The sequence below is a fragment of the Enhydra lutris genome, unplaced genomic scaffold (assembly GCF_002288905.1).
Source record: "Enhydra lutris kenyoni isolate GAN:26980312 unplaced genomic scaffold, ASM228890v2 scaffoldscaffold51, whole genome shotgun sequence".
NCBI classification, from domain to species: Eukaryota; Metazoa; Chordata; class Mammalia; order Carnivora; family Mustelidae; genus Enhydra; species Enhydra lutris.
Genome location: NW_019154135.1, coordinates 5,302,661 through 5,374,749, shown reverse-complemented (window position 1 = coordinate 5,374,749; position 72,089 = coordinate 5,302,661). Strand labels below are relative to the sequence as shown.

The window sequence follows — 72,089 nt, the reverse complement described above, 5'->3', positions numbered from 1 at the left end:
TGAGGTAAACACCCAGTAGTGCAATTGCAGGGCCATAGGGAAACTCTATTTTTAATTTCTTAAGGAATCTCCACACTCTTTAAATGTTTTTGATTTAAATTCTATTTTGTCTGATATCAGCAGAGCTACCCCTGCCCTCCTCTGGTTACTATTTATGTGGAATACGTCTACTCATTCTTTCATTTTCAACCTCTTTGTGCCTTTGGATATAAAGTGAATCTCTTGTAGACAACTTGTAGTTGAATCACGTTTTTACCTATTCTGCTAATTTCAGTCTTTTAGTTAGAAAGTGTAGTCCATTTACATGTAAAGAATTACTTATAGAGAGGTACTTATTTCTGTCATTTTGCTACTTGTTTTCCTTGTGCCTTATAGCTTTTTGTCCCTCACTTCCTACACTACTATCGCCTTTTGTGTTCAGTTGACTTTTTTGTTGTGAAATACTTAAATTTCTTTTTCATTTTCTCATATGAATATTCTACAGCTATTTTCTTTGTGGTTACCATGGGGACTACATTTAATAGCCTAACATTATAACACTCTAATTGAAATTACACCATCTGAACTCCAAAACATGCAAAAATTCACTCCTTTACAGCCCTGTTCCCACTTACTTTGGTTGTTGATGTCACAAAATTACATCTGTGTACGTGGTGAGCCCCGAAACATAAACGAGTAATACTTTTAAGTGCATTAGTCACTTAAAGTATGTAGAAAACAAGATGGGTTGTTGCAAACTGATGTTACAGTAATACCAGCTTTTGTTCAAACTGCTTTTTAAATGTATTAGTCTCTTAAATCAGGCAGAAACCAAAAAGTAAAGTTATAAACCGTTGTTACAACAATGCTAGCGTTACAGTTGCTGAGGCATCTCCCTTTACTGAGACGTTATTTCTCCACATGGCTTCAAGTTCTGTCTAGTGTCCCCTCATCTCATCCTGCAGGACTCCCCTGAGCACTTCCTTCAGGGCAGATCTACTGGTCATGAGCTCCTTCCACTCTTGTTTATCTGGAAATATCTTAGTTTCTCCCTTACCTTTAAAGGACAGTTTTGTCACATACGGACTCTTGGTATGTGAGGTATATATTGGTATATATTCAGTATATATTCAGCAGTTTGAATATATTGGCCCACTGAGCTCTGGCCTCCGAAGCTTCTGATGAGAAATCTGCTTTTGATCTTACTGAGAATCCTTCACAAGTGATGATTCTTTTCTCTCATCTGTTTTTAAGACTCATCCCCCAAAACTTTTAGGCCTGGTTCACTTTTTTTTTTTTTAATCTTTTTTCTTTCTGTTCTTAAGACTAAAGAGTTCCATTGTTTTACCTTCAAGTTTGCTGATCCTTTTCTCAGAATGTTCAAACCCACCTCTGAATCCATGTGGTGGGTTTTCATTTCAGTTATTGAAGATTTCAGCTCCAGAATTCTTTTGTTTCTTTTATTTCTATTTCTATTCTTTTATTTCTTCTATTCTATTTCTTTATTGATATTTCTGTTTTATTCACACACTGTTTCTTAACTGGATTTTTTTTTAGGGTGCATGCTGGAGTTTCATAAGATTTGGATATTAACCCTTTATCAGGTATGTCATTTGTAAATCTCTTCTCCCATTCTGTAGGTTGCTTTTTAGATTTTTCAATTTTTTTTTATCTTGATGAAGTCCCAATAGTTCATTTTTGCTTTTGTTTCCCTTCCCTCCAGAGACGTGTCTAGTGAGAAGTTGCCACAGCTGAGGTCAGGTTCCTGCCTGTTCTCCTTTAGGATTTTGATGGTTTCCTGTCTCATATTTATGTCTTACATCCATTTTGAATTTATTTTTGTGTATGGTGTAAGACAGTGATCTACTTTCATTCTTCTGAAGCATGGGGCTGTCCATTTTTCCCAACACTATTTGTTGAAGAGACTTTTTTCCCCCTTTGGATCTTCTTTCCTGCTTTGTCGAAGACTGGTTAACCATATCATTGTGGGTCCACTAATGGGGTTTCTATTCTGTTCCATTGATCTATGTGTCTGTTTTTGTGCCAGTACTATACTGTTTCAATTATCCCAGCTCTGTGATATATCTTGAAGTCCAGAATTGTGATACCTCCAGCTTTGCTTTTCTCTTTCAAGATTGCTTTGGCTATTTGGGGTCTTTTGAGGTTTTATACAAAGTTTAAGATTGTTTGTTCTAGCTCTGTGAAAAAATGGTGGTGGTATTTTGATAGGGATTTCTTTAAATCTGTAGATTGCTTTGGGAAAAAAAAAGTTATTGGATTTTATATATTGTAGGCATTTAGACATACTGATGCTGAACCTGAAGAGGACGTGTAGGATGCAACTATATCAGGAGCCCCCAGCTCCATCTGGATACATCTCAGTGTCACATATTAAAAGACGCTGAAAGATAACAAAAATATCATAAGTGTGGGATGCCTGAGTGGCTCAGTTGGTTAAGCATCTGCCTTCAGCTCAGGTCATGATCCTGGGGTCCTGGGATCAAGTACTGCATCAGGATCCTTGTTCAGGGGGAAGCCCGCTTCTCCCTCTGCCTGCTGCTCCCCCTGTTTGTTCTCCCTCTCTCTCTGACAAATAAATAAATTTTTAAAAATATCATAAGTGTATGGGCTGAAGATTCTAAAGATAAGTATCACAGAAATCAAGTAAAAAATCATACTAGTTGGGTCAATCTTCCTATCTTCCTAATCATGTTTCCACGAAGTTAATTGTGAGTTGTTAAATTTATGGGAAAAGATTTTCTTAGACTTAAGGGAAAACGTTTTTTAGATTTAAATAACCCTTCTCAGAATGTACAACTTTCTCCTAACCATGGGTTTTTCACTGCCTGCTTTGATTATATCAATGGATTATCATGTCATTATCCACCAATAAAATATCTGAAGAATCTATGAACCCAAGAAAACCAAAGTACCCATGTACTGATAGTGATAAATGATAAATTTTACATTAATTAGATCCATGATACCCAATCTATAATTTTTCTTTATTGGGTTACCTTTTAGTCAGTTGAGTTATAGCAGGCTCTCTATCTTTGTTAACCAAGTACTAGGAGGAGGATGAATCCCACACTTGACAGGACACAGTACAGATGGAACCAATCTTAGTTAATCTTCATTTTCTTTTAAGAACTGAAACCTCCAGTGGTTATATGAATTCTGGGTATATAGAGTTTACTAAAAATAATAACAAAAAGCATAGAGAGACCTTCTGCTCAAGCACATAGAATGCCCATGGTATTCATATGGCCAGGGAAATAATACAAGTCTAGAAGAAGTTACCGTCATGTGAGTCAGCCCTACCCTTGCCAATTCTTTCCCTGACAGATGGAGAGACGAATGATCCTAAACTGTGTCTATAGCAGGATTAACATTCTAAAAGTTAGTTACTTGTAGGAATACAACATTAACACTCATTTGAAAAGATTTGGTTTATGGGACCCCAACTGACTTCACCCAGAAGGAGCTTAGTCACTTAAGACACCCACACAAGGTACTTTCTTCTCCTTTCATTCCTTCCCTCCATCCTTCTTTTTTTCTTCTTCTTCAAGTTTTTATTTAAATTTCAGTTAATTAATATACAGTGTAATACCAGTTTCAGGTGTAGAATTCAGTGATTCATCACCTACACATAATACCCAGTGTTCATCATTTCCCTCCATCCTTCTTTTGTCTTTTTCCTTTCTTCTTTCCCCTTGCTCCCTCATTCATCCTCCCCTTCTTTCTTTCTTTCCTTCCTTCCTTCCTTCTCTCCTTCCTTCCTTCTTTTCTTCCTTTGCAATACATAATATTTTATTGTCTTAGTTGTGTAGCCTTATATATAAATTGTCAGTCAAGATGTTATATTCCTAGAACGGAATATAAAGGAAAGTAAATGCAATGTTTAAAGTCTTATTATATCCAAAGTCCTCTCAATCAAAATAAGAATCTTTAAAATATCCAGGTCAGGAAAAAAACTATAGTTATGTCTTTTTGTATATGTGTGTGTGTGTGTGTGTGTGTGTGTGTGTGTGTGTGTGTGTGAAGATGCTTTCTCTTCTAAGCCAAGTGCTACCCAGCAAGAAAGTTCCTAAATGTAAATCAGCAATAAAGAATGTTCTCTTCTTCCCTAGGCAAGTCTTCAAAAATGCCCTGTTATCAAGGTGCCACTCTCTACACTTACACAGACAGAGCCACGCTAATTCCTGGAGCTGAGTATGGGAACAATGGAGAAGGAATGGGCTCAAGGGTCAGACAAGGTGAAAGATTCAGAAAGACCAAAGGTAGGTGTAAAAGAAGAAAGGACCCAGTGAGTTTGAGACCATATGTAATCCATACTTTCCACAGCAGCACGAGATGTAGACAGCCCCATAAAGGGCATGACTTGTAATTTTAGGATTAACAACAAAGCTATTATTCAGTTCCAAGTCATAATTTCACTGGGATCCCCAGACCTTCATATCCCCCTTTCCCCAGACAGGGCCCCAGGGATTCCTAGATATGACCACAGCACAGCACGCCTCCACAGTGTGCTAACCACATCCTAAGTTGTGCTCCAGGGATGCTTCAGGTATAACACGGTATGAGTGGCCTCACCCAAAGCTGGACAACACAGTGGTACTGCCATGTGATCACTTTGGTGGCCATCTGATGGCCACTAATATCTTCTTATTATTACTTATTAAGCAAACAGACACAACTAAATGTCTAATAATAGTGGACTGGTAAGATAAGATCTGGCAGGTCATACAGTGGCATCTTATGCAGACAATAAAATCATGCTATCGAAGAATATTTAACAGAAAGGAGTTCTGGAGGCTATAATGGAATGATTTTGCCAAACTGTAACTCTTTACTTATTATAAAATCTGAATTAAAAAATCTTAAAATGTATTTTTAAATGTGTCCAGGTACTGGAGTATGACCCAAAGCAGGAAGAAACAGGAGTGCAGTCATCCTTTGAAAATCAGGAAGCCCAGTAGGCAAGAGATAGATATGCAGCTTCTGCCCAGAAGGTTCTCCTCAGTCCACAGGCAGCTCAAGGCAGCCTCAGCCTCAGACTGACAGGCTTGAGATGTCCCATAACAGAATTGTGGGGCTGGCAAAGCAGATGGAAAGTTAGGGAATAAATCCTGGATGACAGGAAGACAAAAGGGATAAATGCTAAAATCTGATTGTAAAATCTGCCCAAATTCTTGGCTGATTTGATAAACGACACATGCCTGGGAGACTCCAGTGAGCCCAGCTACATATTAACAGCTGAAAATTGAAATAATAGAGATTTCAGCTGCTGCTCACTGCAGAGGATACAGAATTTGAATTTTTAAGATTCTATTAATTTATTTTAAATATTAATTCATTCATTCATATTAATTTACATTTCAAGTTTAACAGTGTATTGTGATGTTTGTAACATATGTAGATGATGTAAACATGCCAACAGCACAAATTATAGGGGAGATGTAGCTGAACATACCTCTTGTTTGTTGTTATTTTATTTTGGAAAAAAACACTTAGCAAGATCTACCCTCTTGACAGATATTTAAGTGTACAATATATCACTGTTGACTGTATGTGCAAAGTGGTATAGCAGATCTCCAGGGCTTTCTCATTTCATTTGCCTAAAATTTTATGCCTGTTCTTTAGTAACTCCCCATTTCCCTCTTCCCTCGGTACCTGGCAACCACCATTCCATTTATTTATTCTACGAATTTGACTATTTTATTCAAGTTCTTAGTCCATTTTTTATTTTTTATTTTATTTTTTAAAATATTTTTTACTTATTTATTTGACAGATAGAGATCACAAGTAGGCAGAGAGGCAGGAGGAGAGAGAGCGGGGGAAGCAGGCTCCCCATTGAGCAGAGAGCCTGACAAGGGGCTTGATTCCAGGACCCTGGGATCATGACCTGAGCTGAAGACAGAGGCTTTAACCCACTGAGCCACCCAGGTGCCCCATTAGTCCATTTTTTAAATCCAGTTATTAGTTTTTTACTGTTGAGTCGTAGGAGTTTCTTGTATATTTTGGAGATTAACCCCTTCTCAGATATATGGTTTGCAAATATTTTCTCCCTTTCCACAGATTGCCTTTTACCCTGGTGACTGTTTCTTTTGCTGTATGGAAGTTTTTAAGTTTGATACAGCCCTAGTTGCTTATTTTTGGTTTCGTTACTTGTGTTTTTGGTGTCACATTGGTGAAATCATTGCCATGATCAGTGCCATAAAGCTTTTCCTCTCTTTTAGGAATTTTATAGTTTGGGGCCTTATGTTTAAGTCCTTAATCATTTTGAGCTGATTTTTGTGTATGGCATAAGATAAAGATCTATCTTTTGCATGTGGATATCATTCTCCAATACCATTTCTGGAAGAGATATTGTGTATTCTTGTGTATCCCTTGTTGACCACGTATATTGTCTGTGACAGAGTCAAATGACATTCCTTCTTCTCCACTAACCTTATTTCTGAGGTTGGGGAAGGCATACCTTAGGGTGTGTAGGGCCCATGGTAGATGTTTTATAGGACCACTATTTACATAAACAATTTGAATCAGTGTATCAGCCTCATTCTTATGGCCTAATCACTCTCTAGGCCACTCTCTTAGAATCTGGATCAGGCATGGGGACCCCAGGAAAACCTCAGAGCTACTACTCCTGGAGCTCCTGGTTTGTACCCTGTAGGGGTGAGTGCTCTGAAGAAAAGAAATGGGAGTGGGCCCTTGTATCTTTTGTCAGGGCTTGGGGCTCCCCACCCAGACTGCACTGCCAGACTTCGCCAACCCTAGGTTGTAAGAGGAACTTAGAGAATTCTGAGGAAAGGCCTAGGGAGGCATTTTGTTATCTCTGTCCCCCTGCTAAGTCTCATGGGGGCCACATCAGAGCACATTCAAACAATATCATGCAATGTCCACTCCCACAACCTTCTTTTTCTACAATAATCAATAATGAATTTGTGTTCCAACATGGAACCCGGGTGTCTTGAGTCTTTCTACCTCACACAGTGCAAGTTAGAACAGTCCTTTCTTTCACCTATATTTTTGGAGAGTAGGATCATAGCACTCTGCTATCTAGGAATTGGCTACCAGTCCCTCCATTGCTTTTTTTGTATAATGCTTTATTAAGATGTAATTCATACATAATTCACTCATTGAAAGTGTACAATTCATTGGGTTTTAGTACACAACAAAATTTTGCAACTATCACCACCACCAATTTTAGAACATTCTCATCACCACAAAAAGACACCTTGTACCTCCTAACCATCACTCCAATCCAACCTCTACTCCCCTAAGTCCCACACAACCACTAATCTATTTTCTGTTTTCATAGATTATTCTGAGTAGTTCTTATAAATGGAATGCAATGTGTAGGGTAGGAGGTGGACCTTTCCATGTCATTATCTGCTTAGGGAGTCAGGGAGTTAACTAGGTAGTCAACTCTTTCTTCATAAACGAAGGGGTGGGGAGGGCTGTCCCAAATGAGGTTCAGCTTGCATGAGGAGAGGCCTATTTCTTGCATGGAGAAGAGCAAAGGAGATAATTAGCTAGATGGAGGCAGAGTAGTCAACCAAGTAGAGAAGTTATCTTACAATACTCATTACCAGGGGCGCCTGGGTGGCTCAGTGGGTTAAAGCCTCTGCCTTCGGCTCAGGTCATGATCCCAGAGTCCTGGGATCGAGCCCCGCATCGGGCTCTCTGCTCAGCAGGGAGCCTGCTTTCTCCTCTCTCTCCCTCTGCCTGCCTCTCTGCCTACTTGTAATCTCTGTCTGTCAAATAAATAAATTAAAAAAAAATCTTAAAAAAAAAAAACAATACTCATTACCAAAAAATACTGTATTTTTTCACAGAAAGACTTTACCTCTGCAATTGCTCTGTGTGCCAGGTAGGGCAGAGCCCCCTAGCTTATGAGTAGGGTCACATGAACAGTAATTACATTTCACTGGCTCATTACCTACAAACCGACCCCCTCCCAAATACATGGGAGTCTTCATAGTATGTCTCCTATGTTCATGAATAAGTCTGCTCCCTGGATGCTGGTTCTCCTTTGCAGGGCACCACACTGTGTCTGGCACCTGACTGGCTGTGCCTGGTCTGTAGTAAGAAGGAAGAAATGCACAGCCGGAAATACACAAGACCACTAAAGCCCATCTTTCCTTCAATGTGACTTTCTCTTTTCCTACCACCCGTGGCAGGTTGAGCTGAGGACAAGCCCCAATCCCACCCACATTGTTCTCCGAATCACACCATGCCTGCAAACAACTGAGGCTTTGTTGCTGCGCCAGATGGTTATATCTGACTCTCAGAGGGTGACGAGAAGACTAACTCTTGCAAAATGCCTGGTGTTGGGCCTGCCTGCGAGTCCCCAGACCTTCTCAGAGATATCTGAACCCCAGCAGTGAGATCCCTGCTGTACCTTTAATTTCCTATCTGAGTAAATCCTTATGTCTCTTATATTCTGGGACACTCTAGATGAGCTTCTCTCGAGGGCTTGCTGTTCTCAGTGTGGCCTTTCTACTCAGGTTCCAGAAGGACAGCTGAGGAACAGTGCCCCATGGACACATGCCTTGACAAGAGAGTGGGGTGGAGATGGTTATGTTAGCACAACCCTTGGCCTAAGTCTCCCACAAGAAGTCCAGTTACCAGCATCGCATAAGCACAGTGTTTTAAGTTCAGCTCCTCATTCCGCCTCAGGTCCTGACCTCGTGTTCCAGAGAAGCCTTCATGAGGTGGGGTGCCCAGACTGAGTCGTGCAGAAATTGTGCTTGTACCTCGGTGACACCTCTTGCTTCTCCATCACCTTTCCTGGGATCTCACCAGCTTCTGGCTTCCTTTCTGCCTCATTGTCTGTCCCTCAGTCTGAAGCAAGTTAGATCCTCATGAATTCCTACCAAAAGCTAGAAATCGAACTCGATATTTTGGATGATCACGACAGATTTTGATCCTAGGTAGAAGGAGAGCATGGAAGAGGATGAAATTGTCTGTTTTGACTCAGAGACTTTAAGGATGACCACGCCCTCCTCTGTTAAGAACTCCTTCAGCAGTCCCCACCAAGCCCTATGAGAGCAGAGGCCCTGTGGTCAGCAGCCAGGTCCAGTGCCACAGAGAGCCCACGTGACAGCTGCCACATGGACAAAAGCAGAAAAAGATGTTCTCCAATGTGCCATCACATCTTCCTGGGAAAGCTTACAGAACCCTAACTTGGTTAAAAGCTAAAATGATTTTGGATTCTACAAGTATAGTACAAGCACTAGCGTCCAACTTACCTTCTGAATTTCAGCACAGGCTTCAAATCTGTTGAAACTTCCATCACTAGACACAAAATTTGGATCAGTAACTTCCTACTCTCCTTTGACATGTTTGAAGAGACACTTAGCCTTTCTTTGATCATCACCTTTCAGTCATAAATTGAGTCCCACAAAATAAGAAATTATATAAATGACATCAAAATACATGAGTTGTCACAGGGAGACATAGTAAAAAAAGAAAACAGGAGGCAGGAAACAGCAGAAGATAAGTGCTCTTTGCCACGTAAACTTTGCAATATTCGTCCACACATTGGACTGCTTTGTATTTTCCAGATCTCTGAAATAAAATATGCCCAATGGAACAGCTTGCTGAAGGCAGCAATTCCCTTTTTGTGTTTTTTTTGTTTTGTTTTGTTTTTAGTGTTTTATTAGTTTCAGGGGTAGAATTTAGTGATTCCTCAGTTGCATTTAATACCCAGTGCTCATTCCCTCAAGGGCCCTCCTTAATGCCCCTCACCTAGTTACCCCGTCCCCCCACCCGCCTCTCCTCCAGCATTCCTCAGTTTGTTTCCCACAGTTAAGAGTCTCTGGTGGTTTGCCTCCTTTTCTCCTCCCCTTTTTATCTTATTTTATTTTTCCTTTTCTTCCCCTCTTCTGTTCATCTCTTTTATCTCTTAAATTCCATATAGGAGTGAAATCATATGGTATTTGTCTTTCTCTGACTGATTTATTTTGCTCAGCATAATACCCTCTAGTTCCATTCATGTCGTTGCAAATGACAAGATTTCACTCTTTTTGATGGCTGCATAATATTCCCATATATATATATATACCTACCACACCTTCTTTATCCATTCATCTGTTGATGGACCTCTAGGCTTTTTCCACAGTTGGGCTATTGTGGACACTGTTGTTATGAACATTGTGGTGCACGTGCCTTTGCATAACCATTTTATATGCACTCTTTGGATAAGTACCCAGTAATGCAATTGCTGCGTCGTAGGGTAGCTCTATTTTTCACTTTTTGAACAACATCCATACTGTTTTCCAGAGTGGCTGCACCAATTTACATCCCCACCAACAGTGCAAGAGGGTTCCCCTTTCTCCTCATCCTCGCCAATCTCTGTTGTCTCCTGTGTTATTAATCTTAGCCATTCTGACAGGTTTGAGGTGGTATCTCATTGTGGTTTTGATTTGTATTTCCTTGATGCTGACTGATGTTGAACATTTTTTCAAATGTCTTGTTGCCATTTGTATGTCTTCTCTGGAGAATGACTGTTTATGACTTTTGCCCGTTTCTTGACTGGATTATTTGTTTTGGGGTGTTGTGTTTGAGAAGTTCTTGATAGATCTTGGATGCCAGCCCTTTATCTTTATGTCATTTGCAAATATCTTCCATTCCATAGGTTTGAAGGCAGCAATTCTTAAATTTTTTATCTTAGAATCCCTTTACACTTAAAATTTACTGAGAATCCCAAAGAAATTTTGTGTGGACAGTATCTATTAATAGATACCAATTTAGAAATTAATACTGAAAATTTTTAACTATTAATTTGGCAACATAATGTAAATTACATGCTATAGGTTAACATAAACAACATATTTTTATGAAAGGTAACTATTTTCAAAACCGAAATAATACACATGAGGAAAGTGGCACTGTTTTACATTTTTACAAATTCCTTTACACCTGGCTAAGAGAGAAGATAGCTAAACTCTCATATTTGCTTCTCCAATAAATCTGCGATGACATCTTATACCATGTTGCCTCTAGAAAACCCCACTGTATGCTCATGAGAGAATGGTAGTGAGAAAAACAAATAATGTGTTGAGAACGCCTCTCGCACCTTGACGGCACTGTCTACACAAGCCCATTTGTGCTCAGCATCCCAGGCACGTGCCTTGTAAGCAATGAGTCTTACTTCCCGAGCTCCAGCCGAGCGGATTCCAGCAGTCACCAGTGGTGCTAGAACAGCTGCAATTGCTTATCTAGACTTTATGTTGAAGATCATTGCCGTAAATCTACAGTAAACATCCACATCCAGAAACGTGAACCCCAGCGTGTGCTGCCGTTGGTGGTGGTCCAAAAATTCCCACTCTATGATGGATTTCACACAAAACACAATGAAGAAACTAGAGATGATAGGAGACCTCTGATCGTTAAGAGAAAAGAAATTTAAATGGACAGTTTTGATACTGCAAACCAGTTTTTCATGATGTTACCTAATTGATGTGTTGTTATTGTTGTTTTAGTTTTTATTATTTAAGGATAGTTGACACACAATGTTATATTTGAGTTTCAGGTGCACAAAATACTGATTTGACAATTGTATATATTACATAATACTTAGCATGGTAAGTATAGTCACCATCTGTCACCATACAGTTATTACAATATTATCGACTCTATTCTTTATGCTATCCTGATGACTACCACTTCTGTCTACTGCACCTGTCCTGGGTTCTAGATGGGTATAGTGCAAACTGCTGCTTTCCTATTCATGGTGTTTACCTTATTTGTTACATCATGGTACAAATTTGTTTAAATTTAAAGAAAAGGACAAGGAAAAAAAACAACCTCATGGCCTATGAGTTATTTTAGTTCTGTGAGAATCAGTTTCTTTATATTTCAAATAATGACATTAGAATATAGTTGTATGTTTAAGTTAACATACTAAATTAGTCTCAAAATTAAAAAAAGAAGAAGAAAAGAAAGAAAGAGGAAGGAAGGAAAAGAAAAAAAGAAAAACATTTTTAGCCTTACAGCTGCCCCCCAAAAGTCCCTGATGATACTTTGAGAACCAGTCATGAGCTTAAGGGATCAAATTTGTCAGTCCGAGCTGTATGGCATATATGGCTTGACGCTGGAAGGAACCATCCTCCAAATCAACAGAGAATGGGGGTAAAGCAAATCTCCCCTCCGTACCCTTGCACCAGCCTGTTTTCCCCCAGCAAGCCAACAACCTGGACCCTGTTGGAGGGACAGAGTGTAGGGCAATCTCAAAAGCGAATTGCTGTGTAAGAAGAAGGGAATTTATTGGTCTACCTGTTGGGGCTTCCCCTTGCACTATGCAAAGGAAAAGTCTTCATTGTGGAGTCTTGGGCAGCTCTAGAAAACACAGAAAGGACCGGAGGACTCACTCAGTGGCTTAGAAACGCAGAAAAATCTAAAAGTTTGTCATATGACATACATGTGGAGAATAAATAAAAAGATATTTACTAATCAAAATACAAGCAAACAAACAAAACCTCAGGCTTTCACATGGACTCAAGAGATGCTCCTTCACCCCTCTGCCAACATTCATGCTACCTAGAAGATTCTGCCATGCAGCCCCGCTCACCTTCTCAGGAAAACCTGTCTCCTACAGGAGGAAGACTCACTCCCCATGATGTGATTTTGGAATACAGGTGAGGTTTGCTCTGGTGAGGTCTGGAGCCAACAACCAAGAATTCCCGAGGCATCTTTGGTGCAAAATAGTGGTTTATTAAAGCATGGGGACAGGACTCGTGGGCAGAAAGAGCTGCCGTCCCAGGGTTGTGAGGGGTGGTTGATTATATATTATGGGATTGGGGGAGTTAAGGGAAAAGGGAGGTTTCAAAAGAATTTTCCTCAAAACGCTACTAAGGGTTTTGTAAATTGAGGTAGACTCAAGTCTTCTAGGATTTTGGTCTCTATAGGTTAACTATTTGTTTTTCATTTAGGGCAGCCGGGAGTGCATGAGGAGTGTCACATATCCCATGGTGTGTGGGAGGGGGGGAGGGAGGAAGGTTGTGCTTCTGCTTTGTCCTCAGCTTGTCCTCTGTCCCCTCATCACCTGGACCCTCTGAGTTCCCAGCCTTGAGTGGTGCCCTAGTTCCAGCCAGGTGAACACAGGTGTTCCCCTCTCCCAGTTAGATTCCTTTGTTAGGAATCGCCAGTTGTCCTCACCACGCCCAGGTATTGTTTTTTTACACCAATCCTTGTAACTGCCCCCCACTTACTTGCACAGACGAGTAGGGAAGGACACCCTAAAAATCTGGTCTGGCCTTAAGTGAATAGAAAGTTGTAACTTCAAGGCACTGACCTAAGTCTTTGTTACTAAAGAGTGGCCACTGGAGGAAGATGGTCCTTCAGCTTGAAAGGGCAGCAGAAGGAATCCCCACATCTTCTGTATTAAAAAGCCTCCAGGGAACAGGAGTGTGAAGAAAGAACTGTTCACTCCCCTGCAAACTAGTGTAAGTAAAATTTCCACTAACAGCAGACCTGACAGTATTTAGCAAAATATGCCAATTCCTTAAATTGATTTTAAATTTTCCAGCCTTCAAAATATTGGTTGTCCTTCTTTCGTGTACTTGCCATCAGTTGTCCGCAGGTACCCACCAAATTTTAAGAATGAGAAGAAACGATCTTCCCTTCACAGCATGTGGGCAAGAGAGCAAAGGTCAATGGGGGAGAGAGGGCAAAAGGTCACCAGACTTCCATAGCAAAGCCAGCTGTGGCTGTCTCTGCCACACCTGCCTGTGGTGTCCTACATAACACAGGCTTGGCTGAACATCTGCTGCGGGTAATTTTGTCTAGTGAAGTCCCTCAAGGGGGGTGAGGGCTGGTTTCTGAGGCAGCTGAACATCAGTAGTCAGGGAATTCAATTTCCTTCAGGTGAAAGCATGAAAACTGGGAGCAATAAGAAAATTCTAGAAAATTTCCTTTATTGAGGGTTGGACCCCAGGACAAGGAAATGAAGCAGAAAGTGGAGCTGGCCCTCAAGGGACACAGCTATATAGGCACACTGTTGTATAGTTGTTCCCTTGAACTCAGGATACTTGTGCTGAGTAATCCCTTTAAAATTATTTCCTCCTACACTGTAATCGCGGGTGGCCATCCCATCAGCAGGGGCTGTTTCACATGCACAGCCCTGTGCACCTGGGGGAGACAACAGTACAGGCAGTCGTGGGAGGCAGACCACAGGCAAGATTGATCCCTTCCTGATATCCTGTTTTCCTCTGTCATGTCACTTGTTATACTAATGCATCCTGCTTGGTTCCAGGGGGGTAAAAATCTTTCTCTCCCTATGCCATAATCCTTACCTTTTTCATCCACTATCTTTAGGAACCTGAAGGGCAAAAACTATCTTTTTAATGTCAATTTTTCATCACTTAGCATCACCTGGCATTCAATCAATACTTAAATGGGGGAGGGGGAGATAAGATATTTTCCTTAAGGAGAAATCATTATATGTGTTCGGTGGCAAATGATTAAGGTAACAAGAACAAAGAGAACCAATAAAGACTGTTGTTAACCATATTGTGATTACATAAATGGCAAGATTTATTTGCTTGTCCTTTTACTATGCATGTTACTTTCCCTGGCAATTAAGTTAATCCTGGAGAAATCTTTCAGGTCAATTAAATAGTTGGATTATTAAGTATGCTTAACATTACCTCTTGTTACCAAAGATATGTTTATTCAAACAAAGGGTCTGAAATAAAACGTGAAGAGGAAAAAAAAAAAAAAAAAGGGCCTGTGGCTCCTCCTCCAGACACCCCCCTCCCAACTGTGATGAATAGGAGGGACTGTTTCCCCCCGCCCCTGGGAGACACTATCCTTGCAGTGTTGTAGGCTGTTTTGAAATTCTTTTCTTTAGAAATTTTTTTCTTTAATATCAAGGAGCCGCTGCTGCTTGCGTGGCTGGCGCACCGGGGGCCGAGGACAGCGGCGGAACCTCCCGGCTGGTGAAAATGCAGATTGATGATGGCGCGTCTAGGGACGCGCTTTCCCTGGTCTGCAAATCGCACACACCTTGAATGACAGCGAATTATTCTCTACAGGCTTCTCCTGCGGGAAGAGCCACGCGCGGTCCTCCGGCTTTCTCTAGAAAATCCCGCGAGGGTCTCGGACGCAGAAGAGGAGCCGGGCGCGGCGACCCCGGGAGCGATTCCAGAGCCCGGGGACTCCGGCCCCTGCCGTGCACGTCGCCGCGGACGAGCTGTGCCAGCCGCGGGGTCCGTGTCCCCGCGAGGCCGCTGCCCGAGAGCCGGCGGTGGCAGCGAAGGGGCGGTGCGGAAAGGCGTGAGCGGACTCTGAGCTGCCCGGCGCAGCGGAGGGTCCGGCCTGAACGCTCCTCGCGGAGCTTGCTCGCTCCCGGCTGGGCAGCTTGGCCCGAGCCGGCGCCACCGGGGATCGGCGGCCCAGTCGGCGTCCGGGCGGGGCCGGGGCACCACGTGGAGCACAGCAGCTGCCGCCAGATGTGCCAGCCACCCGCGGCGAGGCAGGCCCCCCGGAGAGGCTCCCGCCAGCTCCGAAGCCCCGCTCGTCCTCGCAGCTGGCGACCTTCATAAAGGGAGCCCTCGGCCCCCGCCGGGCAGGGTCCCGGAGAGAGGCGGCGGCGCGAGCACCCTCCGGCTAGCAGAGCGTTGCTCGAATCGAGGCGCCTCGGCAGGAGGTTTGTCCCCGCCCGCCCGCCGTGCTGCGCGGCCCCCGTGAAAGGGAAAGAGCGCGCGGCTGAGATGGGCGAGACCATGTCAAAGAGACTGAAGTTCCATCTGGGCGGGGAAGCAGAGATGGAGGAGCGGGCGTTCGCCAATCCCTTCCCGGACTACGAGGCCGCTGCCTCCGCGGTGTTCGCCGCCGGAGCGGCCGAGGAGACGGGCTGTACTCGCCCCCCGCCCACTACCGACGAGCTTGGCCTCCCTTTCCACAACGACGGAAAGGTGAGTCGGCCGTCGGCGCTGGCCGGGCCTTGGGCCGCGCCAGGTGAGGGGGGTTGGTGGCGATGGTAGCGTCCACCCGTCCCGCCCCGCCCCTAAGGCGCGCTGACGTCACCTCTCCGCGCCGGGTGTCGTGCGTGGGTCCCACCCTGGGAGTTGGAGGGAATCGGAGAGGAATGGCTTCTGGGCGCGCTTTCTCCGTTAGCAAGCTGCCCCGCTTCCGGGAGGAAGGGTTATAGATTTCTGTTTTGTTAACAACGTGCGTTTTGATACGCGCCTCCTGGCCTCTTCTGCCTTTGAAATACATTGATGAAGCTTCTGTTTCTTGGCACGTGGAAGTGAATATCAGGGCTGTAGTGGCGGTCGACGTGCAGGTGTCTTTTCTGTCGGGCCCTCGCACGCCCTCCAACCTCTGGAGCTGCAGACGTGCCCCCTGACGATCTGTTCCTAGTCTCCCTGAGGCCGATTTTAATCGGGTTTGGCCCCTGGTCCCTGCCCTTGGTATTTACGGCAGAGGAACAGCAACCAAAATATTGTTCATAAACAGTAGCGTCATTTGAATGGGTCTTGTCTGAGTGCCCAGGACTTGCTTATTTGAACAAATGTTCACTTCGCAGGGGGAAGTAGAAATAAAGGAAGATGTGAATATCAGCATAGCTGCTCATGTTTGGTAAAACCTGACGTTTACCAGTTAGCCCCCCCCCCCCCCAACTGATCTAAGTGTTCCAAGTCCCACTTCACCTCCCTGGTTCCCCATGTATTTTGTATTCTTACTGCATGTCACAAATAGCTTAAGAGTAGAGAGAAGAGGTTTTCTTATATCTGGAGGAAAAAAATATTAAGGATCCACTGATGTTTCAAAGAAAAAGTTGTAATTCTCATCAGCTCAATCAGTCCCATGTTGTTAATTCTTGTTCTGCTCCAATCCAGTTTTTTTTTATTAGTTCTGGAAATTATTACGTAGTTCAGTTTTATGATCCTAAAGTTAGGTGAAATCTGTGTTCTAGACTATTTGTCAGAATTTTTAGCGTTGTGTATCTCTCTGAAGATGAAGCACATTTGCGAAAGCATCAGAGTAAGACAATGACTATAAATGAGCAAAGACTTAAAACAATGGCCATGGTTAAAGATGCGATGAAAGTTCATTTGATAAGGAAATGTAGTAATTTCTGTGGTGTGAAACAATTTAAGATAATTGGACGTATTGGAACATACATCTGTACACATACATCTGTTGGGGTGGAAGATCTTGCTTTGCCCTATGGTCCTTCTAGCTGGACTTAGATCGACATAAGAGAGCTTAAGAAGAGTAAATCAAATTTAATAGGTGTACTTACAGGGAATCCATATGGACTGGAGATTTCTAAGACAGTGAGGCAACAGGAAGCCTGTATAAGCTAAGTAGAGGTGGAGGGGGGCCTTTGAGGACAGAAAGGGGGAGAAAGACCTTTAGCAAGGAGGTGAAAGGGGATGTTTGGAAAAAACAAGGTTACCATATTATACAGATGAGTTCCTTAAGTAAAGGGGAGTCTCTTTTACTAGCTCTCCTATTGCAGTCTGTCCTTTCCGATGTAAGTTTAGGCAGTTGTGGGGGAGACCGAGAGCTTTTCCTGCATCTGCTGGGTTTTACTTTTTTTTTTTTTTAAGATTTATTTTAGAGCAGGGGAGAGGGGAGGCAGAGGGAGAAGGAGAAGCAGATTCTTTGCTGAGCGGGAAGCCCAATGTGGGGTTCCATCCCAGGGCCCTGAGATGGTGATCTGAGCCACCCAGCCACCCCTGGATTTTGGTTACTTTTAACTCAAAATAGTGTTCATGCAAAAGTGGCCCATCTTGGGGCTGCCTCCTCTTGGCCCCTACATACCCTGGGAAGGTTTATCATCACTTATTTGTCAATGATGCCCATGTAATTTAACATACCAAATAAATGTATTTCATTTTTTATCTCTGCTTTACAAGGTAAGAGACAAATCCTTTGAGATTTTCCAGGAACCCTCAGAGAAATCTAGGTTGTTTTAATGTCAAACATACCATTTAGAATTTGATTTTTGGCAAGTTGCCAAAATGTCAAAACTTTGGAGCATTTGACTAAATAGCATCATAGATCATGATGAAATAATACTTAGCGATTCACATAACCACGGTGGCAACAAAGGTTTTTTTTTTTGTTTTTGTTTTTTAAGATTTTATTTATTTATTTGACAGACACAAGTAGGCAGAGAGAGAGGAAGAAGCAGGCTCCCCGCTGAGCAGAGAGCCCGATGCGGGGCTCGATCCCAGGACTCTGGGATCATGACCTGAGCTGAAGGCAGAGGCTTTAACCCACTGATCCACCCAGGCACCCCGCAACAAAGGTTTTAAAGGCAAATTCACAAGGTTGCGGAGTTGAGAACAAAACTCAACTCTTATAATATTGAAGACTCAGTGCTCCGAAGTAATCAAAATCTTGATAGAGACAACATTAAGCACAGAAAATTACTTTGATAAGATATACAATCTTTGCTTTCTGGGCGATTACTTAAAAAGTAAAGACAAACCTTTCACAGCCTCTTCATAGACCAATAGTCCAAGAAAAATTCCTTTAGGCAGGGAGAAAACCAAATTCTAATCTTGAGTATGTCCATTTGATATTCAGACTCATTCTTTAAAAACTTAAATTCATTCCAATCTTAGCTTGCTTGCTCACACAGAAAATTCCTTTCCTAAGACTCCTTTTCCACAACCTTCCCATCCATTCAGGTTTTATCTCTTTCTTATTCTGGAACAACCAGTCATTTTACTAGGACATAGTTACACTTTTTTTCTTTAATAAAAAACATATCTTTCCTTATCCAAAAAATTGTACTTTTTCTTAGCCTACTTTTAATACAGTTGTTTCCTTTTAGTCTTGTTATTTTAGTTTTAATGATGTGTATTGATTAGGATTCTTAACCCTTAGGGACCTTAATTTCTAGTGAAGACTAAGAAGTAAACAATTATGGATTGTCTGTTCCACAAGCATTCTGTGAATTGGCTAGTTAATGAATACATTTTACAATTTCTAGAAGTATATTCTTCCACATGGTAGCTTTTTCAATGGGACAGACCTGTTTACCAGTGGCTTTTGTTCCTTTGTAATAAGCCAAAAGTAGATGAACCTGTGTTCATTAATCATGTCTCAGAATTCCAGCACTTTGAATAAACCATCCTAGTCTCTCTTAGCCTGTAAGATTTCTGCTGAGAAATCCCATTGGAGGTTCCTTTGTAGGTTATAATCTTTTCTCTTGCTATCTTTAGGTTTCTCTGTTTGTGTTGTGTTAGAAGGTAGGAGAGGGATAGTAACGTATCCCCTGATGTGGGAAACAGAGACAGAAGAAAAGAAAAGAAAAAAGAAATTATTAAATATCATTATTACTCACAGCCCACTAACAAGTCCTTGAAACAGGCAGAGTGACATTCCTCTAGGGACTCAACTGCCCCAATGCCAACACCTTGCTAAGGGCAAAAGGTCCATTTAGCCCAACCCCCCTCCCCATCCTGTAAGTCTGCTTTAACATATAAAAATTTCTTCAGAAATTTTCCTTTATCTCTAAACCCCATAAGATATGTGTTGGCAATCATCCCCCAAATGTATGGCCCCCTGATATGCATTTGAAGGGTCTCATGACTAAGGTTTTATTAAGCGGTAATAAATGACCTTTTCCCAACAATGACTAAGTGACTTTAAGGTCCTGAAAACCTTGTTTTCAAAATTCCTTAGAGACTAACGCTATCCCTAAGCCCCCTCCCAGCTTGTAGGTATATCATCATCACCCCTCATGACCTCATTGCAACTTTTTCCGCCCACGGGTCCTGTCCCCACAAAACTACCTCTCTGCACCTGTGATGTTTCAAGAATCCTTTTTTGGCCCTTGGCTTCGAACCCTACCATCTTTCATACATCATCCCCCAAATGGAGAAGGACTTTGAGACTGGGAAACAAAACAGGCAACTTCATACAGTTTACAAGAGTTTTATTCAGGGGAACTTACTGATGGGGGATCAGGTGGAGGATGATCCAGTCACTTGTAGTCATTCTCTGCAAAGTCCAGACATTAGTTCACAGAGATTTTATAGAGGGTGGAGACACAGAAGGGCCCTGTAGAGAGACCAAAGGGTTTGCATGCATTTCAGAGGGCTTGCATGTATCTGATCGGCAGTTAATTTTTAATTACCTCTTATGCATCACCTGGGCCTCAGGAAGGGGTGAGACTCTGTTATCTCTAACAGATTCATGGGAGGCCAGAGCAAACCTCCCCCCATCCTGGCCCTGATGGGCATTTCTAAGGTGTGTGAATTGATCGCCAAGGGACCCAGAGCATGTAGCCTCAAGAGAGGTCATCAGGTGAACAGGAAGAACAAGATGGAGGGCCAACGATGGAATCAGTGTTGTCAGCACTCCTCTAGTCTGCTCTTTAATAGCTTTATTATAATGTGTCTTAGACAAGGACATTTCAGATTAAAATAATGTGGTGATCTCTTTATTATGTCCCAATGTTTTCCCAGGTTTGGGAAGTTCTCTGCTATCATTTCTTTAAATAAGGTTTCTGCCCCCTTCTATTTGTGGAACTGATTCAGATATTGTTGTTTTGTTTTGAAGATGTCCTAGAGATCACATAGGCTTTCTTCACTCTTTTTGATTTTTTTTTCTCTTTTGTCTTCAGATTGTGTTGTTTCAAATTTCCTATCCTCTCACTGATTTTATCTTATATTTGGTCTACTATGTTTTGATTCTCTGTGCTGTGTCTTCTATTTCATTAAATTCTTCAGCTCTAGAATTTATCTTTGATTCTTTTCTATGATTTCCATCTCCTTGTTAAATTTCTCATTTTGGTCATTTATTTCATTTTCTGATTTCATTGAGTTTTCTTTCTGCATTTTCTTGTAGTTCATTGAGTTTCCTTAAAACAGCTATTTTGAATTCTTTATTGGGTAAATCATACATTTTCATGTCTTTGGATTTGGTTAGTGGAAGATTATTGTGATCTTTGGGTATGTCATGTTTCCTTGACTTTTCATTAACCTGTGTCTGAGTCAGAACACATCTGCAGGAACTGTGTCCCTTTCATGCGCTCTGCTCTGGGAATCCTACATGCTACTCCCGATTTTCTTCTTCTCCCCACTTGTAGAGCTCTGTCAGCAATGCTCTGGATGCCGTGAGAGGAAGAGTTTCTTCAGCAGAGTCCTGCACAGATTTGAAAACTAGGCACTCGAGGGCTCTCCCTTTCCCTTTGGGAGAAAACATGGGCGTCTGTTTCGCCCTATGCTGTTCCACCTTCGGGAAGGAGTGATGCCGATAAAGACAAGCTCTTACCCAATTTAATGCACACAAACTCATTTTTTTTCCTCTAATGGACTGTTGGAACTTTTGCTCTGAAACCCTGGACTTCTGCAGAGGTTTTCAGATCTGATCTGATTGCTCAGTTCGGGGTTCTGCATGCACTCTTGATCACAGCTTGGGGGCAGGGGCGACGACTAGTTCCCAGTCTCCTGTAGGTTCCACAGCCAGTACCAAAACCTCTGCTTATTTATTACCTGATAGACTGGTGGGCTGGACTGCCCATGGGTCCTTGGTGTAAGGTGCTGGGTTCCACAACTCACACAAAAGCACTTCTGTTTATGGATGGATGCCTAATTTTTATTGTTCAAGGGAGGACAAAACAAGGGATGCCTAATCTTAATGCTGCGGTGATGCTGATGTCACCCTAATTGAGGCCTTTAATGTTTATCTATTAATTTTTTCCTGAATGTACACAAGGGGTTTCTGGATCAGAGATTTATTATTTATCAGACAGACTGTAACCAGTGAGTGGTTCCACCTGTCTCAAGTCTTCCCTGTGGGGCAACACAGTGAAACCTAGGTCAGATGTCTTCCATGTGCAAAGTCTATGTATTGTAGGCAAATAAGGAAGAAGCTGAACCTTTCTCTGCTTTTTACAAATGGAAAAGAGGCAACTGTCTTCCCTTCTCCTTCTGGGAGAGTTTCATTGGAAATACCATACTCTAAGTCTTTGGAATGTAAATAGATTTCTCTATGAAAATGAGAAGCCCGGTTCTCTACAGTTGTACAACTCAGAAGTATATCCCTGTGTCACCGCCTCATCCCCCTGAAATATAAACACATACCTCCAGGGTCAAGTAAACCTCTCTGGACGCCTTACAATGTATGCAGTTGTAACTTGATTCCTAAGGTTTACTTTTAGTCTAGAATCCCAAATTTCAGGAAATTTGCCTCGAAAGCCTGAACTGTGTAGTAACACAAAAACATTTTTTCCTGAGTCTCACAGAGGAACATTTCATTATAACAAGTCAATCTGTCAGTGGATGCACAGTCATACATTTGTGTCTAATAACAGAACTACAAAATACATGAAAGCAGAAAATAATCATTAAAGGGTTAAATAGGAAATTCCACGATCATAGTCATGGATTTTAATATACCTCAGCAGTTTCTCAAGCAGCTAGATTGTACAAATCATAAAAGACATAAAAATCTGAACACTATCAACTACTTATCTGAGAATACTCAGTTTCTCTTGAGAAAGGCTCTCAGTGACTAAGAACACTTGTTTCCTTAGCTCTTAGCAGCCTTGGGACTTAATATTTTTAATTTTTTTTATTGTTCTGATAAGGCAAAGTCTGATACTCATATGTATTTGAACTTCATTAATTGCTAAGGGAATATTTTGTATGTTTGTCATTTGATATTTTTCTTTTTATAAGGTACATCAATAATTTTAGGTCTATTTCTGTGTTGTTGTGGTCTTTTTTTACTAATAATGTTTTATATTGCAGCTGTTTCCCCCTTGTCAGTAATTTTTAAGCCATCATTCTTACTTTCTTTAACTTCTAGAAGTTAACACGTTTGTGTACTCAGTCCATCTTTTTTGAAAATTTTTTTTTCTTTGGTTCCTACAACTTATTTTTTGTAATGCTACCAATGTCTTGTAGTCCACACAGGGCATTACCTCATTTAAGAACTTAACCTACAAAATTAAGGGAGACACCCTCTCACCAGTGAAGCATTGACATGAGCCAAGTAATCTGTTCTGTAAACTTAGATTATTAGAGTATTTATTGTAATATTGGTCTATTCTTGTGCAATTTAAATTTCTGTATTCTTTTGGTTCTCAGATCATACATAATTTCACGAGGCGAATCCAGACCAAAATCAAAGATCTTCTGCAGCAAATGGAAGAAGGGCTGAAGACAGCCGATCCCCATGACTGCTCGGCCTATACTGGTTGGACAGGTACAAATGTAGGATTCAAGTAATTGGGGTGTTCTATTTTGGGTTTATAAGACTTCAATTAAAATTTTTCTTCTTTGAAAATGGTGACGTTTTTACCCTTTATTTTTTTTAAGATTTTATTTATTTATTTGACAGACAGAGATCACAAGTAAGCAGAGAGAGAGGAAGGGTAGCAAGCTCCCTGCTGAGCAGAGAGCATGATGCGGGGCTCGATCCCAGGACCCTGAGACCATGACCTGAGCCGAAGGCAGAGGCTTAACCCACTGAGCCACCTAGGCGCCCTAGGTTTTACCCTTTAAATGAAAACTTGAACTTCATCAGTGATGAGATATTTTGGAGTTTTATTTCTAAAGAAATCTTCTCCACTTAAAGTTTGGTATGTAGTATGTCCTAATTTTATAGCATTATTTATTTTACCGAATATATGGGTATCTGTGAAAATGCATAAGAGAAAGCTTGCCCTCGGGTCAGTTTTTTGTTTGCCTTTATTCCTTTGATCTTTGGGACAAGTTGTAGTATGTGATTTCTCCGTTATGCATAAACTGTTTAACCTCTTGCTTGTAGTCATTAGACTCATTTGTACACCTAAAGATTTTGATTTTGAATTTGGTGATAATAATTGAATAAGCAACTTGTAATATACACACCTACCTCAAATAACTCAATTTCAAAATTAGCTTGCTTTATCTAAACTTTACATTCTTATTACTTTATTATATAGCCAGAACATTGTAATAACTCTTTAGGGAGTGTAAAAGAAACAAAAGATCATCTCCTGAGAGATGAGACTGCAGTATGATTACTGCTAATAACAATTTACGTATCAATTTGTAGCCCTTGTTAAGTTATTATAGTTGAGCCAATGAACAGCACAGACGTAAGTATTCATGTTAGAATCAGAGAACTGATACCTGCTTTTGCAGTGTGCAACCAAACATGATGGCCCTGATCTTTTTTGTGTGTTCATTTTTATAATTTTTTCTGTGCTGCTTTATTTGCATTTGCCTGTTCATGTTAATATAACATTTATGTAATGACATGAAAATTAAATTTTTCAAACTATTATACTCAGGAAGACATGGAGCTAGTTAAGCTTACAGAACCAAAGAAATTCACCTTTAAATGTAAATTTAGATCATTTTAGCTAACTTAAACTAAAATGCAAAGAAGGATTTTTTAAAAAATATTTATTTACTTTTGAGAGAGAGCCTGTCAGTGGGGGGAGGGGCAGAGGAGGGGAGAGAGAGAGAGAGAATCTCAAGCAGGCTCCCTGCTGAGTGCAGAGCCCCACACAAGGTTCGATCTCACGACCCTGAGATCACGACCTGAGCTGAAATCAAGAGTCAGATGCTCAGCTGACTGAGCCACTCAGGAGCATCAAGATAATTTTAGCTAACTTGAAGTTAAAAAGCAAAGAAGGATATTTTTATCTATTTGTTTGTTTGTTTTAAGATTTTATTTATTTGAGAGAGAAAGAGCATGAACTGGGATGGAGGGGCAGAAGGAGAAGGAAAAACAGACTTACCACTGAGCAGGGAGCCCAATACAGGACCGGAACCCAATGCAGGACTTGATCCCAGGACCCAGAGATCATGACCTGAGCTGAAAGCAGATGCTCAACCCGACTGAACCACCCGGGCGCCCCAAGAAGAATATTTTTAAAGGAAAAATAACATGGTGATTATTAGCACAGAGTTCCCCTAAGAAGTTTTTTACTTAAAACATTTCTTGTTGAAATAGGGGTTTTAAGTCCATGATTATTAGGTTCTAAATTAGCTATGTATCAGAAACCCTCAGAGAGCTTTATAATAACATATTATAAGCCTCCATCTCAGAATGATTAAATAGTAGAGGAGTCCAAGAATCAGTATTTCTTAAAAATCCCCATTTGTTGTTACCTTTTGGAATCAATGTTACAGCCATCATGGAGGTATTTGGTGTGAATGGTTAAAAGTAATATTTAGGGCTTTGGGATTCGGGTAGCACCATGGAGTCTACTTACACCCATACCTCCTCTCTCTTTTCTCCTAAAACTGTACAATACAAGAAGAATGAATGAAGCACCCGCACCTTTTTTTTTTTTTTTTTAGCAAAGTTGTGAGATCTAGAATACACCGAATAATAATGTATGAAAAACAAATAGAATCCAAAACAACTGAGAAAGCCACAGTGGTGTCCACAGGAGGAAGCCAGATGACCCACGGGTGGCAAAATGTATTCTGCAATTCCCCTTCTCCCAAATCAATAAATAGTTATTCTCAGAAGAATGAGACACACCCTCGGGGGGAATTTTTGAGGTCCTATCTGAACACGAAATGGGTGAGGAAGAGAGGCAGGGAAAAATGGTGTGGAGAGCATACAGGGAACAGAGGTTATAGGATTCTTTTAAACCACATTATTCTAAAAAAGGATTGTTGTGAATTATGTAAGATAAATAAAGGGGTTTGTTTTATGAGGCAGGAACTTCATCCCTGGTGGCGCTGGCTAATAGTGTAGTCAGAAAGGAAACGTCAGTGGGGGAACCCTTGTGCAACAAAGAAGGATATGAGAATCAAAGGAAATCCAGTCACCACAAGTCATCATATATAAATAAACTGTCACTTAGTAAGAAGAGGATGCCCTTGAGATTAAAAAAAAACTGGGAAAGCTGTCCTAACACTTTCCCTCTTTTAGAGGGTCTTGATTCAGAAAAATTCACCTGATTCAAACTTAAGAAAAAATTCAGTTGTGTACATAATATTAGGAAAAAAGGAATATAAAATTTCGTCAATGGAAGAAGAAGAAACCAGGAAAATGCCATTACAACGTGGAAAAGAATTGCCCCATTTTCAACATGAATTTTGGAACTTAATTAAGCAAATGGATCGCAAAGCAGAAATGAACCCAGGGAAGAGATGGCCAGACAATAAGATGATGTGAAATAAGAATTGAAAGAACTAAGAAAAGAAATTGAAGGACAAGGGAAAGTCCCTTCAGAAACAAAGTCCAAATGACAAGGGGCTGAAGGAGGAACTGACGCTCCAGAAAGCACAGCGATACCATAAAAATGAAAAAACACAAAATCTGATCTGGGATGTAATGAGTTTAGAAGTTGTCACTGCATCCTAACAAGTAAAAAGCTGAACAAACAAAGATTAACAATTCTTAGATCCGTTAGCAAAGTGAGGTCATAGGGCAAATGTCTACACCAAAAATGAGAGAGAGAGAGAGACACAGAAAATCACAATTTACTGGAGCAGAGATCCACAAGAAGGAACATCCATGGGAACCAGTGGGGGGATAATAACTTTAAACTTCATTTGATGAGAAGAAAATGCCTCTAGCTGGACCCAGTTACAAGGACCCTTCTTCACTTTTTCAAGTTTAACTCCAGGAGTCCTCCCAGGTTCTCACCGTAGATATTAGAGAAAAATCCCTTTGTGCTTCCGGAAAGGGGAAGAAAGCGGAACCATTTTGAAATATGCCAGAGCATTCTGGTTTCTTCACAAGACCCGCCCTCCGGAGAAACTATTTTACTAGAACCTAACCTACTGGAATTTTACTGAAGCTAGACTTCCCTTAGAGAAGGGAAATCCCTAACTCCACCTTCTCTGTCTGGGCCTTTCACATGGGAGAAGGGAAGTACCCAGCTCCAGCCCCCTGTACCTATCCTGTCCAACCTACAGGAAAGAAACACTGAGAAGCACTAGTAAAGGTCCTAGTCCAAGGGCACAGCTTCACCAAAAGACCAATTCCTAATCATAGGACCATAGAATACTGCTACTCCCCTATTCCTTACCACCGCATTACTGAAGGACTGGTTACTGCAGTTTCTTTTACCCAATACATTAAGTCCACCTTGCAATAAAAATTTACAAGGCATACTAAAAAGTAAAATAGAATTAAAACAGTTTGAGGTGACTAAGTAGACGTCAGACCCAGAATCAGATACAGCAGGAATGTTGATATTATCAAACCAGGAGTTTTCAAATACTATGATTAATAATGCTAAGGATTTTAGTGAAAAAAGTAAATATGTAAGATGATCCAACATTTCCATACAACATGCAGTGCTCATCACAACCAGTGCACCCCTTAATCCCCATCACCTATTTAACCAGCATCCCCCACTGACATCCCTACTGGTAACCGTCACTTTGTTCTCTATAGTTAAAAGTCTGTTTCTTTGTTAGCTTTGCTCCTTTGTTTTTGCTAAATTGCACATATGAGTGAAATAATGTGGTATTTGTCTTTCTCGGACTTGCTTTGCTTAACGTAATACTCTTTAGCTCTATCCATGTCAATGCAAGTGATAAGATTTCATAAGATAAGATAAGATAAGATTTCATTCCTTTTTATGGCTGAGTAATATTCCACTGTTTATATGTATACCACATCTTCTTTAGCTATTCCCAGTTGATGGACACTTGGGCTGTGTCCATATTTTGGCTATTACAGATTATACTGCTATAAATATTGGGGTGTGTGTATCCCTTCGAATTAGTATTTCTGTCTTTTAGGTAAGTACCTAATAGAGCAATTGCTGGGTCATAGGGTAGCTCTATTTTTAACTTCTTGAGGAACCTACATATTGTTCTCCAGATTGGGTGTTCCCACCAACAGTGTAAGAAGTTTCCCCTTTCTCCGCATCCTGACCAACATCTGTTGTCTCTTGTGTTGTTGATTTTATCCATTCTGACAAGTGTGAGGTGATACCTCATTTTAGTTTTGATTTACATTTGCCTGATGCTGAGTGATGTTGAACATCTTCTCATGTGTCCATTGGCTATCTGGATGTCTTCTTTGGAGAAATATCTGTCCATGTTTCTGCTGGATCTCTGCCCCCTCCCCTCCACTGTTATCAAAATCTGCTCATATTTTGATTGGATTGCTTGTATTTTGGTGTTGAGTTTTATAAATTCTTTATATATTTTGGATAACTAGTCCTTTATCAGATATATCATCTGGACCAGTTTAGTTTTATTGATTGTTTCCTTTGCTATGCAGAAGCTTTTTATTTTGATGTAGTCCCAGTAGTTAATTTTTGCTTTTGTCCTTGCTTCAGGAGTCATAACTAGAAAGAAGTTGCTATGATTGATGTCACACTGCCTACTGCGTATGTTCTGTTATGGGATTCTTATGGTTTCAGTTCTCACATTTAGGTCTTTAATACATTTTTAGTTTATTTTTCTAGAGATTTTTTTTTCTGATCTTTTCTTGTCTTTGTCAATTTTGGTCTCTCCTTTCCACTCAAAGAGTCCCCTCTAATGTTTCTTGCAGGGCTGGTTTAGTGGTCATGAACTCCTTTAGTTTTTGTTTGTCTGGAAAACTCTCTCCTTCTAGTCTGAATTATAGCCTTGCTTGGTAAAGTATTCCTGGCTACATATTTTTCCCATTCAGCATGTTGAATATATCATTCCACTCCCATCTGGCTTGCCATGTTTCTGTTGAAAAAAATCTCTTGCTAGACTTATGGGTTTTCCCTTGTAAGTTAAAGACTTTTTTTTGGTCTTGCTGCTTTTAAGATTTTTTTTTATCACTATATTTTGCAAATTTAATTGCAGTATGTCTTGGTATTAGCCTTCTTTTGTTGATTTTGTTGAGAGTTCTCTGCATCCTGTATCTGGCTTTCTGTTTTCTATCCCAACTTAGGGACATTTTCAGCTATTATTTCTCCAGATAAATTTTCTTTCCCCTTTTCTCTCTCTTCTTCTTTTGGGACTCCTATAAGAAAGATATTACTACATTTGATGGAGTTCCCTAAATCTATTCTCTTGATGCATAGTTCTCTTTTTCTCTTTCATTCTACCTCATTTCTTTCCATTATTTTGTCTTCCAGGTCATTAATTTGTTCCTCTACTTCTTCCAGCCTGCTGTTTATTTCATTAATTGTGTTTCTCATCTCTTTTTATTGAACTCTTCATCTCTGATTCTTTTTTAACTTTTATCTCTATGATAAGGATCTCACTGATCTTAGCACTGATCAAAGCGCTGATCTTCTGTGCTTTGCCCCAAGCCCAGTGAGTATCCTTATGATCATTGCTTTAAATTCTCCATCAGGCATGTTACTTATATCTGTTTCACTTAGATCTCTTGCCGTGGCCTTATCTTGTTCATTTGTGACAAATTCTTCTGTTTTCACATTTTTCTAAATTTCTGCCGCTTTCTCTGTGTTAGAAAAACCAGTTATGTCTCATGCTTCTGAATGTAATGGCTTTATGAAATGTGTTCGTATAGTGCCCAAGACCTGGCACTTCAGGGAGTGTTTCTGGTGTGTGCTGCATGGACTTTACTGTTGTTTTTGGCTTCTCCATCCTTTAAACCCGTCGTTTGCTGTGGGCATGTTTGTTGCCTGGCCTTAATGTGGCAAGTTTTAATTAGGTGTGCTTTTTTGCTTTTGAAATGAGACCTGTCACCACCTCCACTGGAACTGAGGCCCTGTAGAACTCATTGTTTGGGAGATGTGTGGGCATGAGTTTGTGCTGGTCTTTGGAGTGAGGGCCCTCTACACTGGGACTGAAGGAAGTGTGACTGGAAGGGCAGTCTCCCCAGAGCACAGGGGTGTGGGGCTTCTTGGTGCAAAAAGTTAGGCAGACAGTGTTTACATCTCACCGCTTCCTGCAAGTGACTCTCTTTATGCTTTGGGTCAGGAGAGGGAAATGGCACCAGCTAGCTCCTTTGAGAGGCATCTCCTTGAATACAGCTTTTCAGGGACATGTTCCAAGAAGAGCAAATAATCTCTACTGTGTGCCTCAGACATTCTTCTGATTGCTGTTTCCACAGTATCTGCCCCTCAGGTTGTTTGCTTGCCTTCCTTCCATGATTTGCACAGCGCCCTCTAGGCTCTGTTGCATCTGTGTCCGCTGATCTTTAAAACAACAGGTTTTAAGCTCCTCTGGCTGCAAGAACTCACGAAATTAAGCCCCTCTCATTTTCCAAGTCAGAGGCTTTGGAGAAATGTTCTCGTGCATCCCCCTGTGTGCTTCTCTCTCTTGCTCTTCTCCACCACCTGTGCTCCCTCCTTCCCACAGAACTCGTGATCCATTTCTTGCATGGTTCAGAAACCATGTCTCTGCACTTCCTACCTCTTTCCTTCCTTTAGTTTTGGAGTTTGTTCTTTCAGTATTCGGATTGATTCCTGAGGTATTTAGGATGATTCAATAGTTACCTAGTTGTATTTTTCAGATGAGGAAAGTCTAGGGTCTTCCTATTCCACCACCATCTTTGGAACCCTAGGAGAGATGGAAATTCTAAGAAAAAAGGAAATAGAAATGCTTAGAAATCATATGTACTATAAGAGAAATGAAGAATTCCTTTGATAGGTTTATTATTAGATGAGGTACAGTTAAGGAAAGAAATAGTGACCTTGAAAATGACATAGAAACTTAGAAAACTGAAAAGGAAATTGAAAAAAAGTATAAAAAAGGGGCGCCTGGGTGGCTCAGTGGGTTAAAGCCTCTGCTTTCGGCTCAGGTCATGATCCCAGGGTCCTGGGATCAAGGCCCGCATTGGGCTCTCTGCTCAGCAGGGAACCTGCTTCCCTTCCTCTCTCTGTGCCTGCCTCTCTGCCTACTTGTGATCTCTGTCAGTCAAATAAATAAATAAAATCTTTTAAAAAAAAAAAAAGTATAAAAAAAAATACCCAGTAGAGAATATTCAAGTACAGTGGGACAATGACAAAAAGCACAACATATATGAAATGGGAATATCAGAAGGAGAAGGAACAGAAGGAAAAACAGAGGCAATATTTAAAGCAATAGTGACTGAGAATTTCTACAAATTAACATCATACAAGAAACTATAAATCCAGGAAGCTCAGAGAACACCAAATAGCAAAGATCCCCCCCACCAAAAAAAACCTCCACAGATAGACCAAAATCAAAAACTTCACATAGGCATATTATATTCAAACTTCATAAAACCATAAAAAAATAATCTTGAAAGACAGAAGGGGGAAAAAAATCCTACTTGTAGCAGAGCAAAAAAAGAATTATACCAGACTTCTTTTCATCAACCATATGAGCAAGATGAGAGTGGAGTGAAGTATTTAAAGTACTGAGAGGAAAGAATCAGGGTCCTAGTAATCTGTAACCTGCTCAATTAGCCTTGAAAAGGTAGTGAGAAATAAAAACCTCAAATAAAAATTAAGGGAATTTGTTGCCAGTAGACCTACCAGCAAGAAATGTTGAAACAAGTTATTTTGAGAAGGAAAATGATGTAAGTGAGAATCTTGGATCTACATAAAAAAAAATCAGAGAATGAATAAGTAAAAGTGAAATAATTATTTTTTTATTCTTAATTGCTCTAACAAGTCAAAATATACAAAATAGCATTTGTGTAAAATATTGTTCAAAACAATAACACTGTTCAATCATGTATATTTATATATATATATATTTATATTGATACTTCTAAATGCTTAAATGCATGTAATATATATAAGTAAATTGAATTGACCTCAAGATATGAGGGATGAGAGGGAGGAATTAGGAATATTTTGTTATTATAAAGTGCTGGCTCTATCCTTGAAATGATACAGTGTGATTTGAGAGTAGAGTAGGATTAAATAAGAAAAACCACATCATCGCATCAATAAATGCAGAGAAACATTTGACAAAAATCTAGCACCTATTCTTGATCTCTGGAAACTTAGGTATAGTTCTTCTATTTAGTGAAGAACATCCACAAAGAGCCTAAAACTAACATCATATTTAATGATGAGACACTTGAAACTTTGCTGCTGAGGTCAGCAACTGGACAAGAATGTTCTCTCTCACAATAGCTTTCAGCATTATACCAGAAGTCCTAACTAATGCAATAAGATTATAAAAGGAAATAAAAAGGTATACAAATTGGGAAGGAAGGAATAAAACTTTCTTTGTAGATGACATGATAATTCTATGTAGAAAATCAGAAATAATGAAAAAATCCATGGGTAGTAATTGCACGATTACAGGTTATGAGGTTAATATACAAAAGTGAATCACTTTCCTATGTAACAACGAGGAAGTGGAACTTGAAATGAAAAAACAATACCATATGTGCTCATTTTGACACAACATACACTGAAGTTGGAACGATACAGAGAAGGTTGGCATGACCCCTGGGCAAGGATGCCACAAACTCATGAAGAAGTCCATTAAAAAAATAATAATAATACCATTCATATTAGCACTCCCCCAAATGAAATAGGTGTAAATTACAAAAAGTCTACAAAGTCTGTGTGAGGTAAACTACAAAAGTCTTCTGAAAGATGTCAAAGGAGAACTAAATAGATATTCCATGTGCAGGGATGAGAAGGCTTGCATCTTCCCAGTTCTTTCCATCTTGATCTATAGATCAGTGCAATGCCGACTAAAATTGCAGCAAGTTATTTTGTGGATATTGACAAACTGATTCTAAAGGTTATATGGAAAGGGAGAAGATCCAGAATAGCCAACTCAATATTGAAGGAAAAGAACAAAGTTAGAGGACTGATTTTACCTGACTTCCAAGGTTTATTATGAAGCTATGACAATCAAAGCAGTGTGAGTGTGATGCAAGAAGTGGCAAAAAAATGGATGGCTGGAATAGAACAGAGAGCTCAGAAGTAGACTCACTTAAATGCAGTCTACTATATACAGTTCACTGGTCTTTGACAATGGAGCAAAAGCAAAATGGGGGAAGACAGTCATTTTAACAAATGACGCTGGAGCAACTGGGCATATACGTGCAATAAAGTTAATTTAGACATCTTTCAAAAGTATTAGCTCAAAGTGGATCATAGGCCTAGATGTAAAATAGAAAACTGGAAAACTAGGAAACAGCATAAAAGAAAACCTAGATGGCCTTGGGTATGGCAATGACTTTCTATATATGATACCAAAGACATTATTAGTTAAAGAAATAAGTGAGAATCTAGCCTTTGCTAAAATTAAACACTGCTCTGTGAAAGATAATGTCAAGAAAATGGGAAGATAATTCACAGACTAGATGAAAATTTTTGTGGGGCACCTTGGTGCCTCAGTCGGTTTAAGCATCTGCCTTTGCCTCAGGTCCTGATCCCGGGGTCCTGGGATTGAGTCCCAAGTTGGGCTTCCTGCTCAGTGGGGAGTCTGCTTCTCCCTCTCTTTCTGCCCCTCCCCCAACTCATGCTCTCTCTCTCTCTCTCTCTCTCTCTCACTCTCTCACTTTGTCTCTCTCAAATAAACACAATCTTTTTTGAAACCATTGAAGTTTTTTTGTTGTTGTTGTTGGGTTTTTTTAGATTTTTATTTATTTATTTGACAGATAGAGATCGCAAGTAGACAGAGAGGCAGGCAGAGAGAGAGGGAGAAGCAGGCTCCCCGCTGAGCGGAGAGCCCGATGTGGGGCTCGATCCCAGAACCCTGGGATCATGACCTCAGCCAAAGGCAGAGGCTTTAACCCACTGAGCCACCCAGGCACCCCAAACACAATCTTTAAAAAAAGAGAGAAAATATTTGCAGAAAACTTTTCTGATAAAGGGGGTTTTTTGGAATATATACAAAGGACTCTTAAAACTCAATAAGGGGGAAACCTGGGTGACTCAATTGGTTAAGTATCTGCCTTAGGCTCAGGTCATGATCCCGGAGACCTGGGATCGAGTCCTGCATCAGGCTCCCTGCTCAGTGGGGAGCCTGTTTCTTCCTCTCCAGCTCCCCATGCTTGTGCGCGCTCTCTCTCTGTCAAATAAATAAATAAAATCTTAAAAAAAACTCAGGAAAAAAAAAAAAAGACTCTTTTACAAATGTACAACATAACTAAAAGGCCCTCACCAAAAAAGACAATACACGTGTGAAGTAAGTATATGAAAAGATGTTTAACATCGTATGTTATTAGGGAAATGACAAAATCCAAAACATTGACAATACCAATTCCTGATGAATGTGGAACAACCAGAGCTTTCACCTATTGCTAGTATATATTTGTATTCTTTTTTTTTCTTTTTAATTCTTAAGAATTTTGAAATAGAAGAGTAAGCAATGAGACTGAATGGGGACTTTAAAGGGTAACATAAAAGTTGCTGTCTGGCCCTTTACAAAAAAGGAGGAGGGGCAGGAGAAAGTAGCCATCCTATGGTAGAGGACCATAATGAAGATATGATTAAGGGAACACAGGCAGGAGCTTATAGTGACATTCATTACTTTTAATTATATAATTAAGATCCAAACAGAAGTTTGCAGATAGGGGAAGAAGGCACAGAAACATTATAAATGAGGTGGGGAAACCACTGTAACAGGAAATTTTAGAAGCCACACTCCTTTTCACTGTGTATAAATTTATTTCACAATGTAAATGAAATGGATAATTCTGACTACGTAGTCTACCAAACCTCTCCCCAGAAGAGATGTAACATCTAAGTAGACAAACTTCCAAATAAAAACTTGAGAATGGTATTTAAGATCTACCCCCAAAATTTCACTGGGAAATTTTACCAAACCTTGAAAGAACAGGAAATCCCAAGGAAAATGGCATCAGCAAGATGGTGGAACAGGAGTTTTCTACCAACTTCGTCCCAAAGAACACTGCTTTGGGCAATCACACACAGATGAGAGAACCTTTGTGGGACCTAGGAGTCCAGTAGATAAGTTCGGCACACTCATTGGGAGAAGAAAAAAATCTGAGACTGGGAACACTGAAGAGAATAAGCAGAACAGTTTCCCGTTTCCATGTCACCCATCTCCAAGGTGGCACAGCTCAGTGCTAAAAAACGAACTCGGTCTGCAGTTTCCCCCACAGGGGAAAGTGAGAACATGTGAGTTTGCAGCTTCTCCAGCTATCAAAGACATCTTCTTTCTCACTCTTTCAGAATACAGAGGTGATCTACATGACTGAGTGGCCGGGAGACACTGGGAGCATAGCAACCAGTGTTCAGAACTCAACAAGGAACGCAGGTCTTACTAACCACGCACTCCGTTAGGAAGCCTGGCCACAGGCTACTGGGGACAGTTGGTCTGTGAATCCTCCCATCTGACCCACAGGCATCTCTGACATTTCATTCTCCTTACCCACATGGTGCTCCACCCTGTAACTGAGTGTGCCCCTGAAGGCAGTGAGTACAAGTCTTTGTGGACAGTTAGAATAAATAGAAAGCCAGCTCAACCCTGTAGAAGTGAAAGAGAGCTTACAAACTTGAGCATTTAACACTACTGTAGGGAAAACAAACAGGAGAGTCCTGTATCCTGACTTTGTGGAATTAGGAGCAGTCATACAATCATTAGAATTCACTCCTAAGACGGAACAAGAAGTTTGGAGTAGGCGTATATGTAGAGAAGGTATGATAAAGCCTCAGAATCCCTAGCAGGGCTGACAGAGGCATCCCACCCCCACCTCCAGAGGCAGTTAGTAAAGACTGGAAGAGGTGGTTAGTTCTTCAAATGCTAAGACAACAATGTAAGACCTAAAGGAACATGAAAAATCAAAGAATACCAGCAAAAGGACAAAATAATTTTCAAGTACCTACAAAAGAAATGGAGAGCTACAGTTTGCTTGAGAAAAAACTTAATGGTTTTGAAGAAGTTCATTGAGCTTCCAGAAAACACAGGAAGTCACCTCAACGAAATCAGGAAAACTATATATAAAAGAAGAAGTTTAACAAGAGATAGAAATCATGAAAACAAAAATAGAACCGAAGAGGAATTGGAGAGCCGAAGAATACAGTGAATGGAATGAAAAAATGCAATAGAAAGCGTCACCAGGAGACTGAAACAGAACAAAAGACTCTGTGAATTTGAAGACATGTAATTAATAATTGTAAAGTCAGAGGAGAAAAAAGGTAAGAAGAATGAAAGAAGAGTGAAGAAAGCCTGTGTGAATTATGGGATATCATCAAGTGAAACAATGCGTGTGCATTAGAGGAGTCACAGAAGGACAAAGAGGGAGAAAAGGACAGAAAGCTTATTTAAAGAAATAATGGCTGGCAGTTTTCCAAATCTCAGGAGAGAAATGAACATCAAAGTTCATGAAGCCTGTAATTCCCCGTATATATTCAACCCAAAGAGTACTTCAGTGAGACACATTGTAATAAAATGTCTAAAACCAAAGACACAGATAATTTTATAATTTTGAAAGCAGTAAGAGACAAAAAAAACTCCTTATGTCACAGGAGCACCCATCAACCTATCAGTGGATTTCTCAGCAAAAACCTCGTAGGCTGGGGGGAGAGTCCTTAAAGGAGAAAAATGCCAAGCAAAAATAGTATACCCAGCAAAGCCATCCTTTCAAAATGAAGGAGAGACAAAGACTTTCACAGACAAAAGCTGAGGGAGTCCATTACCATAAGACATGCTGAAATAGTTCTTTTTTTTTTAAAGATTTTATTTATTTATTTGACAGATCACAAGTAGGCAGAGGCGGGGGGGCGGTGGGGGGTGAGCAGGCTCCCTGCTAAACAGAGAGCCAGATGTGGGGCTTGATCCCAGGACCCTGAGATCATGACCTGAGCTAAAGGCAGAGGCTTAATCCACTGAGCCACCCAGGTTCCCCCTGAAATAGTTCTTTACATTGCAATGAAAGGATGCAAATATGAACATGTAAAACACTGATAAAGGGAAGTGTATAGTCAAATTCAGGCCCTGTAGTGTAGATCACTTTACCACAAAAGTCGAAGGACAAAAATATTAAAAAGAACTATAGCTATGACATTTTTAAATGGATATATGATATAGAATATGTAAATGTGACATTAGAAACAAAATGTTGGAGGGAGTAGAGTTTTTGTCAGAGTTAACTTATCAGCTTAAAATAGAATGTTATATGTTATATAAACCACAAAGGAAAAATGTATAGTATTAGTCAAGCAATTTTTAAAAAGGAACCAAAGTGTACCAATGCAGGAAATCATCAGACTAGGAGAAAGAAAGAGGAAGAAAGAAAATATAAAACAGCCAGAATATGAATAATAATAATATGAATAAGATGGCATATGTAAGTCCTTACATATCACAAGTACCTTAAATTCAAATGGATTATCAAACCAAAAGAAACAGAGTGATTGAATGGATAAAAAACAAGATGTAACAATATGCTGCTTACAAGAGACTCGTGTCAGCTCTAGTGGACTGCGGAAAGTGGAAGAGCTGGAAGTGAAGAGACGGAAAAAATAACATTTGATGCAAATGAAAACCAAAATAGAGCCGGGTTGGATATACTTATGACAGAGAAAATATACTTCAACTTCAAAAACTTCTAACAAGAGACAAAGACGGTTGCTATGTAATGATAAAGGAGTTAGTTCATCAAGAGGAAATGAATATATACATGTACCCAGAGCGGTTAGGCAAGAAAAAGGAATAAAAGCTGTCCAAGTCAGAGAGAAAAAGTGAAATTGTTTCTGTTTGCAGATAGCATGATCTTGCATGGAGAAAACCCTAAGGGTCCTGCCAAAAAATTGTTAAAACTGATGAACAAATTCAGTACAAAATTAATATACAAAAATCAGTTGTGTTTCTATAGACTAGCAGGAAACTTGGAGAATGAAACTAAAAAAACAATTCCATTTTTCATAGCATCAAAGAAAAATCCTTAGGAATAAATTTAATCAAGGAGGTGAAAGACCTCTGTGCTGTAAACTGTAAGACATTGATAAAAGAATTGAAGAAGATGTAGATAAAATATCCCATTGTCATGGATCAGAAGTATTAATATTGTTAAAATATATCACCCAAAGAAATCTATAGATATTATAATTTCTATTAAATTTTATGGTATTTTCACAGAAATCGGAAAACAAAAATCCTAAAATTTGCATGGAACTACAAAACAACCAAAATAGCAGTAACAGTCTTGAGAAAGAACAGAGCTGGAGGCATCACACTTCTGAATTTGGAATATATTGCAGAGGTATAGTAATCAGAACAATGTGGTACTGGCATGAAAACAGACACATAGCTGAGAGGGACAGAATAGAGAGCCCAGAAATAAACCCAAAATAAATGGTTAATATCCTTGACAAAGGCAACAAGGACACACAGTGGAGAAAAAAAGCATCTCTTCAATAAATCATATTGGGGAAACTGGAGAGTCATGTGCAAAACAATGAAACCGGACCGCTATCTCATACCACTCTCAAAAATTAACTCAGAATGGATTAGGGACTTTAAATGTAATGCCTGAAACCATGAAACTCTTACGAGAATACATAGGGGCTCCTTGACTCAAATCTTGGCAATGATTATTTTTATATGATACCCAAAGCTTAGGCCACAAAAGAAAAAATAAACAAGGGGAACCATGTCAAACTAAAAAGTTCTACACAGCAAGGGAAGCAATTAACAGAAAAGGTAATTTTCTTTTGGGAGAATGGGAGAAAATATTTGCAAACCATATTTATGCTAAAGGGTCAGTATCCAAAATGTATAAGAAACTTACACAGCTCAATAGTAAAAATGATAATAATAATAATAATCCAGTTTAAAAAATGGGCCAAGGACCTAAGTGGATATTTTCCAAAGAACCGCATGCAAATGGCTGACACATTCCTGAAAAAGTGTTCACTAATTATCAAGAAATGCAAATCAAGACCATGATGAGATATCACCTCATACCTGTTAAGATGGCTTTTGTTAAAAATAGAAGAGATGAAAAATGATGACAAGGATGTGGAGAAAGGGGAGCCATAGTATACTTTTGGTGGGAAAGTAAATGTAAAGAATTTAAAATAGTACTACCAGGTGATCCAGCAATTCTACTTCTGGGTATTTTTCCAAAGGGAGAAAACTTAATTCGAAAAGATACATGCACCCCTATGTTTATTGCATTATTCATAACAACCAAAATATGGGAACAACCTTAGTATCTGCCGATGATTGAATGGATAAAGAAGTTGTGGTATTTTTATCTATTTCTGTCTGTATTTACATGTACACGTACATCTGTACCTATACCTACATCTGTGTGGATGTAATGAGACATTATTCAACCACGAGAAAGAACAAAATCCTGTCATTGGTGACAACATGGATGGTCCTAGAGGACATTATGCTAAGTGAAATAAACCAGATAGAACCATGATCTCACATATACCTGAATTCTTAAAAACAAACAAACAAACATCGAAGTCATAGAAACAGAGTTGAACAGTGATTACCAGGGGTTGTGGGATGGGAAAAAGAAGCGATGGTGGTCAAAGAGTACAAAACCTTCAGTTACAAGATACACTAGTTCTTTAGCTCCAATGTACAACGTTGTGACTGTAGTTCATAACACTGTACTGTATACTTGTAATTTGCTAAGAGAGAAGATGTGTTTTCATCACACACATTAAATAAATGGCATGTGAGGTAATGGGTTTGTTAACCTGATTGCGGTTATATTTTCACAATGCCTAAGTATATCAGAGCACTCTGTTGTACACTTACATGTACGATTTTGTCACTTGTGCCTTAGTAAAACTAGGAGAAAACGAATAATGAGCTAATTAAAAGAGACAGTTTCTTTCAAAGAACAGGATATCCCAGTGCTACTCTTTCTGTGGGACTACATGAAAATAAAAAGCTTCTACACAACAAAGGAAACAGTCAACAAAACCAAAACACAATGTACTGAATGGGAGAAGTTTGCAAATGACTTACCTGATAAAAGGATTGTATCCAATATATGTCAAGAATTTACACAACTCGGGGTGCCTGGTGACTCATTTCATTAAGCATCTGCCTTCGCTCAGGTCATGGTAACAGGGTCCTGGGTTTGAACCCCGCATCGGGCTTCCTGCTTGGTGGGGAGCCTGCTTCTCCCTCTCCCTCTCTGCTCAGGTCATGAACTCAGGGTTGCGAGACTGAGCCCCACATTGGACCCTGTCTGGATGTGGAGCCTGCTTGAGATTCTCTGTCTCCCTCGGCCCCTCCCCCTCTCTAAAATTAATTATTTAATTAATTACAACATTTAAGTTTTGAATACATCTATAACTATAGGTTTTAATGTTCGCAGGCTGACCACATTATCATTCTCTTTTCTAAGGATTTCTGAGTCAATCGTGAAGTACTTATTTGTAAACCTTTTATAATAAATATGTTTGAAATTTGTAGGTACTTCACTTTTAGCTTGCTTTCTTTATGTTTATAATTTCAATTTCTTGAATACAGAAACAGCTTAAATACAGGACACTTTTTTTAAAAAGATTTTATTTATTTATTTGACAGACAGAGATCACAAGTAGGCAGAGAGGCAGGCAGAGAGAGGGGGAAGCAGGTTCCCTGCTGAGCAGAGAGCCCAATGCGGGGCTCAATCCCAGGACCCCGGGGCCATGACCCAAGCAGAAGACAGAGGCTTTAACCCACCAAGCCACCCAGGCGCCCCTATACGACACTTTTTAAGGCTTACAAATACGGTACTTTTATATCTAACTTAACAACTTTCAAGAAATAGATAATGAGAAAAGGACTTTTCAAATACATGTAGAGAGAGCTGTTAAGCATCTGAAAGTGAAGTAGGATACTCCGAAATGGAGAATTAAAGAAAAAAGAAACTACCTATTTAGAGAAATTTAAAAAGCAAAACACACAGCAGAACACAACTGGTAAACCACGCCATGTGATGCACCGGAGACTGCTGGAATGTCGCGTGCCAGTTACACTCAAGCGAAACGATCACAACAAAGTAAAATAAAAAGCAAAATGAAAACTAACAGAAGTGAGAGTAGGATGTTAGACAAAGAACATAATATGAGAGAATCCCAACCTAACATGAATAAATGTTCTCTTTGTCCTTTTCACCATCCTATCATTTCCTTCAGTACTTTCTCCAGAACATATTTTATTAAGCATATATTTATATGGATCCTTTTTTTTTTTTTTTACTTAGCTGTCATAGTGACTGGAGGCCAGGAATAATAGCAGGCTTCTTCCAGAAGCTATAGAGGTCATCCTCTGGAGATTTCCAGAAGACGACCCCTCTCTGGTTTACTTAAGTGTCTGGATTTATCCTTTAAAATAGGAAGGTGACGGACCTGGGGGCTCAGTCGGTTAAGCATCCGACTCTTGGTTTCAGCTCAGGTTGTGATCTCAGGGTTGTGAGATGGAGCCCCCACGCGTGGCTCATGCTCAGCTCATAGTCTGCTCTCTCCCTAAATAATAAATACATAAAATTTTTAAGATAGGAAGGTTGCGTATTCCTTTAGTTACCTTACTCTGCATCATATGGCTTATTCCGTAAATGGTGAGTTAACTCACTGGTCGGTTGGTCATTTGGATAGTTGGGTCACTAAAGACAATTGAAAAATTGTGAGAAATAGAAAAATTTTCTAATTTTTTAGAAAGGGTCCTGGGATTAAACCCTGCATCGGGTCCTGCTTGGTGGGGAGCCTGGTAGGGCTGTAAAATTTAGAAAGTTATGATTTAATTTGGGGTAAGATAGGAGAGAGTGATAATATGAGAAGTAGAAAGGAAAGGATCCAGTTAGCTCAAAATACAGAGAAGGAGTAAAATCTTGAAATGAATGTACGGAAAATGGGAATGTGTGGGCAGTCTTACGTTTTACCTTGTCTAGGAGGTACTGAATCACTCTAACAGCAATTAGCAAAAGAAGGGATTTAAACTCGGTTTAGGTTTTTCTACCCTGAGAGGTTTTTTCTTTCTGTTTTTAAAAGATGTACCAGATGTAATTAGTTTGCTGATGCTCCTTCAGAAACAGAGGGTTTGTGTAAGTTTTTCAGGTGATCACAAAATAATGTCTGGAAGGTAATAATGCTTTTCTTTGGGGCCGGGGGAATTTTCCAGGCATAGCCCTTTTGTACCTGCAGTTGTACCGGGTCACCTGTGACCAGACCTACCTGCTCCGATCCCTGGACTACGTAAAGAGAACCCTTCGGAACCTGAATGGCCGCAGGGTCACTTTCCTCTGTGGGGATGCTGGACCCCTTGCTGTAGGAGCTGTGGTGTATCATAAACTCAAAAGTGATTGCGAGTCCCAGGAATGCATCACAAAGTGAGTCTTTAAAACTGGAAGTATTTACTCTAACTTCTCAGATCAAGGTCTTCCTGTAGGAAGACATTCAAAAAGAAAATTCTTTTTTAATTCATCTGCTGTTGCCAGCAGGTCTTTCCAAGAAGTAAAGAGGTTTGCATATTAACCTTGAGCGTGATGATAAGATCACGTGCCTCCTTTCTATCAAGCTTGCATCTGCCTTAATTTTGGGAGAAATAAACATGTTTCTTCGTGTTACTTTGATCCTTTTCATAAATAATTTTTGGTTGTCTTCATTGCACAAAAATTAGCTTATGTGCCTTAGATCTACTATCATAACTAAGTTATTTTTAGGTTCAGTTGTTTTAGAACAGTCAGTGAAAACCTTTTATTGCCTCTTCATATTCTGTTTTTGAAGAGATAGAAGTCAGGCCCTGCTCCCCTGGTGCCTGGTGGAGTATCTGTTGATGTTTGTTGAATGATAGACTGAGTCAAGCTAATTCCCAAGCATTGACTACATTTTAGTACTATTTTCTTTTTTTTTTTCCTTTTATTTATTTATTTAGTACTATTTTCTCTTAAATTTTAAATCACCTTCTTCTAATCCTGATTTCAAAATTGAATATCATCTCTCACATGGCTTAGGCTAGTATCAAGGTAGATGCTTTGAACGGAAAGGTGTGTTATCATTACTGATATCTGAGAGGGAGATGAGTGTAGTGGAGAAGTTTTTGTTGTTTGGGTTCCATTTGTTTGCATTCCTTAAAATCAGTTTTAAATGAAAAATAAATAACAGGAACCTTCTGCAGCGATAGGGTTCCTAACAGTTTCCGGAAGAGGTGTTTCCACCCTTCCCCGGGAAAACGGAATGTTCTCGGCGGGTAGACTTTTGCAGCTTCAGAGGACCATCGTGTGCCGGGATTCAGACCTCCCCGACGAGCTGCTCTACGGACGGGCAGGGTACCTGTACGCCTTACTCTACCTGAACACGGAGATCGGTCCAGGCACCGTGTGTGAGTCAGCTATTAAAGAGGTACTGTGGGGTTGGCGTCAACCGTGGGCGCCCCGTCCTCTCTACCGTCCCAACCTACCATGAGGGGCTGGACGCTGCTTCTAGGTAGGAATCATTTCTTAAGGCATCTCATAAAAGCAATATGTAGCTCCTTTATTCTCCTTTCTCGGAATTTTTTTTTTTAAATCTGTCCTCCTCTTGGGCCTGTTAATTCACCTGTCTTTACTAGCACCAAACAGCAGGGCGCCTGGGTGGCTCAGTGGGTTAAGCCGCTGCCTTCAGCTCAGGTCATGATCTCAGGGTCCTGGGATCGAGCCCCGCAGCGGGCTCTCTGCTCAGCGGGGAGCCTGTTTCCCTCTTTCTGCCTGCCTCTCTGCCTACTTGTGATCTCTCTCTCTCTGTCAAATAAATAAATAAAATCTTTAAAAAAAAAAAAAAAAAGAACCAAACAGCAGCAGCTTCAGAAAGACAGGATGTTTATTTCTCTTTCCTAATGCATCCAAACTGGTAGGCAGTCCCGGCAAATATGGCTCCGGATCCGGGTTCTTCTCTTGTATCCTACCATATCCTAGGGCCATGCCCTTGCCTGCCTGCCCAAAGCTAATCAAGCACCCCTCGGCTCAAGGCAGGGGAGGAAGTAGAAGATAAGAAGCTTCTTTTTTAAGGCCACGATCCAGAAGTTGTCTGCTACACTTCTGCTCACTTCCTACTTCCAGAAATAGTCAAAGGACTGTGTCTGTGTAGGCCAGACACCCAGCTAGAACCTGGAGCACTGTTACCGAAAGTATGAAGGGAGAAAGGAGAGGAAGGAACATTTTGTGCCTTTGCTACATAGTCACTACAGACAGGCTCTTCTTTTGATTTAACTAAACTCTGCAGGCCACAAGAGACCTCATTTCATTAGCCTTTCCATAAATAAGGCTAATCCCTCCAGCCTTTCATAGAAGACGTAGTGCCAGTCCTTTGAGGAAACATTGCAGTTACGAGGCAACTAAGTAAGAGTTTTTATAGGAAGTTTTGCTAGATTCTAGTAAACTGTTCATCCCAAGAACTTTCAGTCTCGTGGTTTGACTTCCTCATTTCTTTTTCTGTCCTGAGATTGTCTTCTGAAATCTCTCTGCCCGTATTTATTATGAACTAAAGGTAACAGTCGTGGCTGCTGACCGCTTGTGGATTTGTAGATTAAGTGATCAATAGAGAGTTGTTAGTGTCGAGGAGATGAAAAGCAGGATCCATGTAAGTTTTCTAGACTAACGCTGTCGCCTTGTCTCCTAGGTGGTCAGTGCTATCATTGACTCCGGCAAGACTCTGTCAAGGGAAGAAAGGAAGGCTGAGCGCTGCCCGCTGCTGTATCAGTGGCACCGGAAGCAGTACGTGGGGGCGGCCCACGGCATGACCGGGATCTACTACATGTTAATGCAGGTAGGTGAGAGCACTCGGAAATACTAGTCAGGGGCCACGGTATAAAATATCTGGCCGTGGGGAGCCTGGTAGCTCAGTCGGTTGGGTGTCAGGCTTCAGCTCAGGTCATGATCCCGGGGTCCTGGGATCGAGCCCCACATCGGGCTCCCTGCTCAGCGAGGAGCCTGCTACCCCCCGCCCCCACCACCAACCCATGCTGTCTTCTCGCTATCTGTTTCTCAAATAAATAAATCTTAAAAAAAAAAAAAAAAAAGAAAAGAAAAGAACTATTTAGCCGAAGAGTAAATGGGGACGGAAATTTTAGTGTAAGTCAAGCAGGCTGGTAGAAAAGAAGGATCCTCCCTTGAATCATGGAAACCTAAGCTCTGCTTTGTGGCCCCCAGGCAGCGAGGTGCCGAGAGCACCTTCTCCACGCGGTTTTGTGCTGAGTCGAGTCTGTTGCCCACATTCCTCCTCTGTCCGCGTCCTTCTGCGCACTGCAGTAGTGACTCTGAACAGAGGGGGACCCTTAGGGAGCAGAAAGGGTCTCCAGGATCCCGATGGAGGCAGAGACTTTTTCATGTTCATACACCCCAACTTGCTACCAGCTGTGTTCTAAACCTGTAACTGGTTTGTCGTGGTTATGATCTCGTCTCTCAGTCGTGCCTGCCGTCTGGAGCGGTCACCGCTGCGTCAGGCAGGAGGAGAACCCCCCGCACACCGCTTCACCCTGCTTCAGCCTCCGGGCCTCTGGTTCCCCTCCCTGCTCTGTACACAGCCTTTTCTTCTTTTTCTTTTTTTTAATTAAGCCTTTCTTTACCACACCCATAACAGAGTAGTTCATTATTGCTCAAAATCACACAGCTAGTAAGTCAAGGAACATGGATTAGCATTTGGATTAAAACTTTTTAACTAAAAGCGAGAAATTTTTTACTTCAAATTCCTTTTTTTTAAACCTACTCTACCACTAAAGGAAATCCAGGTCTACATGGGACGAAAACCCCCTTTTCTGGTAATTAGTTCTCTTTGTTTATTGTTGTAGGAAGCAAAACGTACATATCCCAGTTTATGAATTTTCTTTATGGTGCAGACACGTTTTCAAGTAACTAGGTTTCCAGAGCTCATTTAAAAATAGCACTATTAGTTTGGAACACCGGTAGTTTGTGTATATTTTCTGTTTCCGCAGAAAATGTGTTAACACTGGCCTTTGAAACTTTTTTTTTTTAAGATTTTATTTTATTTATTTGAGAGACAGAGATCACAAGTAGTCAGAGAGACAGGCAGAGAGAGAGAGGGAAGCAGGCTCCATGCTGAGCAAAGAGCCCGATGCGGGGCTTGATCTGAGGACCCTGAGATCATGACCTGAGATCATGACCTGAGCCGAAGGCAGAGGTTTAACCCACTGAGCCACCCAGGCGCCCATGAAACTTTCTTTTTAAATGATGCCCTATGAAAACCACACCAATAAGACATAACCTTAAAGTTTAGATGTAGATGTTTAGGTTAATTTTGTTAGATATCAGGGGCTTCCTTGAGAGAAACGCAAGTCACAAAGTTGTCCCCTTTATCTGCTTTAAAGTGAAGAACGTGAGAATACACTTTAGGCAGGATTCTGTATAGAAATCGATGTCAGTTTTCTTGTAGCAATCACAGGCCGCCGTGTGCTACACCAGCTTCTGAGCCAGAGCCAGGTCGCACCTGTCCACCCAGCGGTGCACTTAACGCCACTCCGCGGAGCAGCGGGGGGACTGCGCGGTGCTGTAGGTTCTGCCGTGTGGTTTCATTGGGAAGGCTCTCAGAAGACCGCATGAAAACTTTGAAAATGTGACTTAAACTCGCTTTCAGGATGGCAGAATAAAGACATTTCTCCTCTTGAAAACGATCTCAAAACAGACAAAAAAAAAAAAAAAAAAAAACAAACCCAGAAACCCAACTTCCTTGATGAGACTAGGAGACACTCTGGAGCCCCAGAGTACACGTACGTAGACTGAGAGTAGAGGAAAGAGCGGCGGGGGACCAGACGGGACAGAGGCGGATCACAAGTGGGGTCAGTGGAAGATGCCCCGGAAGCCAGCGCGTCTGCGCAGCAGCGCCCAGGCCCCGGGGACTGGAAGTGCCTTTGCTGCGGGAGGCGGAGCCGAATGCCTGTGCGTACGGGGGAGGTGTGGGTGCAGGAGGGCAGCTTTGAAAATATTCACGCGGCGCCACTGGATCTCCATCAGCGAGATGGCCCCACAAACCGACTGTTCCTTCCCTGACTCCTGCTGGAGATGGAAGGGTCTGGAGCAACTGAACAAGATCCTGCAGCTTCAGAAAGGCCAGTGTGAGACAGTTGAAGTGAAGCATAGAACCGAACACAGGGGCAGGCCTGCGTGTCCACCGGGTTCTGGGCAGCCCTCCCTGCCCCCACGGGGATTGAAGTTGGGCTGTTGTTGTTGTTGCATTTTGTTATTGGAGGAACGGCTCAGATGAAAGGTTGCCCGATGTAGGAGTTTCAGAGTCCCCGTTAGAAATGTTAGCTGGCTGAGATGGTTCTTAGTCTCTACTAATTTGGCTGGGCCACAATGCCCAGGTAGCTGGTCAGACATTTTTCTGGATGTTTCTGTGAGGACATTTTGGGTGAGATTTACATTTAAACGGCGTTGGAAGGTGGGGAGGGACAGTAAAGTATCCCCTTACTGAGAAGACACTTGGAGACCAGAAAACGAAGCAGGCCACTCCACAAAGTCTACAGAGTTTTATTCAGGGTGACTTTCTGACGGGGGGGGGGGGGCAGCAGAGGACGGTCCACAGCAGCTGCCTAGTTTTATTCAGGGTGACTTTCTGACCGGGGTTGGGGGGGGCAGCAGAGGATGGTCCACAGCAGCTGCCTAGTTATTCTCCAGGAAGAGCAGACCTTAGACCATAGATTTTGTAGACGGAGGGGACGTGCAGAGGGCACTGTAGTGAGGTCAGAAGGTTCGCACACCCCTCAAAGGGCTTGCAGGCACCTAACTGACAGCTACCCTTTACGGAGATCTTGGGGCCCCCGTCTGTGCATCAGGAAAGGGTAAGACTGTGTTACCTCAGACAGATTCATGAGAGGCCAAAACAAGCCTCCCCCAGTCCCTGCCTTGGCCGCCATTTCTAAGGTACGTGTGTCAGTCTCCCAGGGGCCTGGAGCACGTAGCCGCAGGAGAGGTCACCGAGCGAACAGGAACAAGATGGGGGGCTGGAGATGGAGTCATAATTGCCAGCACTCCCACAGATACTTGCACTTTTAGTAAAGCCGTTTCCATAATGTGGGTGGGCCTCATTCAGTCAGTCAAAGGCGTGCCCTGCGCAAGAGAGACTTCTCCAGCGGACGGCCTTCAGACTTCGGCTTCGACATCAAGACAAATTGAGCTAAAGAAAGGTCCCCCCCAAGTCTTAAATAACCAGATAATTGAATTAATTTGAGCTTTTTATGCTTCTCGGTATTCCAGGTAATTGAGGCCTTGAGGCTTTGCTATATTAGCTACAGTACAAAGGCTTAAAAAAAAAAGTAAGGAAAAATAAATGTTTTGTTTTCCTCTGTTTAAAGCCAGCAGCAAAAGTGGACCAAGAAACCCTGACAGAAATGGTGAAACCTAGTATCGATTATGTGCGCCACAAAAGATTCCGCTCTGGGAACTACCCATCATCGCTGAGCAACGAAACAGATCGCTTGGTCCACTGGTGCCACGGCGCCCCCGGGGTCATCCACATGCTCATGCAGGCCTACAAGGTCAGTGTCGCCGTTCGTGTCACACGCATTGGATGTTTGGAGATCCGCTTTCCTCCGCCAGGCTTTCAGTCTGGTTTTGGCCAGCACATTTGATTGCAAACGAAAAACCCTTCAGAACTGATGTTTTTACAAAATTAAGTCTCCCTATTTCACTTTATCTTGCCCCAGCAGTTGGAGCTGTGAGTGCATGTGTGTGTGTTTTTTTGTGTGTGTGTGTTTTAATTTTTTGATTTTTTTATAAACATATAATGTATTATTAGCCCCAGGGGTACAGGTCTGTGAATCGCCAGGTTTACACACTTCACAGCACTCACCATAGCACATACCCTCCCCAGTGCATATGTGTGTGTGTTGTTTTTTTTTTTTTTTTTAAAGATTTTATTTATTTATTTGACAGAGATCACAAGTAGGCAGAGAGGCAGGCAGAGAGAGGGAGAAGCAGGCTCCCTGCTGAGCAGAGAGCCCGATGTGGGGCTCGATCCTAGGACCCTGGGATCATGACCTGAGCGGAAGGCAGAGGCTTTAACCCACTGAGCCACCCAGGCGCCCCAATGCGTGTGTGTTTTAACAGGGATTATGTTCATGTGTGAAAGAAAGCCTGGGTGGCCGCAGAGTAAGGATTTCCATTCTGCGTGCGAATATCCAAGAAGGCAGTCGGCACTATTATAACCAAATTCTTTTTTGTTGGACTTCACATCATTTTATTTTCTTGCTTGAATAAACTTCATTCCTGGACGATGATGCTTATTTGGGGCCCTTTAAATTGGACCTTAAAATTGCTATGAAATTATTCATTAGGGAGGAGTGTGATGTTCAAAGTTTTACACATATGGGGTATTACAAAAAAATAGGCAGTACCTTTACTGATTAATTCTGGTAGTCTCAAGATAGTATTTGGGCACAATATTAGGAATACATTTGATTTCTCTCCTGGACTAAGAATTAACCTTGTAAGTTGAAAGCAAACAATGCTGCCTTTTTTTTTTTTTTTAGTTGTCTTTAAGTGTGTCTTCATAGTATTTTATTACATAGAAGTTGAAATTACAGGGGCACCTGGGTGGCTCAGTGGGTTGGGCCGCTGCCTTCGGCTCAGGTCATGATCTCAGAGTCCTGGGATCGAGTCCCGCATCGGGCTCTCTGCTCAGCGGGGAGCCTGCTTCCCTCTCTCTCTCTCTCTCTCTCTCTCTCTCTCTGCCTGCCTTTCCATCTACTTGTGATCTCTCTCTGTCAAATAAATAAATAAAATCTTTAAAAAAAGAAAAAAGTTGAAATTACAAACAGCTTACTGTATCCTACAATATTTTTAAGTTCTTTAGCATTTCTTGGAAAAATAATTCACATTTAAAGAAAAAAATGTTTCAGGCAAGTTTTTTAGGAGACTGTACCACATTTTATTTTATTTTTTAAATTTCTTATTTGAGAGCGCCTGGGTGGCTCAGTCAACAGTTAAGCATCAGCCTTTGGCTCAGGTCATGATCCCGAAGTCCTGGGATCCAGCCCCACATCAGGCTCCCTGCTCAGCGGCGAGTCTGCTTCCCCCTTGCCCTCTGCCCCACTCCCCCTCAGACTCTCTCTCTAAAATAAATAAATAAAATCTTAATTTTTTTTTCTTTGAATGTAGTTGACACACAGAGTTGTATTACTTCGTACAACACAGTGATGTCACAATTTTCTACATTATGCTCTGCTCACCACACGTGTAGCTGCCGTCTGTCACACTGCTGCTACAGTGTCATTGACTCTGTTCCCTGTGCTGCGCCTTTTATTCGCGTGACGCACGTATTCCATTGGAAGCCTGTTAGCTCCCACTCCCCTTCACCCATTTTGCCGATCCCCCGCACAACCACAAGTTTGTTCTCTGTATTTACAGGTATGAGTCTGCTTTTTGTTTGTTTATTCACTTTTCTTTTTTAGATTCCACGTGAGTGAAATCTCGTGGTATTTGCCTTTCTCAGTCTGATTTATTTCACTTAACATCATACCCTCTTGGTCCATCCATGTTGTACCAAATGGCATGATCTCCTCCTTTTTTATGGCTGAGTAATAGACACATGCACACACACACACACACACACACACACACACACACACACACATCTTATCCATTTGTCTATCAGTGTACATCCAGGTTGCTTCCATATCTTAGCTATTATAAATAATACTGCAGTAAACAGAGGGGCATAATCTTTTTGAATTAGTGTTTTTGTTCTCTTTGGTCAAATACCCAGTAGTAGAATTAATGGATCATATGTTATGTCTAGTTTTAAATTTTTGAGGGACCTCCATAGTGTTTTCCACAGTGGCCGAACCAATTTACATTGCCATCAATAGTGCACCAGGGTTTCTTTTTCTCCCTATCTTCTCTAACACTTGTGATTTCGTGTCTTTTTGATTTTAGCCATTCCGACAGTGTGAGATGATACCTCATTATGATTTTGATTTGTACTTCCCTGTTGATTAGTGACATTGAATATCTTTTCATTGTCTGTTGGCCATCTGCATGTCTTCTTGGCAAAAATGTCTAGTCAGGTCCTCTGCCCATTTTGTAATTGCATTGTAAGCAGTACTTCTTCTGTAATTTTATCTTTTTAATGCATCTTTATTTGTAATATTTGATGTTGGAGGTTGTTGTTCATATATCAAGGTATATAATAGTAACCATAATAATTGATTAGTGTTTTGGCATAAACTCTTTTTTTTTTTTAAGATTTTTATTTATTTATTTGACAGATCACAAGCAGTCAGAGAGGCAGGCAGAGAGAGAGAGAGGAGGAAGCAGGCTCCCCACTGAGCAGAGAGCCCGATGTGGGGCTAGATCCCAGGACTCTGAGACCATGACCTGAGCCGAAGGCAGAGGCTTAACCCACTGAGCCACCCAGGCGCCCCTAAACTCTTTAGTTTTAATAGATAGAATCAGTGAAGCAGAATTCATATTTCTACCTAGAAATAACAAAAGAACTAGTCCCCAAATCAATTTTATTTTCCCTTTGTGCCTAACCATAATAATTTAGAAAAATTGTGGGAATTGTTCATGATATTGGCTAATTTTTCTGAATTTTTTTAGTCCTCCTACAACAGTAATACGTAAAATATTCAAATATAAAAGTCAGGTGTGAGCATTTAAGAAAATAACTCAGAAAGTTATGTTAAAAAAAAGCGCAGTGAAATATACTCTTTGGAAATAAGAACTTAATGATTCATCTTAACACGACCTCAGTCTTTAAATTAAAATAAAATTCTGTTCAAATCGTTGCCTCCCTTTTTTAAAGCTTTAGAGAGACTGTTGCAACTTCGGTGACACAGAGATAAGTCTACAATTTTAGAATTGTTCAACCCTAATGAGTGTATTGTGAACAAACAAGGATTCTTTGATATTCAAAACAGATGTATGACTTTGATAAAAAGTGGAACCTTTTGCTTCTGGGGGTCTCCCCCGTCCCCACCCGAGCCAGTGGTAAGCAGGTCATCAGGAGCCCCGACATCCAGCGGGGCCATCATCCTGAGGAGGCCCATTTCTCCTGGTGCTGTTGCCTGTCCCTGCCGTCTGCTTCTAGCATTGCTGGTCACACAGGGAGCAACGCCACAGATGTCCCAGAGCCCCTGCTTCCTGTCTGGCTTCGGCTCAGACTATCATTTGAATGTCTGGTCCTGCCTTGCTTACTCTGAAACAGAAAGTTCTCTCTTCTCTTAAGCGTAGAGCAAAGACACGAAGATCCCATACTCGGTCACTAAAACTTGATTTTGTCCATTTCCATCAAGACTCTCAAACACGAGGAAGGCGAGGAAGAAAGTCAGCTCGAGGCTCCCTTTTCTCTCGTGTTATTGTTAACTCAGATTCAGAGCATCTGCATTCGCTGAAGCGGTCTCAGAATTAGGAAGTGCTTACATTTTATATAAGTTTTCACTATTTTCTCTTGCTGGCATGTGAACCCGTAAGTTCTTCAAGAACGCTTATGGAAGCATATGGTTTTCAAGTATTTGAAAAAAATACTAATATCCTCCACAGATAAAACTATAAACTGAATCTAGTTTCACTTAATTTGTTTTCTCTTCTCAGAATTGCTAATCATGTGTGTAGTTGGGTGTCCTCTACTTTGTATGAACACATATTGTTAATTTGAAATTATGTAGTATTCTAGATGATCCTTGAAAAATGTCAGGGTTTTAATAATATTCTATGCTATATTAGGAATTACAGGAATTGCAGATGATTTTCTAGCAGATTACATTTCTGGATCCTATAGCTGGAAGCTCTTTTGCTGAGCAGTTCTTGATTATCTGACAGTAGATTATAGGCGATGGTAACAAATTCTACCTTCTAACTACACAGATGGGCCCTCCGGTGTTAGCATTTGTGTGGATTCAGCCACTATCTACAAATGCTCACATTGGTCCAATGAAAATTGTACTTGGAAAGCTATTTACGAATATGCTGCCCAGGAAAACCATGTAAGTCATACCACAGTGAGATTAATATACTCTTGATTCTGTGAAGTATGAAACCATCCCGCCTTCCCCACTCCTACCTACGTCCCTCTGCTGGAAACCCCACATCAGAGCCGTATTAGAAATGCTCTCTGATGGCCGGCTGCTAAGCATACATCAAACATGCTTTCATGTAAACAGTGCTCCAGAAGCTCATTTGCAAGTTGATTATGTGAAACATGGACTATCTTGGGGTGCCCGTCAGAATGAGCTGTAGAGATCCCTTCAAATTGCACTTTCTTTCCTTCTTCCTCAAGATTGGGAGACCTTCCTAAGTGTAAGCATCACTTACATAAATCTACCACACTTCATCCATTTGTTTTCCAGTTGTTTCTAGTTTTTTACTCTTTTACGCATAAGCTGCCATGAACATTCTTGTACGGGTCTTTTTGTAGATGCGCATCTTCATTCCTTTGGGGCCAACACCTAGGAGTTGAATCAGAGTAACTGTAAGAAACTGCCAGACCTTTTCACAAAGAATCTCGTTCCTTTTACGTTCCATCGACAACGTAAGAGAGTTCACATATCTGGCAACACCTGGTATTAAAAGGCTTTTTATTTACATTCGGGCAGATATTTCATTGTAGTTTTTTTTTTTAAAGATTTTATTTATTTATTTGACGGAGAGAGAGGGACAGAGAGAGAGGGAACACAAGCAGGAGAGTGGGAGAGGGAGAAGCAGGCTTCCCACTGAGCTGGGCTTTACCCTGGGATCATGACCTGAGCTGAAGGCAGTCGCTTAACCAACTGAGCCACCCAGGTGCCCGCATTGTAGGTTTTTTTTTTTTTTTTTTTTAGATTTTATTTATTTATTTGACAGAGAGAGATCATAAGTAGACAGAGAGGCAGGCAGAGACAGAGAGAGGGAAGCAGGCTCCCTGTCAAGCAGAGAGCCCGATGTGGGGCTCGATCCCAGGACCCTGAGATCATGACCTGAGCTGAAGGCAGCGGTTTAACCCACTGAGCCACCCAGGCGCCCCCCGCATTGTAGTTTTTAATGGATAGCAATTTTGCCCGTGTTCCTGGCTCATTTACATATCTTCCTTTGTTGAATGTCTGTTCATTCCTTTTATCCACGTTGTTTTATTCTTTCTTTTGTTATTGAGTTGTAAGGATTCTTCATACGCTCTGGTTACAAGTCCTTGTCAGACAGATGTTTTAGAAATAATTTTGTAGTTGCCTGATCATAATGTTTGTGGTATCTTTTGATGAATAGAGTTTTTAATTCTGATAAAGTCTATGAGTTTTCAGGTTTTTTATGGTAATTTCTTTCTGTATCTTGTCTAAGAAATTGTTAACTTAAAAAATTAAACAGTCAATTATTTTACCAGCAAAATGGGCCTATTCAAGAATAGTGGAGAATTACATTTTGGGATATGCAAGCTATAACAGAACCATAGGCAAGTCCAACAAACAAAGGAAATGAACATTATTTTATGGAGAAGGAGGAGGAATGGGGGAGAGGTTGTTTCGAATGTAAGTCCACTGGACAAAAGCAGGAGTTCAGGGTCATGGCGGTTTCTCATTGGCTGAGTTGCAGGGCTAGTCAATTTCTTGTAGGAGACGCAGTGATCTCCTGTTGGGGCCTAAAATTGATGATTCTTTCCTCTTTCCTGTTTCCTCTTCTGTTGGGGTCTGTAATTGACAAGTCTTCCTGGAATTGAGTAGAGTGGCAGGTTTTCCTTCTAACCTCCTGACCCCACTTCAGTGAGTTTTCGCTTTTTTTTTTTTTTTTTTAAAGATTTTATTTATTTATTTGACAGAGATCACAGTTAGGCAGAGAGGCAGGCAGAGAGAGAGGGAAGCAGGCTCCCCGCCAAGCAGAGAGCCCGATGCAGGGCTTGATCCCAGGACTCTGGGATCATGACCTGAGCCGAAGGCAGCGGCTTTAACCCACTCAGCCACCCAGGCGCCCCAGTTTTCACTTCTTTAATGGTCACCGATTTTACTTAGCCCCAGGTTATACAGATAGCATTCTTCCCTGCCTGCACGGATTGAGATTTGGAACTATGAGCTATCTTAAGTTTTATATATTACATGTATATTTCACATATTAGGTTTGTATATGTGACAGAAGAAGAGAGTCTTTTTGTTTTTTAAGCATCAGGATGTCTGAATGTCCCTACATTGTTTATTGAAAAGACTTTTCTTTTCCCCCATTTGGTTGATTTGGTGTCATTAATACTCACAACAGGCCACTGAGATGAAGACCTTATATCCTTTCATAGCTGGGAAAACTGAGACATAAGAGGTTGAGCGACTTGTCCAGGGCCGAGCCACACAGTTTAAAAAGGTGACAGAGCTGAGATTCCGACGGAGGGCAGTGTGACCCCAGAGCTCACCCCTAAGCTGCTCTCAGGAGTCGGAGTCTTACTTCTGACCCTGGTGAATAGATCCCACATGAGGAAAGTGAGTAAAATGCAAATGTCTCTCTCCTTCCCCTTCGACCCTCTGCAGACACGGATTCACATCGTTCATCTCGTTTTTTTTGAGGTCGCTGCTAATCAGTCACAGGTAGATGAATCCTGTTTGCTCCCCACAAGGAGAGCGTCTCTGATGACGCTTTTGCCTCTAATTCATTTATGCATGCATGGACTGAGCCAAGCTGGGGGAGATGCGGACGACAAGTTCTGAGGGCAGGACTAGAGAAACAAAATAAATGAAATGTGGGGAGAAAGAGAAGAAAATGTAACAGGGAATTGGAGGAGGCACAAACAGCTCCCTCCCGCCGGGCTTTTGTCCTCGCTGAGCTCATTTGTCTCCGTACAAACCACTCATTTTACTTCTGCAAAGCCATGAACCAGGAGGACGAGGGGAGGAGACCTTGGCTGGATTAAGACTGTGAGGCTCAGTACGTGGTGCTGCTGATGGCGTTTGCTCTACCCCCAGAGCCGTGTCAGGTTTCCTAATGTGTCGTCGACTAAGCAGAACGGGAAACTAGAAACATCTTTTTAACACCGCTTTGCCTTTTCATGGCCCAGGTCTTTAAGGAGGAGAAGTACTTGAAGGACGCCATGGAGTGCAGTGACGTCATCTGGCAGCGAGGTTTGCTTCGGAAGGGCTACGGGATCTGCCACGGGACCGCTGGCAATGGCTACTCGTTCCTGTCCCTGTACCATCTCACGCAGGATAAAAAGTACCTCTACCGAGCTTGCAAAGTAAGGAGCCTTTATTCAGACAGCCTTTGAATACTCCGGAGCCTGCACAAAATCCAAAAATACAGCTTCTCCCCTTCTCTTAGCCCGTTTCTTGCAACTCTGTGGTCTCCCCTGTTTCTCCTTCCCACCCCAACCCCCCGTCCCGCACCGCACGCCTGGCCAAGCTGGGCCATGTTGACCGCTCTCTGTTGCCCGAGAATCTTCTTCCTGGAGTTCTTGGTGAATTCACGCGGTGTCTTACTTGCTGCCTTTTCACCGAGTGAAATCTCTGCTCTTAAATATGTTTCCTCGTAGTTTGCCGAGTGGTGTCTAGACTATGGAGCACACGGGTGCCGCATTCCCGACCGGCCCTATTCTCTCTTTGAAGGTAAGAGCGAGTGGGAAATGACAGGTTTAAATATGTGGGTGAGTGAGTTTGGTGCTTCTGCCTCTCTCTGCACTGGCTCTATTACATTGGCTCCTAACTCGAGTATTAACTCCACAGCCATGAAATAACTGTGAACAATGTAGTTTATTGCTGAAAGTTATATTGAGTCTCTCTGCCTTACCTAATTCACGTACCCGTGAGTGTCCTTCAGATATTTCTCAATCTTTGGTGGAAAATACCTGCAGACAAGATAGAATGTTTGCTGCTCAGTAATAGAAGAAATAAGTTTACTCCTCTGCATATTGTCTGTAACAGTGTGTATATAATACTGATCTATTCACAGGAAACTGGTTACTTAAATGTGTTTAATTATTTCAGGTATATAAACAAGTATAAATAATTGATCTTAGTAATTTGAAAGTATTAGTAATTGGAAGAATGATAGCGTACTGAAGAAAGTTCTGAAAAACAAGCAAAGACAGGAAATGAACAAACACAATAAGTCTGTTACAAAGAACCATGTGTAGAATATAATTGAGGAAAACAAAATAGAAACCCTACAGAGAGGACTCGTACATTTTTTGTATTTGTATTCTATGTGTGTGTGTGTGTGTGTGTGTGTGTGTGTGTATGTATGAGAGAGAGGGAGAGAAAGAGAGAATTAGATAATTTGTAATGCCAGCCACAGAAATCAAAGGGCAAAGGCTAAATGGTATTAGGATAAATTGTTGATAACTTTCAATTACTTTAGGGCTTCATTTTATACTAATTCCAAAGTAAACTTCAGAAGGAATAAATGATTGACTATTTTTTTAAAAACCAAACAATAGATGGTGTTGAATTTTGTCAAATGCTTTTTTCTGCAGCAGTTGGCATAATGTTTTTTTTTTCTTTTAAATTTATTAACATTGTGGATTACATTGGTTGATTTTCAAATTTTAAGCCAGCCTTGCATCTCTGAGGTAAACCTCACTTGGTCTTACATATTGCTGAAGTGTATTTGCTAATATTTTGCTGAGGACTTTTGCGTCTGTATTCATGAGGAATTTGGCCTAGAGTTTTCCCTTGTTTTACTGTCTTTGTCTGCTTTTGGTATTGAAGTAATACCCACCCAATAAACGGTATCCTTTGCTCTTCTGTTTTTTGGGACAGATAACATATTACTTGGTGTTAAATGTTTGGTAGAATTCTCCAGTGAAACCTTAGAGTAGAGATTTGGGCAGGGGATAGTTTTAAAACTATAAGTTCAGTTTGTTTAATAGTTTATCAATTTATCAACAGTGTCAATGGTATCAAGTTATCAGTTTCATTTCTGGTAAGTTTCAGTAGTTTGTGTTTCTGAGATGTTGCTCTATGTCACCTGTGCTGTGAAGCTGGTGTGTGTCAGGTTGATGTGTGTAAAGCTAGTGACCCTCTGTTTCCCTTCTGATGTCTGAATTGTCTGTGGTGGTTGGCCCTATTCTGTTTCTGCTCTTGGTTATATTTTTTTTTTTTTTAAAGATTTTTTATTTATTTATTTGACAGAGAGAGATCACAAGTAGACGGAGAGGCAGGCAGAGAGAGAGAGAGAGAGAGGGAAGCAGGCTCCCTGCTGAGCAGAGAGCCCGATGCGGGACTCGATCCCAGGACCCTGAGATCATGACCTGAGCTGAAGGCAGCAGCCCAACCCACTGAGCCACCCAGGCGCCCTATATTTTTTAATCATATATTAGAAATATAAGCAGAAAACAGAGCACTTGCTATTGTCTTATGCAGAATAATATTCTTTTAATATTCAAAGCCATCATAATGAAAAAAATAATTCTCAGAAAAAAATTTCAGTCTTTTACATCATAAAAATGCAGCATTTTTGCATCAGCTTTAACAGAGTTAATAGCCGAACTCTCAGTGGAGTTCATTCAAGTTTATTAACGGCAGCTCCAAAGCCCGACTAGGTCAAATGTACCATTTCCCAAAGGCTGGGAAGTTAGACTCATCTGCTCCCGGTGCCTCACAGGTGCCGGCAGTCGGCTCGAAGTAGATCCTTGCGGGGTGGGTGGAGAGTAGTTCTAGTGCCTTTGTGGAGGCGACTAGGCCGAAAGGGTCGCTGACACCTGTAACCCCTTCTGGAGCTTTCCCCGGCCCAGGTGCTGCGACTCGGTGAGTCTGCTGCCCCACCCCACCAAACAAGAAAACAAAGGTCATTGACACTCTAGGGTGTCAACGGTCATCATCTTTTCCTAATGGGTTCTAATAAGTCAGAGATTTTCAGATTTCTTGGGCTACTGGAACCCTTTCTTCAAACAAAAACTTAAAGGTTTAGTGTGAGAACAACCAAAATGTAGGAAAACAGCGAAAGAAACACACAAAATATGAAGGAATTGCAAAGTCATCGAGGAAAGAAGCCACACAGAATAGGCTGTGTGATTCCTTTCACTGTGGGATTCCTTTCAAAGGACATTCTGAAACAGGCCAAGCTAATCCCTGCTGGCGATGGCAGCCTCAAGGGCAAGAGAGGGACAGACTGGAACTTCCGGGGCAGGTGATGGAAGGGTTCCCTATATATCTTGATAAGAGTTTGGTTTACATGGGTGTATGCATTTGTCGGAACTCAGAGGAGTCCGCTGAGGACTTGTGTGTTTTGTTGCGTATAAATTTTAAATCAAAAGGAAAGCTATAAACAAAGATCCAGTAAGGGAGGAAATGTTCTGATTGAAGAGTTGTATTTGCTAATATTTTGCTGAGGACTTTTGCGTCTATATTCATGAGGAATTTGGCCTAGAGTTTTCCTTTGTTGTACTATCTTTGTCTGTTTTGGTATCAAAGTAATACCGACCTAATAAATGGTAATGAGAACTATCCTTTGCTCTTCTGTTTTCTGGGACAGATAATGTATTAATTGGTGTTAAATGTTTGGTAGAATTCTCCAGTGAAACCTTGGAGTAGAGATTTGGGCAGGGGTAGTTTTAAAACTTAAGTTCAGTTTGTTTAATAGTTTTTTTTTTTTTAAGATTTTATTTATTTGATAGAGATCACAAGTAGGCAGAGAGGCAGGCAGAGAGAGAGGGGAAGCAGGCTCCCCACTAAGCAGAGAGCCCAATGTGGGGCTCGATCCCAGGACTCTGCGATCATGACCTGAGCCAAAGGCAGAGGCTTTAACCCACTGAGCCACCCAGGTGCCCCTGTTTAATAGTTTAATAAGGCTTAGAGGCTGGGGCCAGCCAGCTAGCAGACTACCTTGCCCACCCTCCTGTAGATCAATTTAAAACCCGATCCTGGTGCAGACCACAATGATTTGCAGTGATTTTGATGAAAACAAAGTTCGTTTTTTTTGTTTTTTTTTTAAGATTTTGTTTATTTGAGAGAGCAGGAGCAAGAGGAGGGGCAGAGACAAGGAGACTCTCCCATGAGCACCGAGCTTGACACCGGGTTCAATCCCAGGACCCTGAGATTATGACCTGAACTGAAGTCAGATGCTTAACCCACTGAGCCACCCAGGCACCTAAAAACAAAGTTCATTTTAAAGTGGCATTTGTGTGTGTGTGTGTGTGTGAGAGAGAGAGAGAGAATAATGGAATATTTAACCACAAAAAAAGAAGGAAATTGGGGCGCCTGGGTGGCTCAGTGAGTTAAGCCTCTGCCTTCAGCTCAGGACATGGTCTCAGGGTCCTGGGATCAAGTCCTGCATTGGGCTCCCTGCTCAGCAGGGAGCCTACTTCTCCCTCTTTCTCTGCCTGCCTCTATGCCTACCTCTGATCTCGCTCTGTGTGTGTCAAATAAATAAATAGAATTAAAAAAAAAAATGAAATCTTGCCATACTGCCATAGATGGAGAAGGTCAAATGTACCACTTCCCAAAGCAAACCAAATCCGTCAGAGAAAGATACCGTATGATTTCACTCATATGTGGAATTTAAGACACAAAACAAAGGGAAAAAAAGACAAACCAAGAAACAGACTCTTAACTACAGAGAAGAAACTGAAGGTTACCAGAGGGGAGGTGGGCGGGGCGGGGGCTGGACAGGGGAAGGGGATGAAGAGGACCCAGGATGAGCGTGGAGTCATGTATAGAAGTATTGACTCCCTCAGTGGTACACCTGAAGCTAATGTTAAAATTTAAAGTTTTAAAAATTAAAGTGGCATTCCTAAAACTTAAAGGAGATTTAAAAAAAAAAATGCAACCTTTTGTTTGGACTAAGAATAAAGCTCTGAGAGAGGAAGTTTTATAGTTGAAATCACACCATAGCAGCACCATCGCTTTGTAGGAAGCCATTCTGTGAGATCATCCTAAAGTTTCAGGATACGAGATTAAAGCCCAGAACCCAATTTAAAAAAAAAAAAAAAAAAAAAAGGAAGAAAACTGGTGTTATCTGCTGGGTGCTAATGTAAGGATTTCTTTGTTTGTTTTGTATTTGGTTTTTTTTGGTTTTTTTTTTTTTTTTGGTTTTTTTTTTTTTTATGAAGTCATTGATCAAGTCCTCAGAACCTTTTCCATCATCCCCATAGCCCCTGGCAAAGGAAATGATTAAAGTTCACTTGGTTTCAGACACTCCCTAATGGCGTCTAATAAAGGGACCCACATTGTACGTTGCAGGCATGGCCGGCGCGATTCACTTCCTTTCCGACATCCTGGCACCAGAGACCTCCCGGTTTCCGGCATTTGAACTTGCCCCTTCGCAGAGGAACACAAAGATGTAGAGAGACTACTAAGACACCCGTTTGGACCAAAAGCCAGATTGCTTAGTGCCTGCCACAGAACCAACTATGAATCCTGAAGAAGGCAAGAAAAGGAGAGAGAGAGAAGCAAACACCTTCACGGGCCCCCTTTGTTGCAGAGACCCTCAAGTTAGAGCATGAATGACAGAAACCATCCCATCAGCGTTTTGTAACAGTGTTCCCCTCCCCGGTGTAAAATACGAATTCTTCACATCCGGCCTTCTGTAGCATTTGCATGTTTCTTGGTGTGTGTTGTGTGTAGGTGTAAGTTGCTCCAGACAGGAAGCCCTGCTCTTTCCGCGAGCCCAGAGCCAACCACGTGCGAGAGGACGGTGGCAGCCACTTCTCTGTACATAGTATTTCAAGGGAGGTGTCTTCTGTGTTGACAAGCAGGAATGGTCAGGTGGTGTCCCTCTTACAGATCAGAAAGCTTCTCTGAGGTGATATCCTAGTGATACTTTGTCAGCACTTTCTGTGAGTACCTTTCAGACAAGCATGAGGGGAGACTGGTCCGAAGACTGAAATTAACAGGACAGATTGGGGGGGGATTGCTGGAATGGTTGGGGGTGGGGGTTGAGCCTTTGCACAAGCTAGCTGAATGCTCCCCCCATGTGTTCTGTGTTCACCCTTAGTGTTTTTAAGAAGCCAGAGGGCACGCACGGCAGCTCTACTGGGGCTCCCTGTTCTCAGCAGAAGCTCCGGGCGCCGGTGTGGAGTTCCAGAGGCTCCTTTCCACCCCGTCCAAAGCGGCCAGTGCCCTGGGCAGTGGACTTCGTGATCCCAGAAAACAGTCAAGGGAATTTCATGAGCATAATGTAAATCAAGTAGGAGTGACTAAGCACTGGCCGTTCTAGATTTGGTTTACATTATTAAAATAGACGACACCTCAATTTTATCAACATCATTAACCTATTCTAAGTTCAGTGGATACAGTTCCAGATGGTGATAAGCAGATACTCATCTGTTTCCTTGTCCTTGCAATTAAGCTTACTTCAAAATTTGGCAAGTTACTGCAGTATAAATTTGGGAGGAATATAGTCATTTTTTGGCCTACTTTTGGGTGATTGAAATCTCACATTTGATGAAATGTATTAAGTGAAAAAGGACTAGTCTGCATTTATACATATGGGAAACATCTAACCAAGAAAATTGTGGTATTATCTGTCTGACCTGTTTTATCTAAAAAAAAAAAAAAATGGGCATTAATTTTGATTAGCATATTCTCAATACTTCTTTTTAGATTTCAGTTTTTAGAAGAGTTTTCTCATCACCATACCAGTGGCCTAGGACTTTCCATGTACTTGTCCTCTTGGGAGCTGAGGCATGGGTCATAAAAGCCTAGACAGGCTTCTCCGCTGGTCTGCTCCTTGCCTGTAAGGGTCTGTCTAATCACTCATCAGCCCTGGTTCCCTCTCCTTTCATAAAGAATGAGCAAGAATATCAACGTGGAAGACAAATCTTCAGGCATATGCAGTTCGTAGGATGTTGTTGACCCTTTATTTGCGGGGCTGTGGCCTCCTAGCTTGTGACCTTCATTTTCTAAATGAAGCCTCATGGATCCCTTCATTGCAGACATTGTTTCTAAGTCGTGACCATCCTCTCTCAAGTTAGGTTGATGGCTTCCCTGGGTATAAATTCTCATGGTTATAGTGTAACCAACTTCCCGGGCCCGCCCAGTGCTTCTCAGGCAGTCAAGCGCCCCATCCCTAGTCAGGCTCTGCGGTCCTGAACCCATGAGGGAGACAGTTTGGCAGGAGAGCTCCCCTGATGACACGGCCGAGCCCAACAGCCCTGCTCGCTCCCTCCCCACCCGCCTCCTCCAAACCACACAGGAGAGCTTAGGAGGTGTTGCCTGCCTCGAGGCTTCTGCTAAAAGCTTTGCCCAAACTTAATTCTTCAGGGGAAGCCAGTGGGACCGCCCATGGGTTGCCCCCAGACACCTGCAGCCCATCCTGCCTCAGCGAGGGGGAACACGTGGAAGCCCTGATTCGGGGCGCATGTCTCCAGACCGGAAACAGCAAGGGTGACTCACTTCCCCTGGCATCTCCCCACGTATGAGAAGTCGGTGTTAGGCTTCTTTCCGACTGATGTACTGAGGGAAAGACAAAATATTTATGGAATAAATGGAGCTTTTATTTATGGGTTTTCCTTCTTTAGTCAGCTGGGTTGACACCTTCCTGGCACCTGTCACATAGCTGCTGCCGAAGGGACAGATCCCGGATCGGCCCCTGAAGGCAGACTCGAAAGGGCACCCACTTCAAGGAACAGAGGACTTCCGGAAGCCAGTTCAGTGGTTCTAAGTGTTTGAATTCAGATCTCAGAACATCTCCCAGTGATCTCTTGATTTGTTTGTGATCTCCAAGATGTGTCTAAATTTAAAAACTATGTGTATGCACAATACCATTTTAAAATTTGAAAGAAAAGCTGATGGCCACAATACGTGTGTGGGGTTCTTTGGGTTTGTTAGTAAAGACAGTTTTGTGATGACGACTTGTGGGCTCTTCATTTGTTCCAACCTCTGTCCGCATGTGACAGTGGGGTTGGCTAGGAGTATTGGTCGCCGTTCTGAAGATTTCACTCTTCAACTTGCACATGTGGCAATGGCCCACATCACAATTTACTGAATAATTCAGCTGAACAGTAACGGACGGTGTCTACACATGCGTTCTGTTTTTTATCCCAAGGCTCCATGAAAGCTGGACACTGATGGTAAGAGCATCTCACTGCACTCACTGTCCTTAATGGTGACAAATGATGACAACGCTGCTGGAGGCGGACACTGTTATGCCTGCTTTACAAGTGAGAAAGCGGACAGCCTTGCCCAGGATTAGCAATAGAATGGAGGACAGGTAGGTTTCCAACAGACCCACACAACTTTGCACCCAATGGTCATACTCTGACTTGCACCCAATGCCCCTTCCCCTAGGTGCCCCCTACAGAAGGTACGAATTGAAACCTGGGGGAGACTGGCTTTTCAAACCATTTCTTGAAGTTATCAAATGCTATATCAGCTGTTGGGAACTAAAAGGGGGATAAAGAACAGGGCCTGCTTTTCTGCCTCAAGGAGCCCTGAGTCTCTCCAGTAGTGGGAAGGAGGACCCCACTCCCTCTTGGCACCTGCACTAAATGTTCTGAGACCGTGCGTGCCTGAAAGATGCCTTGGTTCTGCTCTGGCACAGAAGTCACAGATGGTTTATAGAATTCTGGACTGGAAATCACTGGTGAAATTTCAAGGCATTGCTGTACTGTCTTCTAGCTTCTAATGCTGCCTCTGAGAAATTATAGCCATTGTGATCCTTGTTTCTTTATGTGTGATTTTTGCATGTAATTATTTTGCAAGCTACAGATTTCTTCTCTTTATGACAATGAGCCAGTCCTGGACTCTTGCTAAGTCCTCCCAGCTTCACTGGAAACTTGTGTCTTTCAATTCCAGGACTTTTCTTAACTTCTTAATGTTTTTTCCCCTTTGATTTCCTTGTCTTTTTCTTGAACACGTGTTATTTGAGTGTTAAATCCCCATGATGGACCCTGTTTTTTCCCTTTTCACATCCCCTTGTCTTTTTGCTTTACTTTCCAAGAGATTTCAACTCTATTTTCCAGTCCTTCTATTGAGTGTTTCCTTATGTCCAGGGGTTTGTCTTGTTCTTAGGGACCTTTTATGTATATTGTCTTCTCTTTTCTTGGCTGCGGTATCTTATCTCTTGGAGGATGTTAAATACTCAACAAGTAGTCAATAAGGGCTCATTCAAGACCAGTCACACTATTCTAGGCTCCTGGAATCCATCAGCGAACAAAGCAAAGACGCTTACCTTGTAGAGTTTGCAGTATAGCAGGGAGAGAGAAACAGTGAACATAAATAAGCAAGTTGTCTCATGTTAAGGTAATAATATGGAGAAAAGATAAAGCAGAATAAAAGGGACTGATGGTGGTGGAGAGACAAGAGACTGTGATATCTGAGCCAAGACATGAAGAAAGTGGAGAGATTGGCCAGATGAATGCGGAAGAGCACCCAGACAGAAGGCAGACCAGTGAAAAGGCCGTGGGGTGGGAGCATGCCACTTACATTCATGGAAAAGAAAGAAACCCTGGTTGGAACGGAGTGAATGAGGAGGAGAGTGATAGAGGACAGAGGAAGAGTAGGCCTGGAAGGCCATTCTCAGGAACTTGTCTCTCACTCTTGGGGATGTAGAGAGCCACTGGAGAGTTTTGAGCAAAGGAAGGATATTATTTGTTCTGTGTTTTAAAGGGATCATGTGGGAGAATGCAGGGTAGCAGCAGAGAAATCGGAAGGCTAGTCCAAGAAAGAAATGATGGTGGTAGCTCACCCCGGTATAGTTGGAAGCAGCAGAATTGGTGAGAAGTGGTCAGAATCTAGATGTATCTTGAAGCTAGGGTCAATAGAATTCCCTATAATCTGGTCCAGAGTAGAAAAGAGTAGACAAAGACCGCTCCGAAGTGTTTGTCCCGAGTAACCAGAGGCTGAGATATGAAGGAGGTCAGGCAGGAAGATGAGGACTCAGTTTTGAGCATACTGAGTTTGAGTGGAGTTTTAAGAGAGAAATCTGGGATGTACCTGTCACTTTGGAATCATATCAGTGTTATTGAAAGCCATAAGCTTGGATGAGCTCACCCAGGAAGTGAGGATAAAGAGAACAGGGAAGAGAATAAGAGGTCAAAGAGCCTTGGGCCCCACCAGCATTAAGAAGTTAGGAGAAGAGGGGCGCCTGGGGGGCTCAGTCGGTTAGGAGTCTGTCTTCGGCTCAGGTCATGATCCCAGAGCCCTGGGCTCAATCGAGTCCTGCCTTGGGCTCCCTGCTCAGTGGGGAGTCTGCTACTCCCTTTCCATCTGCCCCTCCCCACTGCTTGTGCTTGCTCTCTCTCTCAAAGTTTAAATACATAAAGTTTTGTTGTAAAAGCAAAGAAATGGGACCATAGCTGGTCAAAGAAATAAGATAAAGACTTTTTCAGTTCAGAAAAATAATAGCAGGCTTGAAAATTGATGGGTGTGAACCAATGGGCAGGTTAAAAAAAAAAAAGTGACATTGAACAAGGGGCAGTGCTGGAGTAATGTCCTTCAAAAAGAGAGGAGGTGGAAGCCAGTGCCTGAGTGCAGGTAAGCTGTGGACAGGAGCGTGGCCACTGTGCTGTGGTCAGCAGACGGCACAGATGCTGGTGGGCGGGTGGGAGGTGGTGGGAGCTGTGGGAGTTCTGTTCTGATTTCTTCGGTCTTCTCAATTGAAGTAGGAAACTTCACTTCTGAGTGAAGATGGAGGAGACATCAGTGTTTGGATTTGAAGAGAGAAGAGCAAGTGGGTATTGCCTAGGCGAGTGGCAGAAGGAATGGTTCCCAAATTTCGACACACTCAGAAAACACTTGAAGGACTGGTTAAAACACAGATCACTGGGCTAGTGTCTGATTTGATAGGTCTGGCGTTGGGCCAGAGAATTTTTTTCTGACGAGTCCCAGGTTGACACCAATGCTGCTGATCTAGGGACCCCACACTGCTGCTCCTCCCCCTGGCTACCAGGGTCTAGATTCAGCGGACCCGCAAGTACGCCAGTCCCTGGCAGCCACGGGCTCATGAGCACAGGTGAGCCCAGTCAATGGGCTGGGAGTTTTTCTCCAGCCATGTTCAGCTTGCTTTTTCGTTTATCTGAGTTGCTTTTTTCCATTTGTTGGCTTCAGTTTTCACCTTTCATATTTTAAGTTTCACTGATTATATGCTGCAAAAAACTGCCCGGGGTTTTTTGTTGGGAGATTTTTGATTACTGATTCAATTTCTTTGTTGGTTATGTTTGTTAAAATTTTCTATTTCTTTCTGTTTCAGTTTTGGTAGTTTATATGTTCTAGGAATTTATCCATTTCTTCCAGATTGCCCAGTCGCTTGGCATGTAATTTTTCATAATATTCTCTTACAATTTTTGTATTTCTGTGGCGTTGGGTGTGATCTCTCCTCTTTCATTTCTGATTTTAAGCATTTAGGTCCTTTCTCTTTTCTTTTTGTTAAGTCTGGCTCAGGGTTTGTCAATTTTATTGATTCTTTCAAAGTACCAGCTCCCAGTTTCATTGATCTGTTCTGTTTTCTTTTTTATTTCTATGTTTATTTCTGCTCTAATCTTTATTATTTCCCTTCTTCTGCTGGCTTTAGGCTTCATCTGCTGTTCCTCTTCTAGCTTCTTTAGGTGTAAGGTTAGACTGTGTATTTGAGACTTTTCTTGCTCCTTGAGGTAAGCCTGTACTGCAGTATACTTCTCTCTTAGCTTTTGCTGCATCCCAAAGGTTTTGGACCTTTGTATTTACGTTTTCATTTGCATCCATGTATTTTTTTTTTTATTTCTTCTTTATCTCCTGGTTAACCCAGTCATTCTTTAGTAGCATGTTCTTTAACCTCCATGTATTTGTGGTCTTTCCAAATTTTTTCTTTTCATTGACTTCGAGTTTCATAGCATTGTGGTTCAAAAATACACATGGTATGATCTCAGTCTTCTCGTACTTGTTGAGGGTTGACTTGTGACCCAATGTCTTTTCTAGATCTTTTCTAGAGACCGTCCCATGTGTGCTCAAAAAGAATGTATGTTCTGCCGCTTTAGGATGAAATGCTCTGAATATATCTGTTAAGTCCATCTGGGTCAGTGTGTCATTCAAAGCCCTTGTTTTCTTGTTGATTTTCTTTTCCTTTTCCCTTTTTCTTTTTTTGTTTTTTGTTTTTTGTTTTTGTTTTTTGGCTGACAACTGACATTTTTTTAGTGAGGAGACTTGGTTTGGGGAAGGGAGGTGCTGGGGTGGACAAGAAGATGCCATCTCATTGGATTTTCTGGGAAATCAGGTGTTCCTCCTTGCAGATTTCGGGGAAACACCCATCATGGATGAAATCCCCAGAGGGCAGTGCTATGACTGCCAAACAGCAGGAATAGGGTTGCCTAGAACAGATGGGCCCCTGGGACAGCGGGGCTTTGATATCGGGCTCAATACACATGGTTGGAAAGCAGCAGCTGTACCTGCTCACAGGCACCATCTGGGTCCACCAGGAACTTCTCAAAGTTCCAGGCATTGTTGCTGCAGCAGATAGAAGAGTCTTGTTTTTTTTTTTTTTTTAATCCATTCTGACACCCTTTGTCTTTTGATTGGAGCGCTTAGCCTGTTTACATTCAGAGTGATTATTGATAGATTTGAATTTAGTGCCATTGTATTACTTGTAAAGTCATTGTTTCTGTAGATTATCTATTTCTTTCTAGTCTTTATCAGCACTTGTGTTTTATCTCAGGCACACAGGCTGTTTCTAAACTCCAGATTTTAGGGACCCACGGCAGCGTAGACCCATGCTGATCCTCTGCGGGAGGGTCTCACTGGGGCTGGTGCTGGTTTGTCCCAGAAGGGGACACAAGAGGTTGGAGTTTAGAGTAAAGCACAGCAAAACACAGGCTTCCAGGTTAGCTGCCCTCAGCAGGGGTCTCTGCCCCTGTGCTAATGAATGCAATGGCACCCACTGGCTCTGTTGTCCCTTGAGAAGCAGTGCCACACCTCCCAAATGCACTCCAAGAAGGGGAACTATCTCTCCCAGTGTGACCTTGGGGATCCACAGACCATGCTGTCTGCTCCCAGACCTCTGCCCTTCTCCACAGGAACACGGACGGCTGCACATGCCAGGCTCCACACTGGCCATGGCATGGACTTCTAAAACTTCAGTCTTTGAGCTCCGCTGGTTGTAAAACCTCATGATAATCAGCCCCTCTTGTTTTCCCAGTCGGTGGTTCTGGAAAAGTACTTTCCTTGTGCAATTCCCTGTGTGCTGTGTTTTCTCTCTCTTCTTTTTTTTCTCTCTCTCTCTTTTCTCTCCATGATCCAAGGCTCCCTTTCTGCTGCAGCACCCATGATCCTTTTCTTCCCCAAATCATGAGTCTCTGGATCTTCTCCTTCCACAATGTGGTCTCTTTTCTCCCTCTAGTTGTGCAGTTTGTTCTCTTGTCCTCAAATTGATTTCTTGGGTGCTCCTAATGATTTGAGATTTATCTAGCTGTGTTTGAGGGGTGAGGCCAGCACAGGGTCCCCCTGCTACTGTGCCATCGTAACTCCCTCAACTCAAAAACTGCCAAGTTACGAAAAGAGATTGAAGCTGATGGAAAATCTGGTCCATGTGGTATGATCTCATTGCCCTCTCAGTTGGGGAACTGCTGGGGTCAGTCCCTACTAAGACGGCCCTAACCTCCTGCTCTCAGGTGGCCGGAGGAAGTACAGGCAGTGAGCTGGGTGGCCACCTTCATCAGATGGCAGTCTGACCGTCAATTAGATCGAGGGTCCTCTGGGCCAAAGACGAGATCTCTTTCCAGAAAAGAAGCTTTCAAAATTGTTTCACTTTTGCTAGGGTTGGGAACGGGGCTGTGATACCATTGGGTAGGTGAAGGAAGCATCTGGAGAACTGACTGGGGGTTTAAACCAACTACACTCAATCTTCTCACTGCCACCCAGAGGCCCTGGAGCTGTCAGTCCCACAACCTTGCGCAGGGCCTGGGTAACTGGCCAGGTGGCTCTTGTTCTCCTTGCTGGGGGTTCCGGACTCACTTTGCTCCTCCTCCTTCCACAGCCTTTTTCTGCTCAGTCATTAATCACTCATCCATCCACTTTTTGGCTTCCCCAAAGGCATGGCTATTTCCTCCCTCTTGATCTCATACTCTTTGTCGAAAGACAGTGGGGGCTGGGGAAGGGCACGCTGTACTCCGGCAGACCTTGGGAGGGAGCCCAAGGGTGTCCCTCAGTCATGCCACTTCACTCTCCTGAGGCTCCCTGGCTGGCCTGAAAGGCCAGGAGTGGCCCAATATTTTTGATCCCTCAAGAGTTTTAACCTCCATCATTTTCCTGGGACTCTTCCTAAGCTACAATAAGCATTGCCCAGCCACCATAATCATCACAGATTGAGCAGACTTGAAACAGCCTTTCACTCAGTTGTCAGCATCACTATCGTGTGTTCAAACAGCGACTAGTGAAGGATGGGCATCGCCTTCCACACTGCACACCCCAGGCCACTCTGGTTTTCTGAATTTTTCTTACATTGAATTGTTTTTGCTAACATCTTAATTTTGTGATTTTTGTCCCCTGGGGAAAGCCTGTTATTTTTGTCAAATGGGAAAACTCATAAATGAATTTTGAAGAACTTCATAAATGAAGAAGTCAAGTGTTTGCAAAACACCATAGTTTCTCAATCATTTTACCATCACAAATAGCCATTTCTGAAAGAATAGACTTTGAAGGTCAATAAGGTGGCTAGGGTAGGTGGGAAGGGAAAGGACATGGGAGCTGCCATGGGCATGCTGGACAGGTGAAAGCACTCCCCATCTACCTCCCCTGCTTTGAAAAGTATTCAGCCTTACAGACGAATGTTGACTTTCCTGTACTCCCCATCTGGAGAGAAGTCGTAAAACTAAAGTGCCTTGGGGAGATGGAGGTACATTTTATTCAGTATCTCATCAACATTTACAGATACTAAGATAAGATTGCTCTCTAACGTCAGACTCTCTGGGTTCCTCTCTGGGCTCTGCTACATTTAGTACTTTACACGGTTGTTCGGGGGATTGAATAAAACAATCCGAGCAAAGTGGCTAACACAGTACAAATGCTCACAAAATTAATGTCACCTTTACAGTTAAATCAGAAATGGTTCTCTAAGGGAAGAAGTTTTTAATAATGCAACTGAGGTAGCACCACCCCAGAAGCAAGCCAGGTGAGGCAGCTTTTACCATCCTTTTTCCATTCCAGCACCACTTCCCTGCTGCTTCTGGTGAGCACCAGACCTCTTCTCAGTGAGCTGCTTGCCTCTCCCACTGAGGTTCTGCAGCCTCAGCACACACACAACCCACGTATGACGACCTCTGCCAGAAAGATGTGGTATTTAATTTAGAACTAGCACATTCTGAGTCACTGGTAACGTTCTCAGTGGCCCACTCAAGGGATATAGCAATTGGGATTCTTCACATTCTTTCTTCTAGGCTCTCATATCTTTTAATGGGTTTAATCACTTGAGTGCATTTCATTTCTAACGTATGGTAATAGTATCGATCACTTATTGAGCTGGGCACTGTGCGGAGCACTTGGCAAGCATCACTATGTGCAGTTAGCCCATTCAGGCCTTCCAAAAAGTCTGTGCAGAGGCTTCCGAGCCCCATTCTACTATCTGGGAGGCAACTCAGGATCAGGAGAGCTGCCCAGTGTCACGGAGCTGTAGGGCAGAGTCAACCAGACCCAAATTTATGGGAATAGCATCAGATGTTTCAAGGTCAAGGATAAAAATGGAACTGATTTCCATTCTTGCTGAAGGGTGAAGGCAGTAAAGGAAGATAGGCCATTAGTATGAGCAATACCGTGACAGCACAGCATCTAAAGCTTAGTAAGCTCACTGGACAGAGACAGCAAAGCAGCAGCTGAAAGATGTGCTCAAAATTAAAGCATTAAAATCAAGCACATGAGCTTCATATTCTTGTTTTTATATCCTACTCAAAGAAGCACGATTCTCACTGGTTCACCCTATTATATACACTGGAGGGAACAACAGAATGTAAATGTTACTGCTTTGCCCTTAATTAACGAGTCTAGGCAATGATCATCAGTGGCTATCTGGAGACAAGCAGCCTTCCATACCTTCTGAGAGAAATACACACCACCACGTCTCAAGCAGACCTTCACAACACAACAAAAAAGAATCTGAATCTTATCAATTTCTCCATTTACTAGTTTATAGGAAATACAAGTATCATGGAGATATGCTTTTAGCAAATTCCAGACTGTGGAGAGAGCTGCAGGATAAACAACTTGGTTTGTTTTACAAAAAGATAAAGAGATGGACAAGAAAACTGTACATTCAAAGAGGTTTAGAAATCCATTTCATGGTATGACTTTATTTGGATCCTGATACAAATAAATTATTTGTAAGAAACTGCAACACAAGACTAGAGCTAAGGTATTTTATTATGGCAGTCCAAGCGTATGAAGACAACAATCTCAGGTATTTTATTTAAAACTACAGAGGTGGGGCGCCTGGGTGACTCAGTGGATTGAGCCTCTGCCTTCAGCTCAGGTCATGATCCCGGGGTCCTGGGATCGAGCCCCGCATCGGGCTCTCTGCTCAGCGGGGAGCCTGCTCCCCCCCCCCCGCCGTCTGCCTCTCTGCCTACTTGTGATCTCTGTCAAATA

At 41.9% G+C, this 72,089-nt stretch overlaps 1 protein-coding gene across 1 annotated transcript; it reads left to right on the top strand.

Annotated features, from left to right (window-relative positions):
• Positions 1-15,056: 15,056 nt before the first annotated feature.
• Positions 15,057-63,395, top strand: LOC111157041 (LanC like 2). Its single transcript, XM_022518252.1, has 9 exons — positions 15,057-15,902; positions 23,049-23,166; positions 41,859-42,066; positions 42,931-43,078; positions 44,333-44,479; positions 48,021-48,203; positions 55,670-55,846; positions 56,141-56,213; positions 60,786-63,395. Exons 1-9 carry the CDS (start codon positions 15,699-15,701, stop codon positions 60,887-60,889), a joined length of 1,362 nt encoding a protein of 453 aa, XP_022373960.1. The 5' UTR covers positions 15,057-15,698; the 3' UTR covers positions 60,890-63,395.
• The last annotated feature ends 8,694 nt before the right edge of the window (positions 63,396-72,089 follow it).

Coding starts and splice junctions, on each gene's coding strand:
- LOC111157041 (XM_022518252.1), top strand. CDS start 15,699: ATGGGCGAGACCATGTCAAAGAGACTGAAGTTCCATCTGGGCGGGGAA. Junction 44,480..48,020: donor TCTACTACATGTTAATGCAG/GTAGGTGAGAGC, acceptor CTCTGTTTAAAG/CCAGCAGCAAAAGTGGACCA. Junction 48,204..55,669: donor TGCTCATGCAGGCCTACAAG/GTCAGTGTCGCC, acceptor TTCATGGCCCAG/GTCTTTAAGGAGGAGAAGTA.